Below are 70548 nucleotides of genomic sequence, written 5' to 3'. Positions count from 1 at the left end.
GGGCAGGCAATGCTCTCAACCTCTGAGCCGTCTCTCCAGCCCTATCCAGTGTTTTTTGAGCCTTCCTCTTTGCCTTATCCCTTGCACTCCTCCAAGCAGTGCTATCTTCGGGTATCTGCCGCCATTCATTCTCATAACACTGCTGAAGTATCTCAAGCACCGTTGCCGTATCCTGTAGTTTACTTCCTTCTGTAGCTGGAGAAGATTCTCAATGTCATCACTGCACAGCCTGTCTTAGTGAGTGTGATGCCTAGAATCCTCCTGAGACATGCCATCTCAAACACATTCAGCCGCTATTCTGAGGAACGTTTCATTGTCCAGGTTTCAGACTTGTAAAGACGGCAGCTCAAGACAAGTGTCTCACACACTTGTAATTCTGTTGTTGTCGTAATGTCTCTCGCTGACCAAACCTCTCCTAGTGCCTGGAATGCAGCCCTCACTATCCCTAACTGCCTCTTGATGTCTGAAATAGTTCTCTCCTTTGATCTGAGGTTTACTCCCAGATAGACAAAGCTGACTGTTGGCTTGAGGTTCTGATTCTTTATTACAATGTTAAAATCCTTCTGCATCCTTCCCATGTGTTGTATCTCTATCTTCTCAAAGTTTTCTTTCATACCAAGGTTTTCACTGACTTCCACCACTCTATTAACCATGGCCTGCAGCTCATTTGGACATTCAGCAAGTAGTGCGGTATCGTCAGCGAAACATGATACACAAGAAGGACTGCTCAAATTACACAGGCATTAGTTTGTTGTGCCATAGCAGCAAGATCTTCTCCTCCATTATCCTGCAAAAGATCAGGTGCAGAACAGAGGAAATCCTAGCAGAGGCCAGTGCGGATTCAGAGCTAACAGGAGCACAATTGATCAGATTTTCACTTTGAGGCAGAAAAATATGAAGAATTACATGTCTGTTACATCGACTTCAGGAAGGCATTCGATAGCATTTGGAGGAAAGGACTTTGGGAAACAATGAGGTTCCACAGATACCCAGAGAAAATCATAAGAATACTAGAAAATGCCTACAAAGATACCTTTGCTTCAGTCAAAGTCTGTAGAGAACTAAGTGACGAGTTTAAGACACTCATAGAAGTGTTGCAGGGATGCATCCTCTCACCATTGCTCTTTAATATATTCCTGGATAATACATATAATATATATATATGTGTGTGTGTGTGTGTGTGTGTGTGTGTGTGTGTATTAACTATAGCAACAACCCTGGAGGATGAGGAGACAAACATGCAGATAGGTGGTGTGCGAATCAATAATAACTGGGTGTACCTGGCCTTTCTCAAAACCATTACTACAAGCAGCATCAGTTACAAACAGCTCAAGTGTCAATGCACTAACACACAATGCTTAGCTATATTAATAACTCTGCAGAGCCAGGACCATCTGTCCAGCAGAACGTGATTCGGATGCAGGTAACTATAGGTATGTCTAGTTGGGTCCTTCTAGTGACATGTCTCTTTCTTGGCCAAAGACTTCAAAGGTTTAAAGGAAACACCTGGGGTCTCTGATCCCATTAGTACTTTATAAACATTTATTAATCAGAGGGACACCAGCCAGCTCATCCAAGGAAGTAACTGCCAGCAAGAGCCTTCTGGAAGTTGATGATCTACTGCCAAGGCCTTCCTAGGGAACGTTGTGAGGAGTCCACCTTCCCAGGCCTGATTCGGCACCTCTTGAATAATTGGGCATCCTCCCTCAGGAGGTGGCAGTGACCGGCAAAGTTGAGAGCAGCTACAAACACAATGAACTTATTCAAGTCCCAGGGCATCTATGTTGGTGTCTAGTTCCTTAAGCAATTTTTTCTGACCTTCTGTATTATCTCCAGTCTAGAGGAGAGAGGGGCCAGAATCAGCAACAGGGATGCAATGGGCCTCAGGCAGCCCCAGCCCCAGTGTCAGAAGGGAGGGAAAAGGCGCCTATGAGTGGGTCTCACGCCAGTCCAGCTGTGGAGCCAACCATGCCATGGACACACAGGTATAGAGGCTGTGAGATGCTGGTGGTGTGACAGGACATCTCCCAAGCCCTCACACCTAGCTTTTATTTTAGTGCTGGCTATCACAACTCAGATCCTCATGCCTGGATGACTGAGGCAGGGCAATAGTGCAAGCAAAAGCAAGCACATGCAAACTCACAATGAATAAGCAAAATTAGCCAAGACAACCTGCCAGCAGACCAAAAGCATGGTAACTAATGACGCACACTCCTAGCCAATCACAACATGCCAGCAGCAACCTCTAGTTTCAAAAGGACCAACTAAAAACATTCTTGCAACAGCTTAATTTCCCTAATCCCATTTTAACCCCACCTCCACCCCGATCTTTTTACAATAAAGAGCTCCTGTACTGGAATCTCTGAGAGTCTGTGTCATTGCCTTCAGGTCTTCTCATCTCCCCCTCCCCCCCGGAAATGGGGATCAGGCAGCAACAACAAGCACCCAACAACTACAACTGGCATCCAACATGGATGGACCTTTTCCTTTTGCTCACTTTTTGGGTCCTTTTAACATCTTTTGGGCGTTTTTCTTTCTTGTTTGCCGCCCCCACTGCTGTCCCCGCCCCGACTCTCCTTTGGCTGTTTTTGGTGAGTTGATGCCCTATTTTCATTTTCTAAGCCCTTGGTGAGTTGGGGCTTTCTTTCCTATCCCTACATTTTATTTTCTTTTCCCTGTTTGTCTTCCTAGTTAGGAAATCGCCATCGTGACTCAGTTCATCTGGTGCCTCCACATAAGGGCTGACAATCCAGGAGGTGGAGCCAATAAAGAACCCTCAACAGGTCCTTTCCGCCTGGAGACACTAGGTGAACATACGGCCATGGCCTAACAAGCCGCAGATGTTCCTCACCATAAGCAGCACACTCGGTCCATGAACACTACTTTCCCCTTCCCTTCCATCCTTGTCCTTGTGTGGACTTCCTCCTGGCCTGAGAGAAACCGATGAGTTTTGCCCGGGGCCACTCTCTGGGGTTGTCTGAGGTCTCTCTTGCTGCTTTACGGGAGAGCCGACCATTCTTTGGAGTGTGGACTGTTGGACTTCCTCTCCTAGTCTCCCTTCTCAAGGAATCCGGTTACAAGATCACCTATTAAAGATCATTAGGGTGGTTGTCCTTGTCAGTTATGTGCCCTCTCAGCAGCAGCAGGACCGGGAGCAGGCTGGGAGTCATGCAGGGGTGTGTGAGGGAGACCGTGGCTACCCTAATTCTCCTTATTTTGAACATGTACTCAGACAATGGGCCGTGCAGCTTCAAACCCATTCTGATTGGCACTCCATGCCCTTGACCCTTCAGTTCTCCTCCGGTGACACTCTGCTTATGATGATGCAGCAGAGACCCAAGCCCATACAAGCTTAGTATTACCCTTGGCATGCTTACTGGCCATGGCCAATACACTGATTTTGTCTCACAATCCATGATTGGTCTACACTTCTATTTCCAACAAGTGTCCAACCTAGCCTTCAAGGCCCTCAAACTTTGTACATCCCAGGACACTGTAGGCTATTCCACAATCTTGTCCAGCACACTGCAGAACCATTTCCTGAATTTTTGACCTGTGTCACCAATGGTGTTAAAAAGCACATTCCATATGGCTCTGCCAAGGATATTCTTATTAAACAGCTAACCTGAGAGGGGCTCAACACTGTCACCCGTAACGTCATTGCACCTGTCAGAAATGAGAATATTCAAAAGTGGGTCTTCGCCACCCATGATATTGACACATAGCACAGGCCCATTTCTGCCCTTACAGCTCCCATGAATGCCTTGGTCAATGCCAAACCTGAAAAGGACGATAATTTCACCCCACCAGACCATACTTGCTGGGGATGTGGACAGTCTGGTCACTTACATAGGGATTGCCCCAGGGCTTGTCCAAAGACCTAATGCCCTAAATGCCAAAAGGGCTATTATTGGGCATGAGATTGTATAAGCTCCCAGAGGGTCCTGATACAAATGATAGACTGGACAATGACTTCACACTCCTGACGCACCAAGGTAAGTGGTGTGCCTTGGTTTGCAATGGTTAAGGTGAACTGGTTCTCATCCACTAGGCAGATCTCTTCGATTTCAGAAGAATAGTAGATGTCATTTAAAAAGACGGACTGCCCCAATACTTTTGTTCTCTCTGCTGAGGTTACTAGAACAGCAGTAGAACCACCTTAATAGAGACATTGATGTCTTTGTGAGCTAGCTTGAGAGCATTGTGGAACACTTTTATGTCCTCTTCCAGAACCCAGGTGGCTGTAGGGAGTTTCTATGGCTCATGCAGTATGTGCTCAGCCGGCTTCCTGGGACAGTCTATGAAAATAACCCATTTGTCGCCCTCCAGGCCAGTCAGCAGCCACTCATGGTACTTGGTGCACTTCCTGATCCAGGAGCTACAGTTAGAGATATAGACAGTGGAGACATTGTCATTTGCACAGCCAGAACAATAACAAACCATTTAGAGAGGATGCCTGTTTTAAGTGATGGCTAGGTTCACTATGGGCATACTGGATAACCATTTCCCTCAGGATAGATGACTTTCTGCCCTCCCCCTTTTAAAATTAAAGATAAAAATTATGCCACACCATCAAAAATGCCATCCCCCAGCCACTATAGCCTTTACATATACCAATAAAACTAATTTTGGATTAACAATAATGGGAATTAATCATAAGAAAAGGCCTACACCCAACCAAATTCTAGAGCAGTACAACTAGAGGCATTATTGACGGCCCTTAAGGTATTAAAAATGACCCAATCAGAACCGTAAATATTTTCTCAGATAGCTGCTATGTCACACAAATTTGCAAAATACTATCTTTTGTAAAATTAAAGTACCAAAAGGATTCCACCTCCAAAATAATGCAAACTATTAAAAATTTATTACAGAGGCACCCTGGGCATATATCCCATATCAGATCTCATATACAGGGCTGCCAGGAATGCTAGCAACAAGCAACTACAGAGTAGACTGCTTAATTATGACTATGACAGTGTCCTTGCCTTTGCTGGAACAGGCTAAGTTCTTCCATCAGAAATTTCATTTGTCCCCTTAAAATTTGCACAAACTTTTACCTAGTTTACCCTTGCCCAGCTGTGAACATTTAATCAGAACCTATTTGAAACTTAACTTGATCCAAGTCAAGTCATTGGATTTGTCTTCTACATTCTTTTTGTTTGGTTTTGTTTGTTTTCGAGACAAGGTTTCTGTGTAGCTTTGGTGTCTGTCTTGGAACAAGCTCTTGCAGATCAGGCTGGCCTTGAACTCACAGAGATCCACCTGCCTCTGCCTCCGGAGTGCTGGGATTAAAGATGTGTGCCACCACCACCTAGCTTGTCTAACACATTCTTTGGTCAAGTATGGATCACATAAAATCCCTGCTAGACCCCTCTGAACTTGTTGCATGGTGGTGCCTTATGGGTGGCTCTAATATTTCTGCTTAAGTGTCTCCTACAGCTAAGATCTTGACAACAGCGGGTGAACAAGGCAATACTCCAGGTGTTAATGGCTATGGAGCACACTGGATCAAAACCTTCAAGGGAGGTGGTCCATACTTGGCTAACAGAAATAAAGGAGGCCATTTAAAGCTCTCGTTCTCCTAAAAGTCTACCCTTGCTTCTGATTTCTTGGGACCTTCTGGGGACCCAAGGGACCCAACCCTTTGAGGACTGGTGGTCAAAGACAGTTAAGAACCTGTCCATTGGGGCTGGAGAGATGGCTCAGAGGTTAAGAGCACTGACTGTTCTTCCAGAGGTCCTGAGTTCAATTCCCAGCAACCACATGGTGGCTCACAGCCATCTGTAATGAGATCTGGTGCCCTCTTGTGGCATGCAAGCATACATGGAAGGAATGTTGTATACAAAATAAATAAATAAATAAATAAATCTTTAAAAAAAAAAAAAGAACCTGTCCATTGTAGGCCCATATTTCTTTATGGTGTAGCAGCCAGGCTCTGAAGCCATTGGGCCAATCGGAAGTGATCACGTAGCCCTGCAGACAGGCTGTCTCTGCCTGAGAAAAGTCAGGAAGTTTGCTGCTTCTTTCTTTGTAATTTGGAGGATGCCTTATAGAGATGCTAATTCAAGCCTACGTGACAGCTGGCATACTCAGCAGACAGGTAGATGCAGACATGACAAAAGGCCATTCACCTGGTTACCTAGGAGATAGAATGCTGATGTATTCCCCCCCCCCCCCCCGTACAGTTTATGTATTTGTGAGATACATAATTTATGTTTGGGATGTTTGGAGAATAAACGCGGGAGGAAGAAGCCTGAGATGCCCTTTTCTGTAATAATGGTGTAAGCTGTGTCTGGTTATTCCTTGCGCCTCCGTACCAGTCCAGTTAGGGAAAATAGCTATCTGTGTTAGACCCACACGGGCTCTAACAGTCCATCAGTCAACCTAAGATAGTCACAGTCTAAAATACTGGGGGGGGGGTCCCCAAGGTGGAGGTATAAAAATCCAGAACTCCCATTAGGTTGCCCAATAAAAATAAAACAGAAAGGGTGAGATGAGGCAGGGCAATGGCGAGGCACAAAAAGCACATGCAAACTCACAATGAATAAGCAAAATCAGACAAAACAACCTGTCCGTGGACCATAAGCATGGTAACTAATGATGCACACTCACTCCTCACCAGTCACAACATGCCAGCAGCAACCACCAGTTTCAAAAAGACCAACCAAAAAACGTTCCCACGGCAGCTTAATTTCCCTAACCCCATTAAAAACTCCTCACCTTTTTACAGTAAAGAGCTTCTGTTTTAGAATCTCCTGGAGCCCGTGTCATCGAGTCCACGTCTTCTCACCCCATGTCTCCTGGGAAATGGGAAATCACACAACAAGCAGCAGCAACAAGCCTGCAACAACTCCAGATGGCAAGCTCTTCACCTACTGAGCCATCACCCCAGCCCCTCCTGGGCTTTCCGCTGAACTATCTGCTTTACAAGAGCCTGCAGGCCTCACAACGATAAGGCAAGGGTTCTGCCTCACTGTGTTAGTCACCAAGACTAACGGACCCAGAGGCCCCAAGGGATCTGTGCAGAGGTCCTGATCTCTGTTCCAGCACCCTGCTCAGGTCCCAGGTCTTTGTGGAGAGGACAACACTGGTACAGTCTCTGAAAGTGTGCTCACGTGACAGTTAGGGCTAAGACACCACCCTCACTGGGAGGTGAGCAGAGGCAGATCTGAGCAGCAGCATGGTGGAGCAGCGGCTAGTAACTCGGCTGAGGACTGGAATGTTTTATGTTCCTGGGGCTGTTTTAGAAAGTGTGAGTCCAAACCAGGAGGTGGTGGTGCACGCCTTTAATACCAGAACTCGGGAGACAGAGGCAGGTGGATCTTTGTGTTTGAGGCCAGTGTGGTCTACAAGAGCTAGTTTTCAGGACAGGCTCCAAAGCGACAGAGAAACTTTGTCTCAAAAAACCAAAAGAAAAAAAAAAGTGTGAGTCCAGACTACCCACTAAGCTGCAGCTGTGTGCCTGAAAGTAGGTGTTAATTATAGCAGGTCAGAATGGTTAAGAAAGGGGAGGCTGCAAATTCAACAAAGATATTGGGACACACCCACACACCTAGACACCCACACACATCAGAATACCTGCATATGGTGGCTCAGTTCATAAAGTGCTTGCTGCAGGATCTGAGTTTGAGCCCCAGAACCCACATAAAAAAGTTGAAAAGGGTGGTATGTGCTTGTAATCCCAGCACCAGGAGGTGAAGACAGAAGAATCCTTGGGGCTTGCTGGCTAGCCAGTTTGACATAATTGGTGAGTCCTGGATCAATGACCTTGTCTAAAAAAGAAGAAAAGGAAGGAAGGGAGGGAAGAAAGAAGGAAGGAAGGAGAGAGAAAGGAGAGAGAGAGAGAGAGAGAAGGAAAAAAGAGGAAGGGAGTCCAGAGGAGCCAACTGTCAGACTAACGAGTGCTGCCCTTAGCCTCGGATGGAGAAACTTCTTCTGCCTGCAGTGGCAAAGGTCAATGCAGAGGCACATAACTGGCCCAAGCGCTGAGGGTAAGTGTCTGTTGGGTGCTCAGCTCTAATGGGACGTCTAAGCCACTCCCTCTTTAAGTCAGCGAGCTGGAGGATGGGAAGGGGTGCTGTTAAAAACATGGTTGTTACACTGATGAACTTGCAGGGGCTGTCACCTATCTAAGGCCTGCACAAGATAGGGCCGTCAGCATTCCACCATGGAGAGGAGAGGGGCTCATGAGGCCACCCCTATATGAGGAACTCCTGGCAGTCAACAGTCCTGGGGGTGGGGAAGCTAGTCCTTCAGCTTCGTAGCCACTGCTAGTTGCCTTTGTCCAGTAAATAACCTCCCTATGAATGTGCAAGTAATCTTAATTAATTAAACTCACGGGATCATACATACAAAACTGAAAAGACGTGGAAGCAGGAACTGTTGGAAGAGGGGCTCAGTAGGAGGGAGAAAGGAATAAGGGAGGATAATGTGAGTATGAAAATGACCAAACTACATATATGAAATTGTCAAAAAATAAAAATATTGAACATAATAAAAACAAGGTAAAAACTACTGAGGAAGTTTATCTCAGATTGACCTCTGACTTCCATAAGCATGTACACCTATATACACATATGTGCACACATGCTGTACACCACACAGATAGATAGACAGAGATAGACAAATAGATACACACACACACACACACACTCACACACACATAGTCCTTAAAGATTAATTCCTCGAACTTTGATAATCCCCAGAACATCTCAAGCCCCATGCACAAGTCAGCAATGTGGCAGCTCTCCTTGGCCCCCAAATTAGAGAATTTACACTATTATGTTAATCCACAAACAATAATAACTTTCATATTAATCATAATTTTGCTCACAGCAATGCTAGCTTGGGGAAAAGAAAAGGAAAAATAGTTTGTATCCAAGATGGCTCATTCCTTCTCTCCACACTTTTGTATTTTTTCTGTCACTTACAAATATATTTCTAATAAAAACAAAACAGATGGATGTTATTGTAAAAATATGTCGTTGCTGTATCCCTGTTCAGGATAGACACACAATGTTCCGGGATACTGAGTGTCTCTGAGTGACACTTGGGGCTGAACATTCTGACTTTCCTCTTCAGCTGCCAGCATCCCTGTGGACCCTCAGATGGCAGGAGGGCAGAGCGGTGGGGATGAGGGGGTGAGAACAGAACAAGGGGAATAGGGAAGTCAAAGAGAATATGGGAGGCTGGAGGGAGGGAGAATGTTTAGATCCACCATGGGCCGCCCCGAGCAGGAGCAGGCTGGCTCCTGGCCTCTTGGGAGGCCCCTGGCTCTGCGTCCTGCCTGAGCACTGAGCTCAAGGAAGCTTCTGCCTAGGGGTGGGCGGAGCAGCCAGGAACAGACCTCACTAGTCTTTACTAGTGTTGGGACCTGGAATGGGAGGAGAACCATTTTAGAGGACTGAAGTCCTGGAGACAGATAGCTCTGAGGGATTATCCTGGGTCGCTCTCTCTGCTTAGGCTGAGTCCTACCTTCCTGTCCACACAGGGAAAGACTCCTGGTCACAAATGCCTTGGGGCTGTACTGTTTGTTCCTAGGCTCCCTCTGAGCAAGCCCACTGGACTCAGGTGCTCCAGTGTTTCCTCTGTGGGGGTCATAGGGCCATCCCTTGACTGTGCTTACATCTTTCAGGGTCTGCTGCCTCTCCTTCTGGCACTATGGGTCACTGCTGACAGTTTTGATCCTTGTTCTTTCTGCCTCCCAGACTTATCTTGATGCCGGCAAGGCCTTACCTTCAAGGTGACCTAGGAGCCCCCCCCCCCCATCAGCATCTTCAGTTCCCTCTTCCTCAGCCTCCAGTTACTGTTGTTGCTGTTTCCAGCTCCATCATGATGTTGGAGTGAGTCAGCCTTGCCCTCAGGGCTGATGTAGCCAAAGACAAATACTCTTGGCTGGGATTCTGTGGACCCTTATAAGGCCAGCCTCACAGGGACACAAGGTGGGAAGGTCAACAGCTCTGTCACTCCCTATTTGGTCAACCGGATCCTATGGAAGGCATGGTTGTGACCCTTTCTGCAGCCTGACCCTGGAGTCATCACTGAATCATAACAGGGCCGCCCCACTATGTCAGGAGGTCAACCTGAGAAGTGTCTGAGAAGGAACAGTGGCTGAGTGAAGAACAGGACAGTTCTTGTGATTTGGATAAATAGTTTACATTTCAATCCCATTAACACCCAGCAGCCTCTGCCCTGCTTGATGTCGCGGTGACTCTCAAGCACATTCGCATGGGAAAGCTGACTTGGAGGGTTCACAGGACAGGGATGTGGGTTGTGGAGATTTTCAGTGCCAGAGGAGGGGGTCGAGCCCCCATAAGGGCCATTTTTCCTGGAGCCTTGGGTAATTGGGGCGGAGCTGGGAGCAGTAAAGATGAAGGGCCAGCATCCGGTCACTCAGCTGCCTTGACAGGCTAGAGGAATTCTCCGCAGTGAGATAAAAAGGGATGTGGCCTCTGTGCCGAGGAAAGCCCTGCCTCAGCCCTCCAGCTTCATCGGCTCTTAGACAGAGTAAAGGTCACTAAATTTGACAGTCTTGCAGCTGGACAACACATTGAGGCCCTGCCCCCAGCTCTGCGACAGATGGCGCTCCTCCGGTACAAGGTACAAAGATAACTGTTGCCTAGGTTACTCCTGCTTCTGCTTCCTGTGCTGACTCTTCACTCAGCAATAGGCATCTCCCTTGCCTGGGGTGGAGAGGGGTCAGCGTCTCAGCCTTTGGATCAGATTGTGGTCAGTTCTGCACGTAGACACATTGGTCATTGATAAATGCTGTGCCCAGAACTGTAACACAAGACTAACTTGCCCTCGATAGTCCGCGCTTCAATGTTAAAGAACTCTGCTGAAAAAGCCAGGCCAGGAGAGAAATGAAAATAGGAAGCACTGAGATCCTTTCAGTTCTCCACTTGTTCCCAGACAGGACGTGAACACCTCACATGTCTGCATTCCCATCCTGTATCTATGACCCACAACCGCGCTGGAGCCAAGGTGTTGGTTTGGGAGCACCCAAAGAAAGAGGCCTTTCTTTCTCCCCAGCTCAGAGAGAGAGAGAGAGAGAGAGAGAGAGAGAGAGAGAGAGAGAGAGAGAGAGAGAGGAGAGAGAGAGAAAGAGAGAGAGATTTCAAATGCCGGCTTCTCCATAGAACGAGCTTTCAGTTCTGGGTGTGATGAGCTAGTCACAGCCTAGATCGCTCTCTCAGATCCATGGGAGCCAACATTTAAAGCCTACCTCTGCTGTATCTATAATCTCACCGTCCCTGCCACGTCTAGTCCTCAGTTGCCTCCATGCATACCCTGTTTCTCATCTTCCAGGTGGTGGGAATATCGGCTAGGTGGAGACTTCTACCTTCCTAGTGCAGGTGTGTCTTTACACACACACCACCACCACCACCACCACCACCGCTACCACCACTAACACTACCACCACCACTACCGCCGCCACTAACACCGCTACCACCTCTACCACAACCACCACTACCACTACCACAGGGCTACATTGCCTGTGTGTTTTCTTTTCCACTCCTTCAAGTAAGGGGGAGCTTCAGGAATGCACTTCCCAAGGCAAAACTGTAACAGAGCCCATAAAACATCTGCTATCCAGTTTTCTTACAGGATTTTTTTTTTTTTCTTAACTGATAGCTGTTTTCTCTGGAGAAACAGGCAGGGACTGGCAGGCATGTTATTGATACAACGGGGTGTGCTGGCTAGGTTTATGTCAGCTTGACACAAGCTAGAGATATCTAGGAAGAGGGAACCCCAACTGAAAAAAAATATGCCTCAATAAGATTGGCCTGTTGGCAAGCCTGCGGTCATCTTCTTTATTAGTGATTGATTATGGGAGGGTCCAACCCACTGGAGATGGTGCCACCCTTTAAAAAGCAGGCTAATCAAGCCACAGGGAGCAGAGCGAGCCAGTGAGCATTGTTCTGCTTCAGTTCCTGTCCTCACTTCCCTGGGTGACTGACTGTGGCCTGAGGGTTGTGAACTGAAACAGATGCTTTTCTCCCTAAATTGCTTTTGAGAATGGTGTTTTATCTCAGCAATAGAAACCCTGTCTAAAGCACAGGGAGAATCCCGAAGGTCAGGTCCTCGCTCGCGGTGGCACAGCCCACAGATGCAGAAGCCAGGGCTGTAATTTAATCTGCCCTCTACTTCCTCCCACCTACGCCAGGGCCAGAGGCAGACTGTGGAAAGAGAAATCTGGGGCTGCTGCCCTCCCTCTGCCTGGCTGACAGCCAGCACGCATTCAGCTCTCTGCTCTTTGAGATGTCTAGGGAGGTGGGCTGGCACCATCCCAAAAGAGAACACAATCCCTGTCAGTGGTCCACTGTCAGGGTAAAGAGAGAAGAGACGAGGAGTGGTTACTTCTGTATCTAGTCCAGCACACAGAGTGCTGAGGGAGACACTCTTCTCAATATGGGACAACACTGCCCATATTGAGAAGACCACTGCCCCCACGATCTGAGCATTGGGTTGGAAGAGGGGTGCTGCTGCCACCAAGGCTGTATTTGAGCAGGAAAAAGCAAGATGTGACAGACTCAGTCCAAGAAGCAAAGCAGTGAGCTGCCCCTACAGTGAGATCTTCCTTAGGTTGTCAACTGTGTCCGGCAGTGTGGAGCTTGGGGCTGACAGTGAGCTATCAACTGTCCACAGAGAGCCGTGTGGGGCCAGGTAGGCCGGCAGCCAGCCTACTTGGAAGCCTGCCCCAACTTTTTAGCACACTTGCTTAGTGATACTCTAGAGAAAGGATACATAGTACATGATTCACCAGCCCACTATTGACCAACAAAGAACCGGGGTACACAGATTGCACCAGAGGGGCTAGAGAGAGGCCGTAGTGGTTAAGAATGCTCGTTGTACAATGTTGAGAAACAAGAGTTGAGATCCATCTAACAAGCTGAGCGTCCTGCACATGACTGTAACCCCAGCTCTGCGAACAGGAGAATCTCCAGCGCTTGCTGAACTCTAGTCTGGCCCAGAAAAAACTGAGTCCCAGGTTCATGGAGACACCTTGGCTCAAAGAGATGAAGAGATACACAGTTCGACACCCCACACCTTCTTCTGCTGTCTGTGTGTGCTCACAGCGGCATCACCACGCACACACACATACATGGTGATATAGCCACCCATGGAAATAAACACATATAAGTAAATAAATAGTTTTTGAGAAGACAACACCAGGAAAAGGACTGAGAGGCAATGGAAAGTTCATGCGACCTGCCTGGTCCAGAAGAAGAAGACTGAGCTGTGGGAAAGGCTGAGTCTGGGCATCCCAAGCAGGGCTGGGAACACCTTGGTCCTCAGAGCTCAGGACTCAGAGAGCTGTCAATCCCCATGTGGGTGCTGGGAATCAGACCCTGGTCCTCTGGAAGAGCAGCCCATGCTCTTGTTAAAAGAAAGTGGGGAGAGGTGAGGGGCATATGAGTTTTGTTAGAATGTTCTGGAGGGATATACAGAACTGAGGATTCTTATAGCTGTACTCTGGCTGCAGCTTCAGAGAAAGTAAGGAAGCCTCTGGTCTACTGATCCAAGGAAAACTAGCTAAGCCACTTAGAACTTCGTGGAATTCAGAGGGAGGCCTGGGTCTGGCATGGGATTGGATATGGTTTGAATCTGTGTAATTTCTCATGAGCTTGTTTTTTTATAATTAAAATTTTAAGTTTATTTTATGTATATGGGTGTTTTGATTACCATATGTGTGCCTAGTGCCTGCAGAGGCCAGAAGATGGCACCAGATCCCCTGGAGTTACAGAGAGTTGTAAATCCCCATGTAGGTGCTGGGAATCAGACCCTGGTCCTCTGGAAGAGCAGCCCATACCCTTAGCTGCTTAGCCTCCTCTCCAGCCCCAACAGGCTGATGCTTTGGATGTCTGCTCCCAGGTTGCTCCTCAGTGGGGGGGTGCTGTTTTAGGAAGCTGTGGACCTTTAGGAGGTGAGACCTACCTGGTAGAGATGAGTCACTAGTGACAGGCCTTGAAGGTTGAAGCCTGGCCCCACTGTCTCCTGCTCTGCTCCAGCACACACTCCACCTCCGCAAACCCTGCTACAATGGAGTAAGGCCCTATGGATTGGTGAGTTCAAATATATGACTATTTTAAGTTTTGCCAAAGACTAAAATCTGTAAAAAAAAAAATTCTTAAGATGGGCAGTGGTGGTATATGTCTTTAATCTCAGTACTTGGGAGGCATAAGAAGGGGGTACTCTGACTTTGAGTAGACAGCCAAGGCTACACAGAGAAACCCTGTCTTGAAAATAAAAGCTTCCTCATGTTATTTCTGCCATGTTTTGTGGCCACACAGAGAGATGCAAAAGCAGGAAATTGGTGCCAAGAGTGGCGTCATTGCTTTGAAGAAGCCTGACCATTTGACTCTTAGGAGATGTGGAAGCGTTCGAAGCTACAGAAGCCCTAGGATGCCACCAGGAAGGTTAGTGGGCCCTTCTGGTGGCCGTGTGGAAGAACAGAATGCTAACAGAGGTTCAGAGACTGAAGGCCACATTTAAGAGGTTTTCCGTGGGAAAAAGGACTCTGTTTGGAAGTGGACTAGAGACCTTCCAGCATGGAATCGTCTATATTTAGTCTGTGTCTTAACATTTTGAGTGAGCCTGAACTCAAAAGTAACAGGGTATTTGATTTGGCAGGGGACATTTCTAAACAGCTCAGCATCCAGGCCCTGGCATGATGGTTGGTGACTGCGTTCAGCCAGGTTTACAGGGATAGAAGAGAGCAAAAGTGTAGAGAAAGATAAAAAGCATTCCGTAGAAAGATTTAAGGGGCGGGGGGGGGAGCACACAGTGTTGGTCATTTCCCAGAAACCTGGATATGGACCTGGCCAGAGCCCATTCACCTAGCCAGTATTTAATTAAAGTTTGCTTCAAATTTGGCTTTAAAAAAAAAAAAGCAGACAGTGTGGCCAAAAGAGGTGTGCAAAGGAGAGGAAAGCTACTGAGAAGGGTTCTTAACTGTAATGGGATCAACAGCCCCAGAAAGAAACAGCGGGAGGGATTTACATGGGAGCCTCAGGAAAGGCAGTTTTGCTCCTGGTGACACAAACTCTACCACACGCTTCCCTCCCCACAAACACGGCCACCACCCTTCTCAGTTACTTTTATGTTGTCGTGAGAAACCAACACAGCCAAAGCAACTTATAAGAGAAAGCATTTAATCTGGGGACTCATGGTCCCAGAGGGTTAGAGTCCATGACCCTCATGGCAGGCAGGCAGGCAGGCACAGCACTGAAGTCGTAGCTGAGAGCACACATCTGAGCCACAACCATGAAGCAGAGAGAAAAGGCTTACTGGGGATGGTGTGGGCTTTGGAAACCTCAGAGCTCACCCCCAGTGACATGCCTCTTCCAACAAGACCAGGCCTCCTGCCTCTTCCCAAACAGTTCCACCAACTGTGAAGCAAGCATTCAAATATAAAAGTGGGGCTCACTCTCATCCAAAGCACTACCCCTCCCCACAAGATGGCGTGAAGCCCTGCCACATCTCAGGCAGAATGTGTTCTTCCTCCTTTACATTGCTTCCATCCATACTGTGGTCACAGGGAAGCAGAGGCATGTCCGGGCCTGCTTACCTCTGATGGCTCATAGCAATGACCCCTCAGCATCACTCCCCCAACCCTCACAAGCACAAGCGCTGCTGAGTTCTTGGTCCTCCATGCCTGCTTCTCACTGATTCCTGAAGATTTTCAGATCATGCTTTACTTCAGAGGGTTGAGACCTTGCACTCCAGAAAGGCAGAGTGGCAGCCCCTAAACTCAAGAGCCAGAAACTGCACTTAAACCTGTCCAGGCCTTGGCTGTGCTTTAGCTTTTAACAGCACTTCTCTAGAGACTGGGCGGAGCCAGCTGCATCCCTCCACAGGCCTTTGGCACTCATTTTAAAAACCAGAAATTATCTTTCTATTAAATGTGCAGGTAAATCCATCAAGAGCACGCCAATAAATCACTGGACTCCAGGGACGCTCCTGTACCTCCAGGTGTACCTCAGGGTACACGGAGTCAACGAAGTCAATGGGAGGAGCAGAGGCCCACAAGGTGACATTCAGATTTCTGCCAAGTCAGGGGAGACTTTTGCCACCACCACCTGTCCTTGCCCTCCCTCCACACACCTTCTTTATCACTCATTGTGACTAATTTATTTATCTAACTCATTGTCCGGCCTCTCGGGCCATCTGGACTTCGGTCTGTCCTTTACTTTCCCCTCTGCCGGGCAATCTGGTACGAGCTCTGCTCCTGCTCTAGCTTAGAGCTGGGGTCAGCTGGACTGAAAGCGTCCCCCACTGCTCTCCCTCAGTGCCGCCCCAACACCCCCAAACACTGAAAAGGAACAGGGTCTTCCTTGCTCTTTGGAAGTCAGTCCCAGAGTGATCAATTACCAACAAGACCACTTTTCATTTTCTAAAGTGGCTCTGTGTGAGAGATGGGAGGGCCACCCTAAACATGTGCCCCGGCCTCCTAGGTGGCTGGAGCCTCAGCAACACCTCCCCTGTGCAGTCTGTGACGTCCTATGTGCATCACAGCTGTCCCTGTTCCCTCCTAGAGTGTCCCCACCTGATGTCTAGGCCACTCAGCTTCCAGAGACTGTCCCCTCTGACCTTGATGTCCCAAGCTAACCCAGGTCTCATTCTAACTCAGGTTGGTCCACCTTCCAGGAACACGTTTTATCCTGACATAGTCTCCACACATATACCTTTGCTCAAATGTCACTGCATCGGATATGTTACCTGACCATTCTACACAAACCATGGCCCCTGCCCCTGCCCCTTCCCTTCCTTCCTCATAGACCCTCATGTTCTTTCCTCAGAACTTCCTGTACTGGCTGGCACAATCTTTTCGGGCTTCCTTAACCCAGGAGTTGTTTGTTTTGAGACTGGGCTATCTCACGTAGCCCAGGCTGGCCTTGAAGTTGCTATATCAGTGGAGGACGACTCCTCTTGTTCCCACCTGCCAAGTGATGGAGTTACAGGTGTACACCTCCACACCCATTTCATGTGTTTCTAGGGATCAAACCCGAGGCTTCATGCATAAGAGGTGCAGCGCTGACTCTGGCCAAGCACCTTCCACGTGTCCATCCTGCTATACCAGCATCTAGTCCATGACAAAGTGTCTATATCCATGGATCTTCACCATGATCAAGGGCTCATAGACCCATCAACCCACTGGGTCGCCTCTGAGAACTCTCTGGAAAAGCTTTCTCGCTCTTGAAGTTCTCTGGTCACAGTATGATTGGTGACCGAATGATCTTCAGACGCCGAAAGCTTTCAGGAGGGCTGTCCTGCTCTGAGGTCTGTGTTTCCCCTCCATACTCCTGCAATCAAAGCTCTGTCTTACTCTAGGCCTGTAACCACCTACTAAACCAGTCAATAAAGATCACAGACAAGGAAACCTTTGGTTTTTGGAGAAAAATTATGTACCTCACTTTCCTGACAATGGCTTTGATCATTTGTATTGGGATTCTAAAAGCTGCCTGCCGTTCGCTCCTCGAGGAAAAACATCATCACAGCTCTCCATCCTCAGTCCTGGTAAAGCTTGTCCTGTAAACTAAGTTCGGAAAATGCCTCCTGAGCGACCACGCCCACCGTGCCAAGCTCCACCCTTCCTTCCCCAGTCCTCCAGGGACCCGATGCAGCAGTATGTTCTATCAGGGAAGGCTCCTGGCTGACAGTTAAAACCTTTTGCCCTAAGGCTAAGACATTCTGTTACTTTTTAAACAGAGGCCTCTTGTGAAAGCTGGAGCTGCGGTTTTACAATAGCTCGCCTGGCTGTTCAAACAGGACCAGGCTGGAGCTGTGTTTTCCAGCTCCTTTCTCCCAGTCCCAGCCCTCCGTTCATCTTCTATCTAATTCCTACAGTTCTCCATGCCAGGTGACTCACCAGGTAGGTCACGTGTGTGCACCACATAACACGCTAAGAAAATTTTATTTGTGGAAAACAGCCAAGCAGAACAAAATCCTGCCCTCTGTCTTTGAGCTGATGCGGTCTCCCAACTCCCACCCCACCCTTCTCCATGCCCAAGAATCTCCTGGACCCCGCTCAGTCTTCTCTGAAGTAGCTGCGTCTCCATCTGTAACAAGTTCGGTCCTCTCACCTGCAGAGGTCTGCCCTCAGATTCCAGCAGGCAGCATTGAAAATCCACATCAGAGGCCAGTGAGGCCATAGCTGGTGAAGGTACCTGCAGACAAGCCAAGTCTGCTTGCAGATCTGGGGAAATCCAGGTGGAAAGCAGGAAGTGACTCCTGAATGCTGACCTCTGACCTCTCCACGGATGCTGTGGCACTCTCATACCCACTTCACAAGCACACAATAAATAGATGCAAAAAGAAAAAAAAAAACACAATAAAGATCAAAACACAAAGCTGGATTTTCAGAATTCAAAATCACAAGGAAAGGGGGGCTGGGGGAGTGGCTCAGTTGACAAAGTGCTTCTCAGGCAAGCGGGAGGCCTCATGTTCAGATCCCCAGGGTCAGGTCCAAAGAAAACTCCAAAGGGCAGTCCAGACATCTAGAAATGAGCTCAACCTGGACTATAGGATTTCTGGAGATTGGTTAAAAGCCGGCATCGCTCAGAAACTCGTGAAACTGGTTCCCATCTGCCAAAAGGAATCATTTCTTTTACCTCTGGCCGAAGGGCGTAGGACCACCTGCGGTGTGTGTCAGACTTTTCGAAGTCCACGCCTAGCAACTAGCCCTCTCCACCTCCTCTCTACCCTAACCCCCTCCCACCCCTGCAGCTCAGGGGCTTCCCTCCCCGCAGCCGCTCATCCTCCCATGTACTCTCTCTCTGCTCTGCCCACGCTTCTCTCACTACGTAGTCTCTATTCTCTGTCCCTTGCTATTCTCCCTTCTCTTGCAGAGAGCCCTGGCCAGGTCCAGTCTGCTGGCCCTGGTCAGTCTACTTCTTTCTCCCTCTGCACTGGACTCTTCCAGACGCCTCTGGCTGTTCTCTCCCTCATATCTACAATAAGCCGTCTCCTCCCCCACATCTAGGAGCAGTCATGTCCTTCCTTTTTTATTTCTTTTTTCTTTCAGTACGGGGGACAACAACTGAGAACGCCCTATGCCGACCTCTGACCTCCACAGGCACACACGCTCACAAGTGCAGCCTTAGCAGACCCCCAGACCCGACACAGCTGACTTCATGGTGGAAGTGCCATTCACGCTGTAAAATTCAGCACACAGACACCTGCCAGACATGAAAACAAAGACCTAATCAAAGTCTGCAGTTATGGAAAAGTCTTTAAATATAGTAACCTTGTTTTTTGCTTCTATCATTCTGCTTCTAGCTAACCGTTCTTGTTAACTGAAGTATGTCAACCTAGGACATAGTTTTTTGTTTGTTTGTTTGTTTTAAAGATTATTTATTTATTTTTTTATTTATGATGTACACAGTGTTCAGCCTCCATGTATGCCTGCAGGCCAGAAGAGGGCACCAGATCTCATTACAGATGGTTGTGAGCCACCATGTGGTTGCTGGGAATTGAACTCAGGACTTCCGGAAAAGCAGTCAATGCTCTTAACCTTTGAGCTATCTCTCCAGCCCAAAGGACATAGTTTTTATGCTTATAAAAAACAAACAAACAAACAAACAAACCCCGAGAAAGGCTCAGGGCTGCACTGGGATTCTGAGTGCTCAATGTAGTCACAGGCCGGCTAATAAAGACTTTTTATTGGCTTAAACCCAAGTCCAAGCAGTCTTCTCTGGTGAATACCCCACAACACAAGTACATGTACACACCCTACAGAAACAAACGAAAACAAAAGAAAACCAAACAAACAAAAAAAAACAAGACCACAAAGCAGCCTGTGTTCAGGACCACATTGTTTGTGTAAGGGCATTTAGTCAGATGGCTGGTGGTACACGCCTATATTAGGAGCTGTTTTGGGAGGCTGAAGCAAGTGGAATATAAGTTCAAGGCCAGCCTGGGAAATTTCAGCAATACCCCGATTTCAAAATTAAAAACCTAAGAAAGGCTGGGCATTCAGCTCAGCAGCAGGGCACTTGCGTAGCTGTTCAGAAGCGCATGTGCACGTCATGTCATCAGCGCTGCCTTTCCCAAGCCTTGTGCACTGACCATCTCAGATAAAGTCATGCAGCTCGGAGGTTTCTGGAAACTGAGTGTTTATCGCAGATTGTGAAATGGAGAAAGACAGAAAGGATGGCCGCTGCCTCTTTCTAAACCAGAGTCTGCCTGTGGGCAACTTGGAGTCCTGGACAAGTCCAGAACAAATCCTGTACAGTAAGTTTCCGTCTGCCCTCCCCTTTTAGCCCAGGCTGTCCTTGTATAGTCTGTAGTGGGGCTGGAGATTAAACCCAGAGGACATGCTAGCCAAGTCTACTGAGTGACAGCCCAGCTTGATGGTCATCGTTATAAAGCTTCCCCTGCTGACCTCCTCACTTTGGTGTCCCTGACCCTTCCTTTGGAGCTCAGCAAGTCTCCTTCAACAGGGGGTCCCTCACACTCTTGTGCTCCATGGACATATACACATCCCCACTCAACCACAACCCACAGCTACACCGCCTCGCGGTCCTGCCCCTGTGGGTCCTGTATGTCGAGTGTATGTTATCAGGTGTGGGTGCAGGTGCCTTTACCTGCTGAGCTGTCTTATTGGTCCTTATTTACTTTTGTATGCATAGGGCGTCTCTCTGTGTGTGTATGACAGATGTCATCAATTTCCTTAAAAGATTTATTTAGTCGGGTGGTGGTGGCTCACGCCTTTAATCCCAGCACTCAGGAGGCAGAGGCAGAGGTAGAGGCAGGCAGATCTCTGTGGGTTCAAGGCCAGCCTGGTCTACAGAGCTAGTTCCAGGATAGGCTCCAAAGCTACAGAGAAACCCTATCTCAAAAAACAATCAAAAAAATTTATTTTTATATGTATGAATGTTTTGCTTTCGTGTATGCATGTGTACCACATGTGTGTCTGCAGAGGTCAGTAGAGGGTGCTGGATTCCCTGGAACTAGAGTTACAGGTGGTTGTGAACAGTCCTTTGGGTTCTGGGATCTGAACCCCAGACCTCTGCAAGAGCAGTACATACTGTTAACCACTGAGCCATTGTGCGAGTCCCTCAATTTTTTTTTTTTTTTTTGTAAGACAAGATCTCTCATCCCAGTCTTTACCTTCCCAGTGCTGGGATTACAAGTGTACACTTGTCGGGAATAATATCTGCAGGTTCATTTTTAAAAGAGACAGGAGTCAGCCAGGTAGTGGTGGTGCACGCCTTTAATCCTAGCACTTGGGAGGCAGAGGCAGAAGAATCTCTTGAGTTCAAGGTCAGCCTGGTCTATAAAGTGAGTTCTAGGACAACCAGGAAGGTTACACAGAGAAATCTATCTTTCTATCTTGAAAGAACAAAAACAAACAAAAAATGTTCAGAATAATCTTTGGTCCAGCTCCAGACCAACAAAAAACACTAGACCCTTGCTAATGCCTGGTGCTCTAACTATCCCCCACTTCCTAATTCCTGGTGCATAACTATCCCCCCCACTTCCTAATGCCTGCTGCTCTAACTATCTCCCCCCCCCCCACTTCCTAATACCTGCTGCTCTAACTATCCCTCACTTTCTAATGCCTGGGGCATAACTATCTCCCACTTTCTAATACCTGGAGCCTAACTATCCCCCTCTTGCTAATGCCTCCTGATCTAACTACCAGCACCATGCCTGCTGATTTAATTACTTCCCACCCCTGCTGATGCTTGTTGGTCTAACTGTCCTTCACCCAAAGCCCACTGGTCTAGCCCCTCCCCCGACTCTACTAAGCTACCCCTCCCTGCCAAACTATAAATTTAGGGTAGAAAATTATGGCCAAGCTTACCTGCAAGGTCATGTGTGTGCTAAGCTTTAAAATGAACAGGATGTAAAATGTAGAGAGGAACCCTGTGAACAAAACTTCCGGGAAGAAGCTGCATCTGGCTGTGAAGGAGAGCCGTCTGCAGAGAGCAGCTCTCCGATTAGAATTTCCACCGTGGAGAGACGGGAATGCTGCAGGCCCAGAGGGAGTTCCAGTCGCTGGAGCAGTCATTCCTTGCTCACCTGTGTCAAAGCTAACACCTTGTGACAACAGATAAAAACCCTTTTAGAAACGATTGACTTACAGGCAACTAGCATCTACCAAACCAAAAGCTAAGGATGCCACCAGACAGCGTCTTGAGACACTAGAACAGCTTTCCTTGTCTGGATGTAGCTGCCTCTCAGATGCAGCCACCAGTGTATTGTAAACTTGCTTTGATTTACGGCTTCCTCTGCTCTGTGAAACTATAAAAACTTCAGGAAACTGCTTCCATGTTGGAACACGGAATTAGAGGTAACCTAAATTTGTGTTTCCTGGCCATGGTCACTTAAGATGACTCCAGAATGAGCTATCTTTTATTCCCTTTGAGGTGAGTGCTGTGGGTTTTGCTTTAATAAGCCATACAAGATTTTTCTTGAAAAATGGACCAAAAAGTGACAGAAGAAAAATAAGACCTAGGTGATCTGTAAGATTGTTCCTTCCCGATTATCAAAAGAGAGAGGAAGGGTCATACATTAGAGTTTTATTATTTTATGCGTATGGTAGTTTATGTATGTCTGGATACCACGTGTGTGCCTGCTAACCACAGAGGCCAGAGAAGGCACAGGATCAGCTGGAACTGAAGTCACAGAGAACCATGATTCATGTGGGTGCAGGGAACTGAACCTGGAGAACTGGACCCAGGTCCTCGGGAAGACCACCCATGCTCTTAACCTCTGAGCCATCTCTCTAGCCCACGTGGGCATTTGTAAGGCTCGTTCTCCACTTCACCTGCCTATCTGCTATCCTAGCCTGACTGGGACTTTGCAAGTCATGAAATAAACTGCCCTACTACTCCAAGTGTCCAGTGCTCTTATTATGAAATGAGCATGCTCTTAATATGAAGTAGGGACGGTGTTCCAGTGTAGGACAAGCCACAAATGCCTGTCTCAGACTCCCGAGTGTCAGGATTACCAGCATGTGCTACCACACCTTGTCCAAAAAAGGTTAATGGCTTAATTGATAAGCACATTACTTTAAATTCTTCTGGACAAATGTGTACAACCTACACTCACCATTATAACTGCCAGGGCATGCTGTGGCGGCCTTAAGCACACACCCACTGTCTTGTCTATCCGTGCCCTGAACACTCATCTTCCCCAAACTGGAACTGTTCCCATTAAACACTAGCTACCCAGCATGGCTCCTGGCTCTGGAAGAGTCCATTCCCCTCACTGTCTCTGTGAACAGACTGCTCCTGCTTCTGAGAAACCTGGGGTGAAACTCACGTCGTCCACGTGGCACTGTGGCCTTGTAAACTCTGTGGTCTTGGGCAGGCACTGGTCTGTTGAGGTCCTGCTACCCTTCCCTGGGGTGGAGTGCTGTAGCCATTAGTGCTGCTCACACACGGAATCTGGGCACACAGTAGGGTTGCACTCTCTGGACTCTGTTTAGGTGGGGCCATGTGAATGGTTCTACCTGTGAGCTATGAGGGAAGGTGACACTTGTCAGTCCAGCCAGAGTCTGGCATGGAGACAGCAGCGTTTGAGGCGGTGGTTGGTAGTCAGCTTGTTTGGACACTCTATGGTCAACATGTAACACAGTCGTACACACAGAAAAACCTACACACTTGCATAAAAATAAAAAAATCTTTAAAAAAATCTCTAGTTGCCATTTGTATTGGGGCGCTCCCCAAAATTGATTCTTACTCAAAGCTCAAGACGCGACCTTTTTGAAAATAGTCTTTGCAACTCAGTCAGTTGTGCTGGGCTCAGGTGGGCCCTAAGTCCAATGACTGGTGTCCTTTGAGGCCACGAGAAGACAGAGACTGATGAGGAAGGCAGGCAAGACTGATGGGTCAACAGAAGGAAACCAAGGCCTGTCCGTCCTGGGGTGGGGCAAGGGACAGGAGATTTCTCTGCATCCTGCAGCATAAGGAGGCAGCCCTGCCCACACTTGATTTCAGGCCTGCCCCCAGAACTGAGAACTGCGCTGTTTCAGGCAAGTAAGTTTGCGGCAGCTTGTTAATTCGAGGAGACAAATGCCATTAATTTATTGGTTCCTATTATTCTTTGTAACTCTCTTTCCTTTGCTTCTGACTAGAAGTGCTTCACTTTTTAATGTGCTGATTTGACCTCTTGAAACCCAGAAACTATTGTTAATATTGGTAACTCAGATTATTTGGATCTACAGTATTTTAGATATCCTGTTGCAGGCATGCCATAGGGCTGACTGTGGTGGGTTTAATGGTTTATTTTTTTTATTAATTTATTTTATGTCTATTCCATAAAATAGACACATAAAATAAATTAATAAAAAATGTATGTATGTTTGTGCACCATGTGTACTTCATGCTGGAGAATATCAGAGGAGAGCACTGGATCCCCTGGAGCTGGAGTTACAGGCAGCTGGGAACCTGGGTCATCTGCAAGAGCAACAAGTGTTCCTATATCGCTGAGCCATCTCTCCAGCCCCGGCTGTGGTAGTTTTCAACTTGTGTCCATGGGTCTCCACCATTCCTTTCCCTGCCTCTGCTGGAGTGTTGGCTATACTTGTCTCTAACAGAGCACAGAGAAGGGATGCGTCCCTGGAGCTCCAGCGTCTCTGGGTTTTTATGAATCATGTCCCTGGGGAAAGTGTTGGCTAGTGAGCTCTCTGAGCAGAGGGCTGTGCGCTGAGATAAAACATTGCAGTAGGCCAACCACACTCTTCCACTCCGACAGCATGAAAGAGGAAGCCCATGGTATCCACAGTCCACAGACATCACCAAAGGCTCCGCAGAAAGCGGTGACCCCAAGTGGGTTCACGGCTCCCGGTTCTGCTCTGCTACTGTCTAGTTCTCATATAAACCCGTCTGGAAAACGCTCCCATGAAGTTTTGCTGTTTCTGAAGCTTGCTTCCTGCTGGAGCATGGGCTGGGCCTGCCTTCAGGGTAGAACAACCACAGGCTTTAGTGACCTGGCTTGCAGACACCTCCTGTCTGCTCCTATGTAACCCCAGCTGATCGCCTACTCCACCCTTCACTATCCCCTCCAGTCAATGGTGTCCACATGGAAGGAAGGTGACAATGTAGCCTGCACTTTGCCTGGGGAGAAAGTCCCTGGCAAATCTCTCCATCTCTCTAGATGGCTTCTGGTTTCCTATCACTTACCTGCAAGAGTTTGGGAGGAAGAGTTGTCTGCCTGAAATGAGAGCCCTGAAGCAGCGCATTGTCTTCTTGGATAGTTCTGCAGAAGCGACTGCAGAGAGCTTGGTGGAGTGTCAACTTTGGCTGCCACATCTTTGGTTCTTCCATAGTGGTCGCCAGCCGACAAGCTAAGTTCAGAACTACATTTACCACACCCGTCACCACTGCAGAGCTGAGCTCAGCCTAGGATGCTCTTCCTACACCAAGCCGCTGCTGACACTCCTCACTCTTTCTAAAGCCCTCTGGCCAATGGGGCTGAGTAAGCCATGGCTAGCACAGGCTGACTTAGAGAAGTCCTGCCTTCCACCCCACCTCACTTTGCTGGTTGGTTCCAGGAGCATAGTGCCATTTGGTCCCAAGGTCCCAGGCTGATGGAAGGACAGCCACTCTATCTCCATATCCTTCAAGAAAACATCAGCCAGGAGTTTGGCTGAAGTACATCAATTCCTTGCCCTCCCTCCCACCCACATGGTGTTACCTGGGAGCACATGTTGGCCTTTTTCTGCCTTTCACCCCAGCTATAACAATCCTATTGCCAGTGCAGATGTTGGCACCTGATTTATGACCACCCCTCCCTCTTAGTCCCAAAGTCACTCTGGGTGAATAACGTGCTCACGTGGCTACCTGTTCAAAACCTGGCCTCTGTACAGCCAGGAGCCTCTGCCCTCCCCTGGGCTACTCATCCCCAGTGACCTGGGGCTGGTGACTGCCACAATCCCACCCACCTTCCCAGTTCATGTCAGCTGCTACTCTCTCCGCTCATTTCCTATGCATCTGTTTGTACTCCATGGTCCAGTGTTGCAGTTATGTCCCTGTCCCTACTCCTAACTGGTGTTTCCTTTGTCTTCATAACTCCTTCTGGCTAAAGGTAGCCCCGATGAATCCAGCAGGGTCACCGTCTGTCTGCACAGGCCATGATCAGGTGCTGCTAGGGCCCATCACCAGCAGGGTGACTGCCTGGGCCGTCTGTCCCTTCGCTGTTAGAGAAAACTGCTTTGAAGAGACAAAGAATATGGAAAAGTTTGTGAATCATAAATTAGTTCGACAGGAGGAAGGAACAGTGGCCCACAAAACACTATGGGGGTCTTGGTAAAGCCACACCTAGCTGGAGAGGAGGCTGAAGCAAGCCCTGCAGGGTTTACACGGCTACAGTAGGAATGGGATGGCAAACCCTATGATCTTCAGATGATGGCAGACACCACGCTGCTCCAGACTTATCTGCTCTCTAGATACGGAGGCCAGGCTCTCAGTTTGAATCTGGACGGCATGTTACCTTGGAGTTCTTAAGAAGGTAGCACAAAGGGACCTATTGGGAAGTTATGTACCTGGCAAGGCCTCCGGGCAGGGGAGGGTTGTGCTCTGAGATGAACGCAGTCTCAGAGAGGACAGTCTGGGGACACCAGCAGGAGAGCAAGCATTTACACTGGTTACCTTAGTGAAGGTTGTGCCACCATCAGTATACAGTCCCGTCTCAGGGCCATAGCAACTGCCCTCATTTGTGTTACATGTTGACCATAGAGTGTCCAAACAAGCTGACTACCAACCACCGCCTCAAATGCTGCTGTCTCCATGCCAGACTCTGGCTGGACTGACAGGTGTCACCTTCCCTCGTAGCTCACAGGTAGAACCATTCACATGGCCCCACCTAAACAGAGTCCAGAAAGTGCAACCCTACTGTGTGCCCAGATTCCGTGTGAGAGCAGCACTAATGGCTACAGCACTCTACCCCAGGGAAGGGTAGCAGGACCTGAACAGACCAGTGCCTGCCCAAGACCACGGATGCAGGGAGCAGGTCAAATGAGTGGGTGCCTCCTGTTACCCTGCTCTGCTGCTCCTGAACCCCTATCTTCAGCAGGATTCAGAGTTCTTTAGGGAAGCCTCTCCTGGAAGCAGACATCTGTTAATGCATCCCTTACCCCAGTGCTGTATCATGGGCTACAATGTCCACCATTAAACCTGCTTTCTTCCAGCAAGTCCTTTCTACTTGGTAGAGTGCACAACAGCCCAAGAGCTGCTCACACAAGCTCTTTTCTCATCAGTCTGTGTCACACGCTCCATCACCCTGGGTCTTTTCTGACCTCAGAATAGGTGATGCCGCATTCTGCAAAGTAAGTTTGTTGACACACCCATAATACCCTATTATGGAACACACTGGTCTCAGCTTGTGATGGCATCTGCACCCCAGCCAAGAACCCCAATAAGCTTTTCTGTGCAGCCCTCTATGATGTAACCTCTGGAGCCAGGGGCTCATGAAAGACCTGGGAATCTGTAATAAATTATGGCAAATGGAGCCAGATCAACTCAGTGCTGCACAGCTACCAAGAATGCCTTGTGGAGCCACTCCCCCCTTGCTGTGCTCACAAAGTCAACATTCAATTGATTCTCTAGCTGCTAGCAAACCAGGATGGAAGGTGTGAAATGGAGCAAATGAGGCTTGGGAGTCAGTTGCAATAGACTCGAATCATATGAAAAAGAAACTAAGGAGTTACTGGAAAGAATCTGGAAATTCTCCAAACTTAGCTGTAAACACCACCAGTACACTGACTACTGCTCTGTCCTTATAGCGGGAGGGAAGCTGGGGATGCTGCTCAGAAGAGAGGATGCAGCCGGAGGCCCTGGACTCCAAATCTGCCATAACAAGAAAGGAAAAGACAGAGAGGCTTCCGAGCCAGTGTTAGATGTGGATGGAGGAGGGTGTTAAGGTTCACGGTGCACCACTATTTTTTCTCTCAAAGGTTGGTGCACACCTACAATCCCAGCACTGCAGGAGGCTAAGGTAGGAGAATCCAGAGGCAGGCCTAGGCTATACAATGAAAGCCTATCTAAAAACAAAAACTGAAGGAGTCATGTTAAATATATGTACTGTTGGCAGGACTAGATGATTAAATGGCTGTTAAATGCCTAGGAGAGTAAGGAGAACACTTCTACCTTGAATTGTGTAACTAACACTTTTGGTTTTCATGTGTATGTTTGTATGCATGCATGTGCACCATGAATGTGCCAGTGTCTTGGAAGTTCAGTAGGGTATCAAATCCCCTAAAACCAGGGTTTCAGACAGTTGTGAGCTGCCATGTGGGTGCTGGGGACTGAACTTGGGTCCTCTACAAGAGCAGCAAGTGCCCTTAACTATTGAGTCATCTCTTGCTTTAAAACTTAAAAAAAAAAAAATCTATGAAGGAGTACCATATGACACAGTGGGTATGTGGAGGTCAGAGGACCCCTGGAAGGAGTCAGTTTCTGCCTCCTACCATGTGGGTCCCTGTGACCAAACTCTGTTCTTTGGCTGCAGGCTCGCCTTTACCCTTTGAGCCATCTCTAGAACTGACTATCCATTCAAAAAAGCAGCAACCCAATGTAATATACTATCCTGGGACAGTAAAGGAGTCTGCGGAAAACAAAATCTGAGTGACATCTGTAGTCATGTGCCAATCACAGGTATTTTTGGTATTTGCCTTCTGAGTCATATTCCTACTGGACCCTTCTTGCCAGTACTAGAACCCCTGTTGTCCTGGTCTCCAAGGCCAAGTTTATCAACCCAGCACTCTGGAAAGCTGTCCTATACCTCCCCACCACACTGAGGCAATTGTATCTGCAAGCTAAACTTGCAAGCTAAGCAGGGTGGTGGTGGCACGCACCTTTAATCCCAGCACTCAGGAGGCAGAGACAAGAGGTGGATCTCTGCGAGTTCAAGACCAGCCTGGTCTACAAGAGCTAGTTCCAGGACAGGCTCCAAAAGTTACAGAGAAACCTTGCCTTGAAAAATCGAAAATAAATAATAAATAGCTTGTAAGCTGGTACCTTGGGACGCAGTACTAAGTAACTATGGAAGTGAGCTCTTCAGAGATTAACACCCCTGGAAGGAACACGTTGTGTAGTCAGAAGCTGGGCTGGGCACTCAACAGACGTACTAAATTCTAAGATGTTTGGGATGTCCTTACAAGGCAGGGCCTGAGTCACCCAGGAAAGAGGGTGATAGGCAAGGCTATGGCTTGGTAGGGGCACGTCCCATAGAGGGTCAATCCCAGGAGCTGGCTATCCAGCCCTTCTTTCTTGGAGGGAGCTGTTGTCATCTAGATGTGCTACAGTATGTCGATTCTTAGTCTCCATAACAGTGGAGGATGAAGGCAGACACGGAGACTGTGGACTTAAGAAAGGTTCCTTCCTACAGCAACCAACCGTCTCCTGTTCTCACTCAGGTCCCACAGAAGCCAGAGCAGAAACTCCCCTGTCTGCTTACCCAGAGCTCTTAAAGCTGTAGGATTCATGTTCATCCCAACTAAGCACAGAACACTGAAGAAAGACTTCACTTAAATGTTTCTTAATAATTTTCTGGGTTTATATCTTTTCAAGCAAACGAATATTTTATTAACATGTAAGATTTTTCAAACATGGTAGGGGTTTTGACCTCAAATGCTTCTCAGGTCTGCTACTCAATACACTTATAGCTTGACTACATATGAACCTTGAAGACGCCTCTTCCTTGAAGTTTAGGGTCCACTGCAGACAGTTCCAAGATTTCCTTCTCAGCCCACAACGGGCACTGCAAATGTCTTTTATTTTATGCCCAGATCTCCTCAAATATATGGGGATAAAATATCAACTTGTACAGACTGTCAAGACTTCGTGTCCCATTCTGGGTTCCATTTCATTTAGAAATGAGTTAGGCTGTCCAAACAAACTCACCAAACAGGTTACAATAGATAGCGGAGCACATAAAATTTAAATTTTGCACAAAATACATCTCTCCTCCTTTGGTCTCACATAGAAATTAAGGCCCCCCCTGATAGAAACAATACTATCCTCCGACCCATCTCCCAGGTCATCAGTCCTAGCCATATCCGGCCCATCCGCAGTCCCAGTCTGGTCCCTTCTTGTCCCTTCTTCTGACATTGCTGCATGGACTGGTCTTCTAGAACGTAGCTCCTTCAGAACTTCCAGAGCCGGTGAGCTCCAACCCGAGTCACAAGTTTCACAGGGACCCAAAGTTCCAGGGAGCTATCAGGTCACCCAAGAAGGAGCAAAGCACCTCAAAATGCATAAACAACAACCAAAGCCCAGGAACGAACGTCATCCGACTGCCACAAGGGCTTACAATCTAGGCCCCAATTCCCGTATGTGAGCGCATTTTCCAAATCAAAGTTATTTCCCCCAAACAAACAAACAAAAAAGAACCGCTGAATAATCAAAACTCATATCGAGGTCGTCAACCGCAGACCGTAGCAGAAACTTAGTGTCAGTGAGAACAGAGTCAAGACAGAGGGGGGGGGGGGGGGAAGAAAAAAAGAAAAGAAAAAAAAAAAGGGAAAACAAAAGGCTCTCTGGTTTCAGCTTCTCTAGGGTGTCATGTCAGCCAATCGCCATCACTCGACCAGAATCCATTGGCTGGAGACCTAAAGCACGGGCGGGAGAGATTCATCATCAAGATGTTAATCCCGCTGGACAGCACGGCAAACACCGGGCCTCTCCTGGAGACTGCCCCACGCCTCCCAGCACAACCTGGAATCTTCCACGGCCTCCCCACCGACAATCTGCTGGGGCCCTTCCCCAGAGGGGCCTAGTTCACTCCCGAGGCGACCAGCCAGCCTCCTCCCACAGTCGCCCACGCCATGCCGGGATCCCTCCCTTACCGCGGCCCCGCTCACGACGACTCGCTCTTCTCTATCCGCCGCACCAGCTGCACCAGCATCTCGGCCATCTTCGCCATCTCCTGCGCCTTCTCCTCGGCCTTCTCCGCCCTGGGGCCGCGGGGCTCGGCGCCGCCCGCGCCCTGGAGGTGGTTGAGCGCGCTCTCTTCGGAGGCCTCCACCTGCGTCTTGATCTGGATCAGCATATTGTCCATCTCCCACAGCTTGCCCCGGTTGCGCACGGGCGCGCGCCCGCGCTCGCGCGTCAGCGACGCGATGTCCTCGCGCATCTCGTGGATGACGGGCAGCAGAAACTGCTCGAAGTCCTCCTCCGGCTCCAGCACCTCCACCTCCTCGGGCTCCGCCAGCTCCACCGCATCCAGGGGCCGCATCTCCGCCGCTGTGCTGGTCTGCGGGACACTCAGTGACCGAGCTCCGGCCGAGTCCTCAAAACTTCGGCCGCTGTTCAACTTTCGGCCGAGGAGAGGCCACGGAGACTAGCGACCGCCGAGCTGACGAGCGACGAACAAAATGGAGTCCCAACCGTCAACCAGAGCTCTGCGCCTTGCGACCCTTTTCACGACACTGCCGCGCCCCTCTTTACGGTCGCGCTGCGGGCGCGCGCACGTCCGTGAAGGGGCGGGGCGAGCGCCTTCACGGCCGCGCGCAAACATCTGCTACCCATCCTTCCAAGGTCCCTGGAGCAGTTCTGGACGTTGCCAAAATCACTTTTCACTGTCTCTTATTCTCATTTTATTTATTTATTTATTTATTTATTGACAGGATCTCACTTCACTGTGTCTTATTCTGATTTTATTTATTTATTTGTTTATTTATTTATTTTGAGGCAGGATCTCACGCTGTAGCCAAAGCTGTCCTGGAACTCAATTATGTGCCTTAAAATTGTCTTGAAGTTTTCAGCAGTCCTCTTGCCTCAATTTCCCAGGTGAAAGTAATATGGAAAACAAAAGCAGAGCCAGACATGGTGACTCTCATCTTTAATCCCAGCACCTGGGAGGTGGAGGGAGGTGGATCTCTGGGTTCGAGGTCAGCCTGGTCTACATAATGAGGTCCAATATAGTTATATAATTACATAGTGAGACCCTGTCTCAAAACAAAATACATCAAAAAACCAACCAAACAACCAACAACAAAAACAGAACAGGACAAAAACCAAACAAACCAGCTTTTCTAAACTGTACCAAGGGCAGCATCTTGTTCATAGTTCCACCTCTTCCACCAGGCACTGGTGCTGGATGTGCCTTACCAGACAGTTCTCCTTCTGTCTGATGGGTCCTGAGGCCCCAACTGACCAAGCTCAGTTGGTGGTCATTTGGTGTGAAAGGACAGAACTTGGCTCACATAGCTTGCTTTAGCAGTCACTCAAGATAGAATTTTAAGAAAGAAACAGAATCCTTAATCTACTGATCAGACAGCACCCTCTCAAGAATCTGAACTGTGTATTTGGATGGCTTTCCAGCCAGGAGTCATGATACTACTTTGTAAATACTAATTGTAGGCATATATAAAGTGCATGTTTTGGGTAACACATGTCTTTTATTTATTTGTTTATTCCTTTATTTATTTATTTATTTTGGTTTTGGTTTTTCAAAACAGCGTTTCTCTGTGTAATAGTCTGGGCCATCCTGGAACTCTCTCTGTAGACCAGGCTAACCTCTAACTCACAGAGGTCTACCTGCCTCTGCCTTCCGAGCGCTGGGATTAAAGGCATGCACCACCACTCCCCAGTTTAAAGTGCACGTTTTTAATTAGTTTCTTAGATTCTTTACATTCAGTGTCTTTTTTAAATATTTATTTATTTATTATATATTCAATATTCTGTCTATGTGTATGCCTGCAGACCAGAAGAGGGCACCAGACCTCATTACAGATGGTTGTGAGCCACCATGTGGTTGCTGGGAATTGAACTCAGGACCCCAAGAAGAGCAGGCAATGCTCTTAACCTCTGAGCCATCTCTCCAGCCCCCATTCAGTGTCTTTTAATACAAATAATCCAGCCTTTAGGTTTTTTTTGACATCAGAGGAAGTGATGCCATTAAAAAAAGTAAGAGTAAAACCACGTGGTGGTGGCACATGCCTTTAATCCCAGCACTCGGGAGGCAGAGATAGGCAGATCTCTGTGAGTTTGAGGCTAGTCAGGTCTACAAGAGCCCTGTCTCAAAAAAAAAAAAGAGTAAATGGCTCAGAGGACAATGAATACTGTTGTCCATGACACTAGGATAGTTAGATTGCAGAACCCTGACACGGGGAAAGGCTATCAAACATGGACCTGGGAAGTCCTGTGCGTGCATGCGTGCATGCGTGTGTGAACACGATCTCTATTGCCAAGACAGCTTCTACTGTATAACCTAACAAATGAGTTGAACCCATATATCCACATAAAACCTGGTGCATGGATTACACACACTAGTGATTATTAGTTACCAATGTCATCAGTGTCACATTAAGGAAAGAACTAGAAGCCCTTCCCCTTGAAGTTAACTAAGAGAGTCTAGATTGATCGGTCTACTTCATGCTCCCTGTGTATTTTATTCTCTGTCTCTCTGTCTCAGGAGTCTGAACCTACACCTGCCTGAAGGCTGTCTTTTTTTTTAAAATTTATTTATTTATTTTACAACATTCTGCCTCCATGTATGCCCGCATGCCAGAGGAGGGCGCCAGATCTCATTACAGATGGTTGGGAGCCACCATGTGGTTGCTGGGAATTGAACTCAGGACCTCTGGAAGAGCAATCAGTGCTCTTAACCTCTGAGCCATCTCTCCAGCCCCTGAAGGCTGTCTTATGACTCTGTTTATCCCTGTGTATGTCTCCGTGTCTGTTGTGTGAGCTGTCTCTTCTCTCTGTGAATGGCATGTCTGTCCCTACAAAGGGTTTCCCTCTATCTTTACTGACTGGTATTGAAAGCATCATGTGAGTAAGGAATGGGACACTTTACTGAAGTCTTTAACAGGGTTGTACAAGGGATTAAGTCGCTGGTTCCAACTGACCCAGCAAACAAGCATCATTGTTTACAAACCAATAACCACAAATGATTGTTTTCAACCTTTATGGTAGATTTTAGGAAGTTACTTTCAATTTTTGTATTTGCTACTTTATCTGGGTCAAGGGCATGAAAGAGTGCATAATTTAAGATTCTAGATATGCATTTTTATGTTGTAAAAATTGATTACATAGGAAATTTAAGGCAAGTAAGATTGGTTGTTACAGTTCTCTCTCTCTCTCTCTCTCTCTCTCTCTCTCTCCCTCTCCTTTTTTTTTTTTTTTTTTTTTTTTTTGGTGTTTTGAGACAGGGTTTCTCTGTGTATCTCTGACTGTCCTGGAACTCACTCTGTAGACCAGGCTGGCCTCCAACTCACAGAGATCTACCTGCCTCTGCATCCTTAGTGCTAGAATTAAAGGAATGTGCCACCATTGACTGGTTTACACTTTTCTTTTAAAGGCGAGTTAAAGCAACAGTTTGAGCACTCAGTAAGCTAGCAATCTTAAGTGACCTCAGGTGTATTGTTAACTTTGGTTGTTGAGCAAAAGTTCCAGTTTTTTAGAATGTAAGATATTTTCAGTACATTGCATTGCTGCAATCCTGCACATAATGTTACAGCCCCTTTGTTACTGTGCAAAGTCAGAAGCAATCAACCTTCAGTAGGTGAATGAGCATGGAATATCATTCAGCCCTAAAAGGAATAAGCAACCAAATGATGAAAAGACACACTGAGTTAAATGTTATTAAGGCAGGCCACTTGCATGTCTACCACATGATTCTAACTACTGAAGTTTCCAGAAAGGGCAGACCAGGGACACAGAAAGATGGGCAGTTCAGGAGGGTGGGACAAATAGAGAATGGGGGCCTTCTAGGGCAGTGAAGCTGCTCTGAGAGACACAACAATGGTGCACACATGCCATCACGTGTTAGTTTGAAGCCATGGTTTCCAAGAGTGAACTCTAACAGAAGCAGAAGCTTTGCTGTTAGCGCTGTACACTGAGGCCCCGTTGTTGGAAACAATGCTCCAGTGCTGTAAGGTGGGTGGTGTGAGAAGTCAGGGCCCGTGTGGGCCCTGCACATTTTGCTCATGTTTTCTGGGAACCTGAAAGCCCTGTTTTAAAATTACGAGAAAGGGGATGGACAGGCTGGGGAGCTAATGTGCTTGCTGTGCAAATTTGGAGACCCAAGTGCAGACCCTTCACCATGTGAAGAGGGTGCAGTGGCTCATGTCTGTAACCCCAGCACTGTGTGTGTGTGTGTGTGTGTGTGTGTGTGTGTGTGTGTGTGTGTGTACAGGTGAATCTCAAGCTTGTTGGTCAGTCAGTCTAGCTGAACTGGGGAGCTCCAGGATCAGTGGAAGACTCTATCTCAAAAAGAATGAGGTGGTTCTCTAGATGAGCAGAAGAAAAAAAAAATGCCGGGTGGTGGTGGCATATGCCTTTAATCCCAGCACTCGGGAGGTAGAGGCAGATGGATCTCTGTGAATTCAAGGCCAGCCTGGTCTACAAGAGCTAGTTCCAGGCCAGGCTCTAAAACTACAGCAAAACCCTGTCTCAAAAAATAAAAAAACAAAACCAACAACAACAACAACAACAATAACAACAAAAGAATAAGGTGGAGCAACGGAGGATACCTCTGCTCTTCATCCTTACACCCTTACACAGATGTTCTCCTCTCTCTCTCTCTCTCTCTCTCTCTCTCTCTCACACACACACACACACACACACACACACACACACATACACACAAAGGCTTAGGACCAAATGACTTTCGCTGCTCCGGGGGCAGGACACAAGGCAGATCTGTGCAGTATTCATCCCGTGGAGCTTTGGCTCCGCTTTGTTTTCTGTTTGTAGTTTTCTTCATTTATTTATTTATTTAGCATTTAGAGTAGGATGGGGAGGAGGTACTGTTGCTCTTGAGGGCTTGTGGAAGGGGGAGGGCAACTTTTTTCCTACATGTGGGTCTGAGGGATCAAAATCAGGTTTTAAGCTTGGTAACAAATACCCTTACCTGCTGAGCTGTCCTTCTGTTCCTCTGCCCCAACCTCACCCGTGTGTGTGCACACGCAGTCTGTCTTTTGTTGCCTGTCTTTTGTTGCTGTTGTTTACATGGGCTAGCTGGTCTATAAACTTCAAGTGATTCTTCTGTCTCCACCTCCCCTCTGGTCAGGGAGCACAGGAATTACACAGGAGCTACTGTGCTTGGCTTTATCGGGTTCGGGGGTTCAAACACACGTCTTTGGGCTTGCAGGGCAAATGCTTTACCTACTAAGTCATTTCCCAGTTCTGTTCTCTACCCTTTTTCTTTATTCTGTTTAGTTCCTTAAGTAAAATTGATTTTAGCACTTTTCTTTGTTTCTAATATAGCATTTAAGACCCTAAATTCCATTGTGTGACTTTAGATGCTTCACACAACTTTGAGTATTTTTTATTATTGTAAGAGTATGTTTATCCCTGTTATGAATTTTTATTATTGCAAGAGTATCTTTATTCCTGTTATGAATTATTTTTGTTTTTTTATTTTAGATAAGGCCTATTTACATAGTGAATTCCAGGACAGTCAGGATAAAATAGTGAGACCCTGTGTCGCAATAAAATAAAGAAGTTGAAGGTACGGTTTTGCAATCAGCTTGACTGGGGCCCCCTCAGGGCATGGTAGCCGCCACTGGGAAATAAACAGGGGTGCAGGATTCTCAGCTGACCAAGAGTGGTAAGCAACCTGCTGATGTGGAGCCTCGTCTCCCCAAGGTGGAGACTGAAAAGCAGTTTGTCCTAGAAGAGACAAGAAAGGCCATGTGGGGAAGAACAGCAACTCCAAGTCCTGTGGGTCCGGTCGGTCCTGGCCTGCAGGGCGAGAGGTGGTCATTTCTGTCCCCTCTTGATGCCCTCAGGAGTGATCCTGAATGCAATGTGCTTAGAAACTTGGAACATGGAGCTGCCTTAAATGACTTCCAAAGACAGCATGGTCCTGGACACCTGGGAGGGAGCTGTGACTGTGGTCCTCGCACTGATGCTGGCCTTGAGAGCAGGTGCTCCAAGGATGATATACTTCATTGTCAAGGCTGGAAGGAATTTTGTGCCTTGTACAAAATGTGACCTGTCTTAGTTAGGGTTTCTATTGCTGTGAAGAGACACCATGACCACAACAACTCTTATAAAGGAAAACATTTAATTGGGGTGGCTAGCTCACATTTCAGAGGTTCAGTCCATTATCACCATAGCGGGACATGGCAGCATGCGGGCAGACATGGTGCTGGTAAAGGAGTTTAGAGTTCTGCATCTTGATCCACAGGCATCAGGAAGTGAACTGTAACACTCAGCATAGCTTTAGCATAGGAGGAGACCTCAAAAGCCTGCTTCCACAGTGACATACTTCCTCCAGCAAAGCCACATCTCCTAAAAGCGCCACTCCCTTTGGGGGCCATTTTCTTTCAAACCACCACATGACCCTTGTCAAATTCTATTGACATCCTCACCATTAGGGGAGATGGGTCCCTTCAGAGGGCTATATTTGGTCTTGAGTGTGGGACCCCCATGATAAGATTAATGTCCTTAGCTAGGCAGTGATGGCATATGCCTTTAGTCCCAGCACTCAGGAGACAGAGGTAGAATCTCTGAGTTCGAGGCTTGCTTGGTTTGCAGAGCAAGTTACTGGACTGCCAGAGTCCCAAGAGCTCAGTCCTGCCCTCTGATATGTACTATGTGAAGACATATTCTGAAGGCAGTCATCTGCAAAGCAGGAGGGCAGCCCCAATCTGTTGACACCTTGGTCTTGAACTCAAAGCCTCTAGAAGCGCAAGAAATAAATGCGTAGCCTGCGGAGCCAGGACTGCGAGCCTCAGAAATGCAAGTGTGTGTGTGGTCAATGTGTACATGGGAAGTGAAGGTCTCACTGGAAGCCAGAGCAAGGGTGGAGATGTGACACAGTGTCCTGGAAATGTGTTATTAGCCACAAGGGTCACCTTGCAAGGACTTGTAGACTTCCTCCAGTATAAGAAATTACTTCTTCATTAGAAGGAACATTTATGAAAATGACCTCTTTTCTTCTTGCTACCTTCTTTATTCTTTCTGGTGTTGGGGACAGAAGTTAAGACCTGGCACATACTACTCAAGTCTGCCACTCCAGAGTTACACCCCCGTCCTGGGAAGTGAAATGGAACCACATCTGGTGTCTTAGTTAGGGTTTCTATTGCTGTGAAGAGACACCATGGCCACCGCAACTCTTATGTGAAGAGACATAATGACCACTGCAACTCTTTTTTAAAAACATTTATTTATTTATTTTTTATTTATTATTATGTTCTGCCTGTATATATTCCTGCATGTCAGAAGAGGGCACCAGATTTCATTATAGATGGTTGTAAGCCATCATGTGGATGCTGGGAATTGAACTCAGAACCTTTGGAAGAGCAGTCAGTGCTTTTTACCTCTGAGCCATCTATCTCTCCAGCCCCCCACTGCAACTCTTCTTATTTTATTTATTTATTTATTAAAAATTTCCACTTCCTCCCATCCTCCCATTTCCCTCCCCCTCTCCCTCCCCTTCCAGTCCTAAGACATGTCAATGATAATGACACCGGGTTTTGATTCTACTGCATGTACTGGCCTTTTGGGAGCCTAGTCTGTTTGGACGCACACCTTCCTAGACCCAGATGGAGTGGGGAGAGCCTTGGACTTTCCACAGGGCAGGGCACCCTGACCCTGACTTCTCTTGGTCATCAAAATATCCACATAATGGGGGTTTGGATCAGTAGAGGTGTGGGAAGAATGACAGGCACATACTGTGGCGTGCCGCATTCAGACACAGGGCCTGAAGATCTGCTGGGAGCTGTGTGGTCGCCTGATCCTACTCTTGCTGTCTTTCAGTTTCCACAATTCGTTCACCTTAACTTTTCAAAAATAAAGACTCTTTTCAAAAACTGAGGGAGAGAGGGAGAGGTAGGGAAGGAGGGAGAGAGGGAGGGAGGAGTCACTCATGTGAGAAGGGAGGGAAGGGCTGACTTGAACATGGGAAGGAAGAGTCCAGACCTTAAGTTTTTATTAAAAAATATGAGAGACCCCTGCCTGCCCACACGGCTGCTTTCTGCCACACTGCTGTCGGGTGAGCAGCTTTCTCTTCCCTCTGAGGTTCATCTGGGGCAGGGGAAGGGGCAGGACTTCCGTTCCATGGTCCCAGGCCCAGCTGCATTGGTGTTACTTCTGGAAGTAAATGAAGAAGGTCCGGATTTCCTTGGGGTACACAGTGATGATGGTGTCTCCTGGTGACTCGGGTCGGGAGGTGGGGTAGCCTGGGGAGGACAAGGAAGAGTCTGTCTGTTTGGCTCTTCCTCCTGGACTCCCCTTGTACCACAGCAGCTTTCTATAGTCTGCTATGGCTCCCTCGTGGCAATGGCCCTTGGCTCACCCCTCCTCCTAGGATTCCTATTAAAGTGGGTTTTACCATTTAACTTCTCCTGGGTCTACACTGAAGGGCAGTGTACTGCCCACCAGTCTGTTTTCCCTGTGGGTCTGTGATGAACATCTAAGGGCTGAGTGGGACCATCTGAAAAATCTACCCTTACCTTACTGTTCTATTCAAGTCCTGCTGGGGCTTGGGCTCCAGCCTTGGCAGGGAGCCTCTTTATGGGCCTGTACTCTCCCTGCGTGATTGAAATACCCCCAACTCTCTTATACAGACACACCTACGCAAATACATATGCACATATACACACGCATACACATGCACACAAATGCACATACACATACATACACTCACACACATGCACACGCACACACACGCACACGCACACACACACACACACACACACATGCATACACCCTGTGTGGAGCCTGGCAGGCGGGGACTGAGACAAAACTATTGCTAATGTATCTGATAAGTAACAAAGGCTATAGCTTCAGAGAGGGAAAGTAGCCACACAAGGCCACCCAGCACGTGGCAGGTCTGTGTGGTTCCCCAGCCTGGCAGGGGTCCCAAACCTCTTAGGTGGCCAGTCTTTGTCCTCCAGTGCCAGCGCCGCAGCATCTGCTTGTCCCAGGTCCCTGTGAGTGAGCGTTCCTCCACAGCTACTACGGACCCTAGTCCTTGAAGGGCTACCTGTAGAGTAGAATCAAAAGGAGGGAGGGAGACTATTGATGTCCCAGAGTCATGAGGCTCATTTAACCCAAACAGAGGGGTGGCCACCAACAGTGCCTCACTGCCTCGTACAACTGCCTCATTTTCTCTGACAGGGCAGGCTGCCAACCTGTTCACAGTTTAAGGAAACTAAGACTGGTGGTGTGTGCCTCCCTAGCAGGTCTGCCAGATGAACAAGCCCACGTGGGGACAGACATTTAGGTGGGCAGGTGCCTGGAAGCCTGCAGAGACAGCAGGCACTGTGCCCACACCATTGTCCCAAGCCTCTGTGCACTCTTCAGAGCCCAAAACTGGTACCTCCCCAGCTTTGCAGGTAGGGAAACTGAGCCCCAGAAGATTGGAGGAGCTTGATCGACATGTGCACATGGACACAGACTTTCAATTCTCTGATGCCAAGTTTCCTTTGTTAGAACGTTAAGGGAGAACTGGTTGGTTTTCTGACGACACAAATGATTTCCATGTTATTTGAAAGGTTCTGCAATGGACTGAGGAAGTGACTTGGGGGTGGGGGGCAAAGTGCCTGTTTTGTCTGTAACCCCAGTGATGGGGGTGAGGACAGAGAGACAAGAGGTTCCCTAGAGCTCAGTGGTTAGTTCAGCTACCCAGTGAGCTCCAGGTTCAGTGGGAGACCCTGTCTAACAAAATAAGGTAGAGTGGCCAGGTAGCAGTGGCGCACGCCTTTAATTCCAGCTCTTGGGAGGCAGAGACAGGTGGGTTTCTGAGTTCGAGGTCAGCCTGGTCTACAGAGTGAGTTCCAGGACAGGCTCTAAAGCTACGGAGGAAACCTCTCTCAAAAGATAATAATAAAATAAGGTAGAGAAATGAAAGGATGGTGCCCTAACATTGAGCTCTGCTCCCTTATGCACAGAGCCATACATGTATACCACATGTCCTACCCCTCAAAAGGTACAAAATTAAACATGGAAGAACCAGATGTGGCCTGTGGTGTTAACTGGGAAATCTCATCCACCTTGAAGGGAGAGCATCTGTTGGGAGCCCAGCATGCCTCATTTGTGAACACGCATAGTCCTCTGGCAAAGGTGTAGCTCAGGATGGAACCTCAGACAGAGTTGCTTCCCCAGGAGTACAACATTCTTGGAGGCCTGACAGGTCTGGGGTTGGTAGCCATGGGCGGTTTACCTTGAGATCCACTGTCACAGGCTGAGACAGCGTTGGGTCCTCCCCTTCTTCATACAGGTGGTGCAGGCGAAGCAGCACACGCTGCAGGTTGACCTGGGGCTTCTTTTGGTGGCCTGTGGGGATGGACATGGCAGTGAGGACCCCCATCAAGCAAGCTCAAAGCTACAGTCTTGATCTGGCACTTGACAGTCTAGACTTCATTCCACATCTCAGCCTCCCTGCAGGGACAGCAGCTGCCACTTGGACCAGCAGTCACTGCCCATTGTCACCCGGCTCACGGGCAGCAGAGGCAGGATCCAAATGGGGCTGTGCCAACCCTGTACCTCTCACATATTCAGGGGCTGAAGCGAGCGTCCTCATTCCTACAGTGGCCATCTTTGGGCCTGTCCACAAGTCCTCCAGTTTCTCACTGCCCTCTCTGGGATGTGACCGCATGGCTTGTGGTCACGTGACTCAAAAAGTGAGCAGAAGAGATGTGTTGTGTGGGTGTTACCCCTGATGCCTGCTTCCCTTCTCATTGTCATCACCGTCTCAGGAGCTCAGACACTGGGGACCTGGCACCCTGAAAAATCATCTTCTGAGTGAATCAACAAAACTCCTGATAGTCAGTCAGGCTGCCTCAATTCTGAAGGTAAGTGGGAACGGAGGTACTTAGGGGCTGCAGGAGGACTGTCTGGAAGAAGCGCATGATGGTTGATCTTGATTGACAGCTTGACTGGATTAAGAGACACCTAGGAGATTGGCATAGCACATTCTCGGTGTCCTCCGAGCAAGAGGATCAACCTAGGTGGGACGACCTACCCTGAATGTCGGCATCTTCCCATAGAGGCCCATGTGGGATACAAGAGGAAAGGAAAAACGTGGGGAATTCAGTCCTCTTCCCCTCCCTCCCGCCCCCACCACATCATGCCCTGGGTTGCTGCTCTGCCACATGTTGCCTGCTGTGAGGGGCTGGAGTCTCCACGGCTGTGTGCTAGATCAGCTCTGTCTGCCTGAGTGGATTTCTCAGGTGTTCTGTCACGAGATGAAACAGCTGACTAACACAGGTACCAGCACGAAGCAGCCCTGAGGGCTGGGCAGCACGCGGACCGCTGTCTGGGGGCTGCATGGCATCTATCTGCAGAGTGCGTGACTGGTCCTGGGCTGGGGGCTAGAGGCTGGGACCACCCTGCCCCAGATAGCTGACTGACTCCACCCCTCTGCAGGCCTTGGTCTCTAGGTAGGTGTCAGACGGGGGGGGGGGGGGGGCAGGGGACCTGGTGGACTAGGTGAGGAATCATCCTGGTGGGCTGCCTCACCTCTCCGAAGGTTCTTCAGTTGCCGGGCATGGTTCCTGCTGTACTTCCAGCCGGGAATGCTGAGGATCTGCAAGTGCAGGTTAGGGGGTAATGCCACAGCCTGGGGGTTCTTGGGTCCTGCAAGGCAGACAGACAGTGAGGAAGGGCTTCGGAACCAACTCCCTTAGACACTCAGCTTTCCACGTGGGAGCCTCTGCCCCTTCCAGTCCTGTACCACTTGACCATGCCCAACCCACAGCACAATGAGCCTGACAATCTGACCTCAGCCCCCTGTTCTACCCTTGCCCCATCCCCTACAGGCATGTCCTGCCCCCAGGCTGCTCTCTCCACATCCAGCTGCTGAGTTTACACAGCTGAAGACATGGAGGGATGTTAACTTGCCATCTGGCCACTTCAGACTCCAGAGGAGACTTAGCCCCAGAGAGGGACACATTTGCTCACACCCACACACAAGCCTACACAAGCCTGCTTTCTATTCTGAATCCAGAGTGCTCCCTTGCCCCTGTCTTCCGCCACCTATCGGTCCCCCACAGAGGCCCTCTGACCTGCTCCTTCCACACTGACTTTCAACAGGTGCGGCTCCCTTCTCATCATACCCAATTCACAAGGACTGGCCTAGGCCTGGGTCACCTGACTCAGGCGGAACCAATAGGATCAGTTCAGTCTAGAAAGCCAAAGTCTCAGCTCCTTTTGCATGCTGTGAGGTTTGGATCTTCTGTTTCCCACCTGCTAAAAGCTTTGTGCCCAGACTGTGGGCTACTGGGGTGGTAGAATGTTCGAAGGTGAGGCCTCTGGGAGGAAGTTAGGTCACTGGGTTTTGCTCCAGGCCCTTTCTCTCCCTCTTTGCTTTTCAGCTATCATGAGATGAACAGGATTGTGCCCTGTATTCCCCACCATGATATACTGTGCCACCAAAAAGCAACAGAGACAAGTGACCACAGAGTGAAGCCCATGAACCCATGAGCTAAAAGAAAACCTCCTTGTTCTTAACTTGGTTATCTCAGGTATTCTTCGACAGAGACAGGCATCTGATTTACACGGTGGGAGACAGCTGTTCTCTGGGAGAAGCCAAGGAGTTGTCTAGCCCTGTCCCGGAGGGAGGAGGAAGGAAGGTAAAGAGAAAAGGGGAGAGGAGGAGGAAAAGGTGAGGAGGAGGAGGAGGAGGCAAACAGCTCAGGTGAGAGGAGGGATGGCCTGTAGGCTCCAGGTCATGAGCTTAAGTACAGCTTTGCAGTACATTCTCCTGTGGCCCTCAGGGATTTTGAGAGAGAGAGAGAGAGAGAGAGAGAGAGAGAGAGAGAGAGAGAGAGAGAGAGGAAGAGAGGGAGAGGGAGAGAGAGGGAAAGAGGAGAGAGGAGAGAGAGAGAGAGAGACTTTTCAGACATACTGAATCTTCACCTGCATCAAAGACCCTAGCCACCAGGGGGAGCCCATACCTCACATGGCCATCTTCAGGGTGCAGTGTGAGGACAGAGAATTGGAAGGAAACCCTGCCAGGAACACCTGCTCTCTGGATACCCACAACAGTTCTACACTCTCCCTCAGCTCCTCCTCCCTCTAGTTCCTTCCCCTTCCTTCCCTTTTCTTTCTCTCTTTATTTTTTTGACTATTTAAATATTTATTTATTTTCTTTTTTTCGAGACAGGGTTTTTCTGTTTAGCCCTGGCTGTCATAGAACTCACTTTGTAGACCAGGCAGGCCTTAAACTCAGAGATCCGCCGGCCTCTGCCTCCCAAGTTCTGGGATTAATGGTGTGTGCCACCATCACGTGGCTTTCTCTCTCTTTTTAAGGGAAGGTCTTACAGTTTAGACCAAGATGGCCTTGAACATCAGCAATTCTGCCTCAGTTTTCCAAGATTTAAGAGAAGAAGCCTGGGTTGCCATGCCTGGCTTTAGCGTTTCCTTAATGCATTCCCCAGGCTCTGTGACTCTGTTTCTGCATCTGACTCCTGGTGAGCCTGCGTGTGTGTGAGAAAGTGTGTGTGTGTGTGTGTGTGTGTGTGTGTGTGAGAGAGAGAGAGAGAGAGAGAGAGAGAGAGAGAGAGAGAGACTCATGATCTCAAACATAAGGTTTTAGGCCCTCAGTAGCATGCTCCAAACAAATGTTCTCTGAATAAGTGCTCCACAGCCATTCTCAGTCAGCCCAAGAACTCCCGCAGGACAGACACTGCACCTTACACACTACACAGAGGAGACATTTCTTGCATGAGTGACAGTTGCTTGCCTTCTTCCTGATGCCTGGGAAGGATTCTACCTGACAAACCAAGCACTCTCATGCAAACCTCTGTGAGCGAGTAGGAAGAAGGCACACAGAGCCACCTCCTCTCCAGGCCTTTGAGTCTGCAGAGGCTGTGCTGCAGAGCCCTTTAAAAATGCAGCACCTCTCCAGGCGGTGGTGGTACACGCCTTTAATCCCAGCACTCAGGAGGCAGAGGCAGGCAGATCTCTGTGAATTCGAGGTCAGCCTGGTCTACAAGAGCTAGTTCCAGGACAGGCTCCAAAGCTACAGAGAAACCCTGTCTTGCAAAAAAGGTAAAAAAAAAAATGCAGCACTTCAGGGCCTCTTTCTCAGTACAGTCACAGAAACCCTAGAGGAGGCACGGCACAAAGGCTGCATTTGGATCATGGCTAGGTAGATTCTGTCAGGTGTCCATCCTGTGGCCCAGGACAGCTATGGCTGCAGCCAGCATAAGATCATACACTTACTCAAGACACTGAGTTCGCTGAGAGATTTTGTTGTTCACTATGGAAGCTGACAGCAGTTCTCAAGTGTGTGCCGCAGACGACAGCCACTTTGCAACAGCACACAAAATAAGTACGTGCACTCTCATAAGTCGTGGGCCATGAGCACTATACTCCTGGATTTAATGGACGTGCCCACGACAATTCTTTGTCTAATGTTGCCAGGAAAAGCCAAAAGGCTAGACAGCCCTGGCCTCGAGGCACTCTCCCATACTGACAGCCCACCCTGATTCAGTCGGGTCTTTAAATGGCGTGCTTCTGACACTTAAAAAAAGGGTGATGCTAAGAAAAAAAAGACAGCAGGGAAGGAGCTGCAGAAGGACTGAGGGAGGAGAGAGGGTGGAACAGGTGTGAGTCTCAGCTCTGCACAGACTAGCAGAGTGAGCTTGAGGGAGCCACACTCAGCACTCAGACTCTGAGGGCCCTTGGGAAGCTGCCCAGCAACCTTAGAGGCCACCACCCCGGGTGGGCGCATCCTAGGTAGCAGTGATGCTCACTGTGAACGGGGGCCTCTCCATCCATTAGCTCTCTGAACAGCACGACAGGCCTGTGCTGCAGCGCCACCCCACTCCGCGGGCGCAGAGCAGCAGCGATGGGTTTAGACCCCAGCAACAGCCAGAGCTCCGAGTGCACAACGGAGGTGTCATTCAGTGTGAGGTTGTAGTTCAGGTCCCAGTCCAGGTTGTTCCACAGCCGCCGATGGAGCATTACCTGCAAAATCATCTGAGGTCCTTCCGTGCCCCTGGCCACGCTGTTGGGCCCATGGGAGGGCAACCAGGCCTCTCTTACCTCCACCTGACCTCTCTCTTGACTGGAGACACCATGTGCTCGCTCTGCCAGCAGCACCAGCCTGCTCTTGTCATCTTCGATGAAGGCTGACTGTACCATGGGGTAGTAATTCTGCAGATGCAAGTGCCACCCAGTGGCAGCTTCAGTACAGGGTCAGGCAGACACCAATTGTTCCCTAGACACAGTGGCACAGCATCCAGTCTGCTGCTTCCTAGCCATGTAGCCTGACTGAGGGGACTCCAGGCCCCTGTTCAACACACAGGGCATCAAGAACGACCCCTGACAAAGCCAAGAGGAAACAGGGAAACAGACAGGTCTCAAAACTGGCACTGTCAAGGTGCAGAGCCCACAGGGCAGGATGCTGGTCAGGGCCTTTGAAACAGCTTTCCCAAGAAGCCTCTATCGCTATGAATAGGTGCTTAACAGGGCCAGGAAAAACACACTGGGGTGCAGCACGGAGCTGCTGCAGGCATACCCGGGCGATAGGGTTGCTCTTGAAAGCCTTGTAGGGCCTCTGCTGCATCTGGTAGCCATTGTTGTCAGAGTAGAGGATTTTTTGGCTGTTTAGGTCACTGCTGGTCCTCAGGATGGCCTCACGGTTCAGCTCCAGGGGGCCCACACGGTACTGCTGCTCTATCCGCTGGCAGAGCAGTTCTCCAGAGGGGCTCGGATGCACATGGGCCAGACGAGAGCGGATTGCATAGATGTAATCCCGGTCTGTTATATTCCTAGGAGCGGGGCACAGAAGAGAGTGCTGTGGGGCCTGGATGAGGCTCCTTCCCTCATCCAGGAGGCCGGGTGCCAGGAGGCAGCTATATGCAGGTGGACACTGGCAGTCCTGGACACAGTAACCCAGAGGGAGGACTATGGACCCTGTGGAGATTTGTGCAAGCCCTGGATCATCCGTGGAGTAACAGAAGCCCCTCTCCCATGCTTTGGCTCAGGTAGCAACAAAATGACTGCTCAGGCACACCCAAGAAACACAGGCAGAAGAGAGCAATTCTCTCATCCAGTTAGCACTGATTAGTCACGGGCCAGAGTCGTGTCCAAGTGCAAGGACAGGCAGGCCCCCTAGGCACAGTGACCCCCCCCCCCCCACTCCGGAACCTTGCAGGGGCCGTGGGGACCCAGGGGAGCACCTGTAGAAGTACTGCCTTATGTCCGTTGCCAGCTGGCCCACCACCATCTCCATCCCCACCGCTTCCCAGGCAGGCTCCGCAGTATCATTTGGCGCAAACAGGTAATTGTCTGAAATGGGGCCCTGCTTCACATCTCCGTTGGCATGGTACTCCAGGAACTCTTGGGTCATGAGCACCGTGTGGTTGCTCTGTCTGCAGGGGTGAGGGGAGAACGGTTGGTGTTATCCTCAACAAGATCATTCATCTGCAGCAGGGCTGTGGCCGGGGATCAGAAGGGAAGGAAACACTCTGGAAGAGCCCGCGGAAGCTACCAGAAGCTTCAGGGAAAAATCTCTGGTCCCACACATAGCCAAGGACTGTCAGGTGAAGTCACAAGCGTGAGGTGACATGAGGCTGCCGTCAGGGAGCGCTATTCCCAGACTGCTCTTCAGTCTGCTATTGGCCCAGGAACCGCACCAGCACCAGAGTGGAGTGTTGTCGTGCCGACCCGAGCCATCCCCGTGTCACAGGCCACAGATACTTCATGCCTTAAAGTGCCTTGATCCCCAGAGGTGTGGGTGAATGGGTGGACGGACATGGGTGGGTAGAATCCTAGTTATAAGTATACACAGATGTATGGTCAGTGGCTGGCTAGCTCAGTGGACAGATGGACAAATGAGGGGCGGTGGGCGGGAATAAAGGGTTTAAGGGCCCTTTGTGTTTAAACAGCGAAACTATTTTGTAGTTGAGAAGTGGACCCCATGAGTACCACTCATGGGGTCCCTAGTCCCCCTTTGTCTATGGGTCAGGACTCTGGAATGAGATGGTTAGGGCGGCCTTTTTGCAGTGGCCCAGGTTTTCCTCTTAAGGAACACAGGGGCAGGAAGCGGTCTGGTGAGGAAGGAGAGCACAGAAGGGGTCATAGGACACTGCCCACGTGTCCAGGCCCCAGGCACAGTTCAGAGGCAGTGCTGGCCTCAACTTACCTCTCCTGAATACTATGTAACATGTTGGTTTCCTGGTCGAACAGCAAAGTATAGCAGTCGTTGGTCACAGGCACCAGGAACCTGCCTCCCTGGCTAGTCTGGTTCCTCAGCTTGAGACTATACTTGAGGGTGCTGGCCATGGGGGCGGCGTGTTTCCCGGTGTCTGCCTGATCCCCACGGATGCGCCTGACTTTGTAGTGCCGGTAGCTGAGGCCTGGGATGGTGGCCAGGATAAGCAGGTCATAGGCCGAAGGGTCCTTTGTAGAGTTCTGAATCTGCAAGTCAGCAGCATGGAAAGGAAGTCTTCTCAGTCACCCCATAAGCCCTGCCTCACACTCCCAGATCGGGAGGTCACCATCCGCCCAGGCAGTGGTGTCCTTCCACCTCCTGGAAAGATTCCCATGACATCTTCACCAGCTTTGGTTTTGATCTCTGAGACAACCCTCTGGGGCCCTTCCTTCCACTCACTTCTCCTCCACATGTTTTGCCCTTCCCCATCCTGGCAGAGGGAAGGGTAGAAAGCGAACTATGTCTCATACTGAATGTCTCAGGAACACAGCCTAGGTCCCACCCCCAACATTGGCACCTCTGTTAAAGGGCTGGAGAGATAACTCAGCAGTTAAGAGCACTGGCTGCTCTTCCAGAGGTCCTGAGTTCAATTCCCAGCAAACACATGGTGGCTCACAACCATCAGGAATGAGATTTGGCGCCCTCTTCTGGCCTGCAGGCATTAATGCAGACAGAACACTATCTATCTATCTATCTATCTATCTATCTATCTATCTATCTATCTATCTATCTATCTATCTATACACACACACATATATATTAAATAAATAAATATATTAAATAAACAAATCTTTTTATAAGTGCCTCTTTAAGATGCCCAGAGCCTTTTCACAGGTAGAATGCACAAGGTTACCAAGTGGCAGACAGCAAACTCCCTCCAACAGGACTTCTCTCCCATACCTGTGCTGACACTGGGTGGCCCAACTCATCGGTGACGCTTACATTGGGGAAAGCGACAGTCAGGGTGACAATGGTGGTGATCTTCCAGGCCAGTGGGTTGTACACAGAAGTAAAGTATCCTACAGGCCCTTTGTCTACAGAGAGAACAGGTGTCAGTTGAGAGCCCCTGAAGCTTTTGGGAACTCCTGAAGACCTGGCCTTCCAGAGCCCCTAGGGGATTAGGCATGACTCCAAGGCTGAGTGCCCCAGTCAGCACAGGGGGCTCTTGTGATGTGGGTCTGGCTCCCTTTCTGTTCCATCCCTTAGGGTGGTGATTCTTGAACACAGTGCTCAGTCTCCAAACTCCCTCCTGGGCCTTGCTGCCTCCTCTACCTATTCACTCTGGTTCTTCTCGACCTATTCCCTGCTCAGGGAAGCCTACCTATGTGCTCATGCCCACCTTAGTGCCCTACCTAGCACTGATGCCACAACCCAGGTTCTTCTCTTTCTCCAACTGTCGCTCCTATCAGACTTGTGTCTCCTGTGATAGCCCTGGGCAGAACCTACAGGCCGGATTGGGTCACACACAGAGAGATTGAAGGGCAGGGCAGGTGGGAGGCACAGCCCAGATCCCATCAGGGAAGTGAGGAGGCCATAGGAGCTAGAAAGGGCCAGCAAAAGGTATAAAATGAGCAAAGTGGGGTATGGGGACCTGGGGCCTGGTCCCTGGCTGCTCATGATGTCCCTAGTTTCCCAGTTGTATGACGGGTCACTCTACACATGTGACACTCGATGGACAAAGAGGCTGGGCCATGGTTGCTTGGGCTGGAGAGGGAAAGCAGGGACCAGGCAGGGCTGGGCCAGAGAATGTAGGGGGAGCACAGTGTGTCAGGTTCGAACTCTGGCTCCTCCTCACCATAGCTTGTGAGGCTGAGCTGAGCCACAACCCCTCTGAATCTCAGTTTCTTCAGTTCAAAAGTGAACCTCCCTCTCATAGACTATGCAAGGCATTAAATACCCACGGGGAACATTCTAGACTCAGAAAGTTCTCAGAACTCAGGAGTTCCTGCTCAGTCCAGCTGAGCCAATAGTCCATCCTGGATTCCAGGATGAGGAAAGAGGTCCAAAGCGCTGAACCTGCAGGCAGGATCACTCCATGGTACGGGGATTACAGGGCCTCAGGCTCACCTGAGGGTCTGGTATCCAACCCTTGTCCCAAGGCCTCTCTATTATGCAGTTCTGGCTATCCTGAAACTTGGTATGAAGACCAGGCTAAATCTTCGAACTTACAGAGAGCCACCTGCCTCTGCCTCCCTAGTGCTGGGATTATAGGTATGTGCTAATACTCCTGGCCCCAGATTCTTTTCAAGACAAAGCCACTGCATCCCTGCAGGAGCCTGGCTTACCTGTGTCAGACACTGGGGGCCTGTCCAGAGCAATGGAGGCCATCAGTTTGCGTACGCCCAGAATCCCCGTTCTGAGATGTTCCACGTACATGTTGTTCACCTTGGGGGACTCAGTGCCTGTGATGGCGTCGTGGTGCTGGACCTGTTGCCATCAAAGTCAAGAAAGAAGGGTGTCAGACTTGCTCCTCGGAGGTACCTGCTCTCCAGAATACCAGGGGAGAAGGCAAGCATCCCTCCCATCCTACAGACGGGAAACTGAGGCAAGAGGCTAAAGAACTGGCCCAGCTTTCCCTGACCTCATGGAAATACCCTGCCTGAGTCCTCCTGGCAGAGAGCCAGCTTCCTGTCCATCCATCACTACTTTCCCATGTGTGCTGTTCCCACTGCACCAGGGAGAACGGGACCCTCCCCTTCTGCAGAGCAGGAGACCGAGATTCCCCGGCGGAAACCACACATTGCACTGATCTGACATACAGGAAAGCCTACCTGCTTCTTTCCAGCACATCTCCCGGAGATTTACCTCCAGGCGTCTGTAAAATGACCTGCCTGATTTGTGGGTCCAAACACTCACACAGGTGTTTGGCATCTGTAACCCCACAAAGAGTCTGGGCATCTGCCACCTCAGTCTGCTCTCTGTGTTATCATGTTTGGTTTAAATAAACTATACAGTCAACGGTGAAAAAAAGGGCCTGCCTGACTCTGGAGGGGTGACAAATGACAAGACTTCTTGTGTCTCTACTTCCCCATGAATACAGGGAAGGGAGGCAGGTGGAGATGGCCATCATGTCATTCCATTGCCACACCACCCTGTGGGGTGAGTGTACAGATAAGAACTGGGGCCCAGGGAGGGAAAATCCTGAGCCTGAGGCCATAGGCTGGGCTGAGATTTGGATCCGTGCAGGATACCAATGCTATTCTACTCTCCATTCTTCGTAAAGTCAGCACTGAAGCTTAAGAAAGCTACTCCCTTTGTGCCTTGAGACCTTGGGTCCAGCTGTGGCCCAGTTGCACACTGTGCCAGCCTTGAGACCAGAGGGGACTGTAGTTTTCTCTCTGTACAGTGGAGCCTCTAGTCATGGGGAGACACACACCACACCTGAGAGGACCCAGTCTCACTGAGGCCTTCCAGGGACTTTACCTCAGACACAGCCCAGCGAAGCTGTTGGAGCTGCTGCAGGGCCCACGTAGGGTCCATAGTCCCATGGGGCTCTGGCCACATGTAGTGTGTGAACATGGACTCCCCAGCATACAGCATGGTACTGGCTTGCCTTGCTAACCCCTTCAGGGTGCTGCGGGATGTGTAGAAGCCGGTCCAGGCCTGCTGTGGTTCTGGGAGGTAAGTACATGCAGTGAGGCTGAGCATCTAGCCCACGGTGCTGAGTGTGAACCTGGGAACAGCGAAGGGTGCTGGGGCTGCCTGGTCACCTAGGGGAGAGTGCCCCAATATCTGTAGTTCACCCAGAGAGACCAGGACCTAGGGTTTTTAGGCAGGATCTGAGGCCTGATGGGAACATCAGGCTAGGTTGGGCAGACTGGGGACAAGGTAGGCGCTGCAACCAGAGCAGAGATTTGCGTTTTGTTTTTGGCATTAGGGATGGCGCTTACACCTTCTATGTGCTAGACAAGTGCTCTACCATTGAGTTGTACCCCAGCCCCACAACAAAGACACAAAAAACCATTACTCTGTCATTGTTCTGAGGCAGGGCCCGGGCCATGGAGTGGGCGAGGTACTTTCTACATGCCCTGGCTCTGTTGGAAGCTAGACAGAAGAGCCGGGCCTGTTTGCAGTAGCTGCCAGCAGGAGGGGCACACTGGCCTGGTGGTATTGAAGCTGGGTGCCTTCACTATATCATGGAGCATCGAAAGCAGGGGTGGGATGGGTCATGGCCACTGCTCTCGATGGTCACATGGACACAATGGCACCATCAGTGTCCCTCCTGTGAGGCTAGATGGGTCCCAGACTTCATCCAGCCTGGGACCAGAGGCAGAGTGCTGAAGCCTGCTCAGGCCAGGCCTGAGGACACAGGTCGGAAACAGATGACATCCTTCGCAATGACAATGACAGAATAGAGCAAGAAGAAAGTGTGGCTGCTGGTACCCAGGGGAGGCACTGGTTGCCTGCCATCAGTGCGAGCAGGGGCTGCCCAGGGGAGCAGCATGTAGAAGAGTGGGCAGAAGGGCACTGCCAGGAGGGGGCCCTGCGACTGTACAGGTGTTGAGGTGGGAAGAACAGGTGGGACTCAGCCTGGCACCCCTCTGCCCCCAAGCCCATGCTGAGCTAGAAGGAAGAGCTCTACTCTGGATACCAAATTGCCCCTCAGCCTCCTGAGGCTCATACCTGAAGAATAGGGAAGGAAGTCACGGTGGTCACGGATGGCCCAGGTCGTGTTGAAGGCGTGCAGGGCTTGGAAGTAATCCCTCAGTGTGGCGTACCGCACTGAGACGCCGTACTCGGCCGTGCGATTGTTGATGTACTCCAGCAGGGGGTCCATGTTGTCAAACTGCACCGAGGCATTGAAAAACTGCTTGTCACATCCCTGCAGGACACAGAGCAGTGGCCTGAATCTCTAAGAGCCTTCAGAGGCCTTGCCCAGGCAGGAAGACTTATCACTGCCGTTCCCGAAGCCCACCCACCCTCCTTGGCCAAGGACACCAGAAAGACTCCTGTAGCAGACAGGCTTTTCCTAAGTAATCATCTCTAGGACTAACTGCGATAATGTGATCATTATTGCATAGTCCTGACTCACACATCCTGACCACAAGCAGCAATAGGTTAGGAAGGCAGGCTGTGGGTCACCAGGTCCATATAGAATGCCATTCCTTTCTCTTTGCTCTGTTAAGTAGCTGCGTGGCCTCAGGACAATTCTTTAACCTCTCTGGGCCTCAGATCCCTGTTGCAAAATGAATTTCAGAAATGCCTTTTTCTTGGGTCTATAGGTGCCAGTTAGATGGATGAGACAAATACCTCACAGAGCAATTGGTGCCTCAATAAAGGTTAGTGATGCTGATGGGGTATTCCTGGGCCTCATGGCAGGTAGCGCCGTAAACCCGTAGCACAGAGGAGCAACCTGATGCATGTAGAGCTGAGCAAGTCAGTCGGGCTTTGGTCCCAAATAATATGAGTGGTGGGAATAGAGGCCGCTATGGCTGAGAGGTTACCTATCAGCCTGGAGGGGCAGCAGGGCAGGGTGGAATGGTGGGTGTGGCCAAGGGGTCTGCAGGGAAGGAGGGAGCATTGAGAACCAGGTGGAGGTAGGCTAGATTAGAGTCTGCCTCCATGCAGGCTGCTCCCGCCATAGGGCCACACCCTGGCTGCAATGAAGGACACCCAAGTGGAGCATGCCATACCCAGGGCCAGAGGACATGGGGAGTCCGGAACCATGCGGCCCTCTGTTTAACATTGGCCACCAGGGCTTCAGCGTAGAGGTGGATGTTGGTTGGGGTGACGGGCTCACTCATGTTGGGATACACGCCATCTGGGGGTGGCTCCGGGAAGACGGCTACACCATTCCAGTAAAATCCAGACCTGAGGGAGGATAGAGGCCCAGCAGGAGAGACTGAAGCAGAGGCTTCAGTTGAGTGTGGTTTGCCCGCAGGATCGTGTGAATATTGCTTCAGGGCCACACGTAGCCAGCTGCCTTGTCTTCCCCACCATGAATGGGGATTGAATGAGGGTCACCTGTGCCCTGTCTCCTGGAGGCCATCACCTTGCTTGCCTGAGACCAGGGTAAAGATTCATCTTGGGTACAAAACTGTCCCAAATATCAGGAGTTAAGATAAAAAAGACCATTGTAATACAGTTAAATAAAAATTAAATCTGGGGTGATGGCTCATATCTGTGACCCTGGCGCTCACCAGGTCAGAAGAGGAAGGCTTACACAAGTTCAAGGCTAGCCTGGGCTACAGAGGGAAACTGCATCAGAAAAACAAAAACCTGGGGCTTTTCAGTAGTACAAAACATGGCTTAGTAGTCCCGAGCCATCTCCTGCAGAGGACCTGAGCTCGGTTCCCAGCACCTACATGGAGACTCACAAACACCTGGGCCTCCAATTTCGGGGATCCAGTGTCCTCTGCAGGCACTGGTGCATACACATAGACGCAGGGAAAACATCCCAGACACATAAAATGAAAATAATGAATCTGAGACACACATAACACACACACACACACACACACACACACACACACACGCACACGCACACACACACACACCAAACCAGAACCGCCCAAGCAATCAAACAATAAAAAAAAAATCCTCTCTCAAGACCAACCCCAAAATCTGACGAGAGTAAACATCAGAGGTTTCTATAGCAACAGGGTTATCTCTAACAAGTTCTCCTGGTCTCCAAGCTCTGGAGAAGTTCAGGAAGTGCCACCTCTGTTCATGCCATGGTGGCAGTCATGAGATCCCGGGCCACCTGCCTACAGGGCCAGGCTACCTTTGCCAAACCCTGTCTCTCCTTGGTAAGCAATGAGGCAATGGGAGGAGTAACAGAAATAATTTGTGGCATAAAAGCTAGGTACCGTGCCTGGTAGAGCACCCTGGCAAGTGGCAAGCTCCTGTCTCCTCTCTGCTTACTTTCCACTCCCAAGCGGTGAGCACCTCACATGAGGACCTGCAGGTGCATGGGACGGAACTAGGGTCTGAACCTGGACCTGCCAGACTTCAGAGCCCAGGCTGTCTGTTGTCAGGGCAGGGACCTCCTCAGCACAGGACGCCTGACAGTTGATTCCGTGAGACAGCGTGGTGCTTCTGTGCTGTGGTCCTGCCCCTTTCCATTCCCGACACCTGTACATGGTGACTGATCCCTGAGAGGGGAGAGGACCTTGGGCTACAGGTTTAGTTAACAACTGACTTTCCAGCTGACCCTACAAAGCCAGGCCAGCCACAATGTCCCCACATCTGAGAAATCCCTGATCACCCCTGGCCCAGGGCCTTCCCTGGAACTCAGCTCATTCTTGGGGCCAGACAGACAGAGGCAGGGAGCCGGCTGGTCACTGTGGCAAGGGACAATCACAAGGAAGCAGGATGGAGAGCTGGAGGGTGAAGAGGCGCTGCAGCACTGTGAAGGGAACTGTGAGAAAGGAGGCCTGGTGCTGGGGTTCCTGGATATCGGCTGGCTCAATTTTCTCACCTTGCAGATGAGGACAGCTGAGGCCTGGAGCAGGCAGGGGCCCACTAAGACCAAGTGCAATGTCCCTGGAGTGTTGTATCAACCTGGTGCGGGAGAATTATCTGTATTCTGTCAATCATGTATTTTAATAAAACGCTGATTGGCCAGGCAGGAAGAGGGAAATGGTGCGGGAGAATTATCTGTATTCTGTCAATCATGTATTTTAATAAAACGCTGATTGGCCAGGCAGGAAGTATAGGCAAGTCAACCAGACAGGAAGTAGAGGCGGAGTAATGAGAATAGGATAAGGCTAGGGAGGAGAAAGATTCCTCAGCCACTCCTGTGCAGACCACCGAAGAGGCAACATGTAAGCTGTCACACTGAGAAAGGTACTGAGCCCATGTGGCTAACATAGATAAGGATAATGGGGTAATATATGTTATAAGAGTTAACAAGAAGCCTGACCTAATGGGCCAATCAGTTTATAACCTTATGAAGTCCTGTGTGTGATTTTCTTTGGGGTTTGCCGGCTGTGGGATACTGGGCGGGACAGAAACCCCAACAAGCCGGCCCCTCATGTTACAGATGGCGCCCACGTGGATAACTGCATCCACAGAAAGCCTGAGAAAGTTTGAGAAAGAATAGAGTAAAGCATGTTTTCTTGGTGGCAGCAATTTCTCGGTTCTACTCTGCTTGCTAGAGGCAATCAAGCACTCTCATCTAAGAGAGGCTTCCTGACTCAGCTTTAGCTGCAAAACTTTGTAGCTCCTTTAAGAGGTCCTGCCATGAAACACTTAAACGGTGTTGATGAAAAGCTGAACGCATGCTTTTCGGTTTTCAGTCGTAGCAGGAAAAACGCTGCGCTGTTTTAAAATGCCGGTTTTCTGGGCCGTCCTGCCAGGGCAATCTCTGACTGTTTCAGGCAGGCAGTCCAACTGAGTGTGGTCTGTGAGCAGAATGCTGCAGCTTGCTTGCTAGCAAGGACCTTGAAACGCCATAGAGTTGTGGCAGTGAACTGCAGCTCTGGCTGGTATCTCAGCCATGAGGCTGGAAAGCTAAGGAATGAACTGGATCTAGCCATCAAAGCCACGGCTCTCCATATTGCTTAGTAAATTAAAGGCTTAGTAGTCAGAAAAAGAGAGATATACAGTAAAGAGAGATTCAAAGAGAAAGAAAACCTCTAACTGGTTTACAGTGTGTTAAAAATATATGCAGGATAAAAGTTAAAGTTCTTAAAGTAAAAAGAAAGAAAGAGAGTAGTTGGGTGTGGTAGAACACACCTTTAATCCCAATGCCTGGGAGGCAGAGACAGACAGATCTCTGAGTTCAAGGTGTGGTAGCACACACCTTTAATCCCAATGTCTGGGAGGCAGAGACAGACAGATCTCTGAGTTCAAGGTGTGGTAGCACACACCTTTAATCCTAGCACTGGGGAAGCAGAGACACATGGATCTCTGTGAGTTCAAAGTATGGTAGCATATGCCTTTAATCCCAGCACTGGGGAGGTAGAGACAGGCAGATCTCTGTGAGTTCAAGGACAGCCTGGTCTACAGAGTTATTCCAGGACAAAGATATACGGAGAACCTGTCTCAAAAAGTAAAAGTAAAAATAAAAGAAATAGAGGTTAAAATAAAGCCACATAAAGATGGAAAATGCACAGAGAATCTTCATACTGTATGCTATTATGCTCTCTTTAAATTGTTTGATTGCTGAGGAAGGAGCAACAACTGCTAAAAGACTTTTGTTTATAAATGCTGCTGAACTAACCCAAGATAGGAATTTTGAAAATACCTTGGCTTCAAAACTGAAGTCAAAAGGTATGTTACTTTGGAGAAGAGATTTTGCTTTTGTTTCCACAGAAAACAAGAGACTCTGGATTTATTCAGAGTTAAGAATAATCACCTTTGACCAAGGGAGGCCACCTGAAAAATCTCCGATAGGAACAGATGGCTCAGATGACAGAGGTCTACATCCAGAACTGATCCAAGACTGCTGCCTGAGATGATCGAGACTCACAGGATACTCCAGTCATGACTTGATTATAACTCTAAATTTTCTTTAGGTCCCCTTAAGACTATCAGCGCCCCCAACCAGCAGGAAATAGCCTGAAATACTACGCCCACATTCCCAACAAATGGACTATGGGTATTTTCCTTTGTTTAAAAAAAAAAAAAAAGAGGGAAATGGTGCGGGAGAATTATCTGTATTCTGTCAATCATGTATTTTAATAAAACGCTGATTGGCCAGGCAGGAAGTATAGGCAAGTCAACCAGACAGGAAGTAGAGGCGGAGTAATGAGAATAGGATAAGGCTAGGGAGGAGAAAGATTCCTCAGCCACTCCTGTGCAGACCACCGAAGAGGCAACATGTAAGCTGTCACACTGAGAAAGGTACTGAGCCCATGTGGCTAACATAGATAAGGATAATGGGGTAATATATGTTATAAGAGTTAACAAGAAGCCTGACCTAATGGGCCAATCAGTTTATAACCTAATGTAGACTCCGTGTGATTTTCCTTGGGACTTGCTGGCTTGTTGGGGTACTGGGCGGGACAGAAACCCCAACAAGCCGGCCCTCATGTTACATCAACCTCATCCTGGGGCAGGAGAGGGGGCTCAGTAACCGAGAGCTGCTCTTTCAGACAGCCTAGGTTTAGCTTTCAGCACCCACACTGGGAAGCTCACAACTGCCTGTTAACTCCAGTTCTGTGGTAGGCGGTGGGGGGTGAGATCCAATACCATCTTCTGACCTCCATGGGCATTGCACACACAACCTGCACTTTATGTCTCATGCATAAAAATAAATAAAAACTATTTAAGAAAACCTTCATCCTGTATGTGTGTGTGCAGATGTGTACGCACCTGTGTGTGCATGCATGTAGAAGCCAGAGGACAATGTTAGGTATAATACTTTGAGAGCCATCTCCACTTACTGAGATGTCAACCCCCTTGGCTTTTGGAGTAGTAAAGTGGGGTTCTATCAGCACCCTCACGTTTGTGAGGCTTGGGAAACCTCGTGAGTAGATGCTGCTAAAAAGTTGCTTCTGACCCACAGGTTCAGGGCCTGCACAGTTGTTCCCAGGAGCAGACATGTCACAGACAGGCAGGGCAGCTGCAGACAGGGGCACCTACCTGTTAGAGAAGGAGACGTGTGAGGGGGTGCAGTAGCTATAGCGGTCCATGGTGTGAGTGAAGATCTCCTGCTGCTCCAACAGGGATGGGGACCCACGCCACACGAACTGTAGACCCTGCGGACCAGGGAGAATCGCGGAGGGCCAAGGGTCACGCTTACTGGTGCCCCTGTTCTCTTCCCTCCACCCCCTTGCACCTCCATGGCATGCCCACACCTTCAGTCTGTCTCGAGGCCCAGGGACAAGGCTCCCTTCTGTCACCTCCTCTGTAAGGTTCTCTCAGGCAGGCACTACCAGGGCCACCTGTAGCTGTGAGATCAGCCTTATGTACGTGTCCGTGTCCCTCCAACACCTGCTCCTCAGTGCCAGCTCTGCCAGGCCAGGCCTCAAAGGAGTTCACTCTGTTCTGCTTGAATACCCACAGCCATGGAGAGGTCACTACTGTGCAGTCCAGTCTCAGGTGGCATAAGACAGGCTTGGGGTTCCGCTCAGCACAGCTTGGGGACCCTGGACAAGCTCTCAGACCCATCTATGACCTGGTTTCTGAGTGAAAAACAGGGGGAAGCTACACTCAGGACTCTAGAGCCACCCACGCTTGAAATGAGCAATGTCTGTGAGTTCAGGGTCAGTGCCTGTGCTTTGTGGGTGACAACCGAGTGTTCCTGCGTCCCACAGCTACCTGTGTGTAACTCTAGTGGCCAGCTCTACCACTGCTCCCTGGGTAATCTCACATGGGACACCTTTCCCTCCTTTTTCCTCTGGAGCCTTGCTCTCCCCAGCTGCAAGGGTAACTCTGCCCATGCCCTGCACAAAGACGCGCTCTCTATTAGCACAATGGCACTCCATGTGGAGTGGCTGGGTCAACACGAGGCCATCAGAAGGCTCCTAACTGGGGCTGGAGAGATGACTCTATGGTTACCAGCAGATGCTGCTCTTTCAGGGACTGGAATTCGATTTCCAGCAGCCATGTCCAGCAGCCACAACTACCTGTAACTCCAGTTCCAGGGCACTTGACCCTTTGACCTTTCTACACATAAATCCACACACAGGTACACTCACGTGTAATTAGAAATAAAATAGATCTTAAAAGGAAGAAGGATCTTAACACAGACGGACTGGTGTCCGGATGGAAAGGGGTGGGCGGAGCCCAGGGGCCGAGCATTTGCTGAGCATTGCAAGGTGGTCCCAGCTGTGATCTTCTAGCCCAGTAGAACAGACCAGACCAGGGGAAAGAATAGGGAGGGAACAGAAAGGGAAGAGAGGTGAGGAGGGGAAGGCAGTGGGGAAGAGGGGAAAGAGGGGGAAGGAGAAGAGATAAAGGGAGAAGAAAGGCTGTTTCAAGAAAAGTATGGGGTGGGGGCATAGACAGAGCACACCACAGCGGGGGTGTGAGGAGAAAATGGCCACCTGCATGCCAAGGAGAGAGGTGAGGGTAAACCCCAAGTCCAGCCATTAGGACAGCAGCCTGCCCTTCCCCACCACTCCAAATGCACAATGACCCAGCACCTACAGCCTCTAGAGGTTTGAGGGTACATGGCTGCTGCTCAAGACTCAGGTGCAACTGACACCCCACCTCCCAAGCAGGTCCCGGGTTGATGGGGGTGCTGGTTGAATGCAGCTGACACCAGACCTGGCCCTTCCTAGCCCCGAGTCAACCCACTGTAACTGCTTGTGTGTGATGTCCCCAGCTGAGCTCTCTGCCTGTCCCTCTAGTCCTTCATCCACATTTCTAGAATGCAGCTCAGCTCCAACCTGTGAAGGAGCTAGCCCAGGCCCTGCTAAAGGGCCGAAAGGCCCAGAGGCGGGAGGTTACTCTTGGAGGCAGCTGCAGGAGTAAGGCTGGAGTCAGACAGTTGCTGCAAAGCCCGGTGAAGAGCAGGAAGGCGGGAGGAGGGACAGCAGGTACGGCATGGGACGCACCTGGGCCTCCTGCATGGCATCCTTGAGGTCGTAATCGATCCGGGAGATGAGATGGGCGTTGAAGCCTGCCAGGGCAAACAGGGTTGGGGTCGTCGCCGATGCACCGAAGGGGTCCACGTGCCAGGAGAACTGTGGCCGGATTCCAAATGTCTCATAGAGAAAGCCATGTCCTTCTGCAAAGACAGTGGTCACAGAGCTGGGCTGGCCAGGGTAGCCTTTCCACCACACTTACCCTGGCTCTCTGGGTACCACGTCAGTTCTGAGGCTGAGCGGGTCATGATGGGGGCAGAGCAGGGTTTTCATCTTAACTCTTTTTTTTTTCTTCTAAAACACGCCACCATGCTTCCTACCATGATGATAATGGACTGAACTCTGAAACTCAAAGCTAATGCTTTCCTTTATAAGAGTTGCCGTGGTCATAGTATCTGTCTGTCTCTGTCTCTCAGGTTTATTTATTTATTATGTATATAGTGTTTTGTCTCCTGCATGTATACCTGATCTCATTATGGATGGTTGTGAGCTATCATGTGGTTGCTGGGATTTGAACTCAGGACCTATGGAAGAGCAGCCCGTGCTCTTAACTGCTGAGCCATCCCTCCAGCCCTCATCTTAACTCTTAATGGAACACATTGAATTCAATTCACCACCAATCTCTAGATGGACAGTTCCTGGGCTTCAGCACATTCGTACATACCACCATTCAGTTCCAGAACCTTCAGTCTTGCAAAGCTGAAACAGAACTTCCCAGCCCCCAGCAACAGTATCCTACATGTCTCTATTGATCTGGTGGCATTAGGGACCTCCTGGAAGAGGAACCTCATGTGTCTGACTCATTTCCCTCAGGACTAGTGAATGAACTTCCTGTCTCCAGTGATGGAGCCGGGCCTGACACCCCGAGGGCAACTCCAATGGACCTGGGGCTCCCCATCCAGAAAGTGGGCATACTCAATGCTCGCTGTTGGATGTTGCTAAGTTTGGGGGTAGTTTTGTTACAGAGCAAAGCACCCTGGGTCAGACTCATCCAGCCATTTGTCTTCTCGGACATCATCCAGAAGCCACCACAATGACACAGTCACTAGGTTCAGAGTTAGAGGAGAAGAAACAGCGTGCTGAGTGGACCACTGACTATCTCTCCCAAATCTTGTCCCAAGCGCTTTCTTCCTGCTACCCAGTGGGTCTGTAGTCTGCAAGGCAAGAGTGTTATACAAGGACTCAGTGACCCTCTAGGCCTGGGACTCTGACTGAGACCCAGGAGGTGCCAGGATTTGGATGTGGAGTAGTAAGCCATAAACAAGGTTGAGGCACAGAGAGCAAGGATGGTCAGGAAGGGCAAAAAGCATGGAGGATGCTTGTGGTCCTGTGGGCCAGGTGTGCAGAGCGGGTAAAGGTCAGGCAGACGGCATGGACTAGCACTGTTCTCCCAGCGGGGCAGGCTGGCATGTGCAGGAAACAGGGCAGATGGAGCACGGGGCTGCATGGTCAATGGCAGCATGCTGGGGTCAGGTAAGCTCTCCAAGCTGCTCCCATACTGGCAGAGCCCTCACTGCTCAGGGCACAGAGCCAGCCTGTGGTGAAGGACACTGTGAGTCTGAGTCAGAGGCATGCTAACTGCCTTCCACATCTTCTAGTTGACAGGACTACAGAGCCAGCTCAACCAATGATGGCTAAGTCATGAGGCCGTGACTTTTCCACGGCCCAGGGAATACGCATGTACAACCCAAAGCCCAGTTCTGTGCAAACAAGAGGAAGCACACTCCGTCAGGAACCACCAAGGAGTCGTCCCATGCCTCCCTTCAATCCCATCAGTGTCTCCCTGGATTGCCTGCAGTCTAGTGCGGCTTGCTCAGATCAACCCTACCGCTCTAATGTGCTGAAATTTGTCTTCCAGCAGCATGGATTATGAAGATAGTCGATAACATGTGGGTTAATAAGCTTGGTGGGCCTCAAGTGAAGATCTCCTCCCTTATTTCAAAAGGGAGACAAGAAAGGTGCGAAGATTTTACAATACGCTGTGGTATCCCTCTGTGCTTTCCCAGGGCGGCTGGACCCATGCCAGAGTGCAGAGATCATGGGACTTGCTGCTGTCTGGGGCCCCAAGTCTGGGAATGGCTATCGGCCCTTGGCGGAGTCATTTCATTCACTGAGTCTCGGTTTTTACAACTCTATTTTTAAGGTTTATTTTAGAAAAAAAATATGTGTATCTAGGTGGATAAGTGTACATGAGTGCAGGTGTCCACAGAGACCAGAAGAGCTGTGAGCTTCCTGATGTGGAGTCTGGGAACTGAACCCAGATCCTCTGCAAGAGCAGCAACTGCTCTTAACCACTGAGCCTCTCTCCAGTCCCTGGGGTCTCAGTTTTCACACTGCAAAATGAGACTAAGAGTCCCAGGGCATCTCAGTCTCCGCGAGGACTGTGTGAGCCAAGTACACCACCGCAACTGGAGGTGACGGCAGGGAGAAGGGGCACAGTGGTGTGGTTATAACTAGGGGTAGTGATGGCCTGCCAGTGGGAATGGTGGCAAGATGGTGGTGGTAATAGTGGTGGTGATGATGATAGTGGTGATGGTGATGGTGATTTTGATAAGGGTGATGGTGATAGTGGTGATGGTGGTGGTAATAAGGGTGACTGACGGTGATGGTGCTGGTGGTGATGGTGATAGTGGTGGTGGCGGTAGCGATGGTGATAAGGGTGATGGTGGTGGTGATAACAGTGATGGTGGTGGTGATGGTGATAAGGATGATGGTGGTGGTGGTGATGGTGGTGATGGCGGTAGTGATGGTGATAAGGGCAATGGCGGTAGTGATGGTGATAAGAACGATGGTGGTGATGGTAATAGTGGTGATGGCGGTAGTGATGGTGATAAGGTGACTGATGGTAGGAGTGATAAAGGTGATGGCAGTAGTGATGGAGACAGTGGAGGTAGGGACGGTGCTGATGATAATGTTGGAGGAAGAGCGGTAGAGATGGTGGCAGTCATATCGGTGATGGTGGTGAAAGCAGATAATATTCCCTGGGCATTCATTAGGGAACTATATATTCTGCTTAAAGTACTTCATATGAATTATCCCATCTGCATTCTCTCAAGAGGCAGGGATTAACATCATATCAAACTAATCTGTCAAGGAAGCAACTTGATGATATATCCCTTTCCTGAAGCCAAGGTCCATGGGGCCATGATGGTGCTAGGTCACCTGACTCTGGACCCCCCTGCTCAGGTCTACCCCTCACTGTTTCCCTTTGCCCAAGCACCCTGTTCAGAGAAGCAGGCAGAACTCAGGACATGGAGACCAGACATACATTTCTACCTACTCCAGGCCTCTGCGTGACAGGAGGAGCGGCTGTTATGGCTTGAATAGGAAATATCCCCCACAGCAGTGCTTTTCAACCTTTCTAATGCTCAACCATAAGATATTTCATTGCTACTTCATTATTGTAACTTTGCTACAGTTACGAATCATAGTGGACACATCTGATGTGCGACCCACAGGTTGAGAACCACTGCCCTGTAGTCTCATCTCCCGGGGGGGTTGAGGCCATGTGGGAGGGATTGGAGATTTCAGGATACCGGGCCTGACTGGAGAATGTAGGTCACTAGGGCAGGTCCCCTTTGTCTCTGGTTCCTTCCTGTCCACCATGAAATCAACAGTGTCTTCGTCAACACGGTCCTGCTATCCGCAGGCCCACAGTCAACAGAGTCAGGAACTGTAGGCTGAACACAAAAACTGTAGGCCAAGCAAATGGCGTAACTGCTTTTCTCAACTACTTATCAGCAATGATAAAAGAAGACAGTACAGCAGCCAAACCTGTGAGCTGTAGGATCTGGTCGTCCAAGTGGGTCACAGCCTCGTCATGCATGACCTGGCCTCCGAGCACAAACTCCAGGCGTCCTTCATCCAGGAGCTGGCGGACCTGGGCACAGACAGGCAGAAGAAAACGGTCATGTCATGGGTACCAAGCATTTCTCAGGGGCTTTCATAAAACGCCCACCCTTGCTCACTCCACAAAACCAGAACACTGTCCCTGTCCTCAACGCTCAGAAGCACATAGCCCACAGTAGCTATCTGAGACCTAGATCCATGTCTGTAACCATAAATGTGTTTTTAATTTTCAATAACTTGAGACTTTAAAAAAAACCTGCAAGAACAGAGCAAAATGCTTCCTCATACTCCTCCCCAGAACCCCTCGGTGGCAATAGCTTTGGACCCTCCTACCGAAATATTTCTGTGTCTATACCTTTCTCTATTTTGTCTGAAGCACTTAGGGTGAATCAACTGCAGCCTGCTGTACTGTGAGTACTTTCGTGTGTGCCTCAGAGGAATGGGGATGATGCTAACCCCAGTATTATCATTCTAGTCAGTAAACAAAGCTCAGACTGTATTGTGCACTGTCCACACTGCACGTGAATCTCCAAGTGTCCCACCAGTTTCCTCTCCTGGCACACCCATTCAGCCAGGGGCCATCTGTCACCGTAAACGGTCACTTTTCATTCAGATTCTTCCGTTCAGGGAAAGGCTCCTCAGCCTGTCTTCTTTTGGGGTCTGGCAGCTTAGAGAGAGACAGGCCTGCTGTCCTGGTTTCGGTGTGGTCTTGCTGATGAATGTATGTCAGATAAATGAAAGCAGGGATAAGTAGAGAAAAATCATGGGTACGAGGGTGGGTGGTGGGCTGCCAGGCTATGTGTATGGTGTTTTTGGCTTGTGTGCTGAGGTGACTTACCCAAAACAGCCCACTACACATGGGGAGCTGTTCAGCTATTGGGGATTCTGCACTGAACACAGCAGACAAAACCCTGGCCTCCAGGGAACCGGACTAGTAGATTCCTACAAGAGCTTTACCCAAAAGCCACGTCCCTCACAGAGGGTTAAAGACAGACCCCATTGGAAGAGGAAGGCTCTAAAGTCCGAGACCCCTGTTTCAACACCACACCTGTTTATTTATAAACTGTAAATCCTTGAGGCTGGTGCCAGACCACCTCCGCAAGTCTACATGACAGTCTCCATTCCTGGTATATGCAAGGGACCTCAAACATGAGGTTATGCACCATGCATGACTTGACAGACTTGATGAGACCCCCAGGCCAGCCCCAGTAAGACCTAGAAGACTCCTGCTAAGCCTGCTTGGTCTTCTAAGCTCACGTGCAGTGGTTGTTCAGAAAGGTGAATGCAGTCAGGCAGTGGTGGTGCACACCTTTAATCCCAGCAAATGGGAGGCAGAAGCAGGTGGATCTCTGTGAGTTTGAGGTCTGTCTGGGCTACAGAGAATGTTCTAGGACAGTCAGTGCTATACAGAGAAACCCTGTCTCAAAGAAAAGAAAAGAAAAGCAGTAAGAAAGAAAAGAAAAGGAAAGGTGAATGTTGGAAAGAAAACGAAGAGTTCTTAAGTATTGTTCCAGGTGTTTCCTCAGACTCATTCTTGGCATGAGCTGTCTGGTGGGGGGGTGGGGGGGTAGCTATCTCATTTTATAGCAGAAGAAGCCATGGCTTACAGATGCCTGGACCAGGTACAAACCTGCCCAGGATTTTCTGTATTGTGTGAATTAACTGTGTGAGCCACAAGGATCCCAAACACAGCTAGGAGGGGCAGGAGACAGTCAGTGTGTGCAAATAGGGGAGGGGGCAAGGTTCACCTGGGTGTTGATTCAACACCAACCCCCATGACTCTTGGGAAGGAGTGCTGACTTGTGAGAATTTTTTTTCCTCCCCGAGAATAGATAGAAAAAGAAAATATTACATTACCCTCTCTCTGGGCAGTGACCCTGACCACAAGCCCCCTCCCACTTTATTTTTAACAGCTGGCATGTCCGTAACTCTCTATCTAGTCTCCTGCTGGGACTGTCACATGACACCTGGGATACCTGGGAACCCATAGCCTGCCACTCCTGTCATTACCTTACCTGGAGTTTCTGCTTCTCAGAGGCCACACCATCCCACCACAGCCGGAAGAACTCTTGCTCCACAGCGATGAATCGCCGGTGCTGCCCGCGGGTCAATTCTGCCACCACAGTGGTATAGACATTGGCTGCATAGGCCCGCATGCTTTCCTGAGGAGGCCATCACAACAGCTCCAGAGAGGCTGAGGGTGGTGGTGAGCCCAGAGAACCAAAAAGAAGATCCAGAGACCAAGTGTCCTGGTACCTAATAGCCCCAGTGCATCCAGGATAGGAGTAACCACTCTCTTTTTACAGATGGGGAAACTGAGGCAAAGGACGGAAACGCCGCCCTGTCCAAGGTTCTGAACAGAAAGAACCACGAGGTTATAGGCCCAGCACCAAGCTTAGTTGGCTGGGTGGTGCTGTGCAGAGGAAGCTGAACAGGCTAGCCCCTGTGTCAGCACCACAGAGGGTCAGCCCACTTCCCAGTAGTCAGCTGACAGTCACCTGCTTGGTAGTCGGCCCCACCTTATGCTACCCCAGGTCTACTCCCGAGATTGGTTACCTGTCAACCCACACCTTGGGGACACACTCTCCTGCCCTGACTTTTGCAGGGACCATCCAATAAGATGTAATACCAGGACTTCGAGGCAGGAAGTGGCCAGCCAGCCCGAGGCTGCGGCTCAGACAGCAGGGACCCAGGGTGGAGGCTGGAGCCCAGGACTCCCCGCTTCCTGGCTGAGCCGGGCGTCCCCTGCAGGAGGCAGCGACTGTGCAAGAGGCTCAGGAACGCCCGCCACTTACCTGGACCGTGTAGACCCAGCCCACGTCCATGTGACTGTGGGGCACCACGAAGGCCTGGATGGGGCCCGCCGAGTGGGCCGCTAGCGGCCGCAGCAGCAGCAGCTGGCCGAGCAGCGGCAGCCAGCGCAGCGGCCCCATGGCTGGGCAGGCGGGACGCTGCCCGGGCGGCTGTCCCGGGCGGAACGGCCCACTTCCGGGTCCGTGGACTGCGGCGCCCCCTGTCGGCTGGAGTGCACGGTGCAGCTCTCGTCACTAGCTGGTGGCTTTGCAGCCAAAGGTTGGCGCCCCAAACCTTGGAGACTGCTGTTGTCTCCATACCCGGAAGCCTTCCAGGATAACAATCATTTGCATGCCGACTTCCAGTTTCAGTATGGCTTGACTTGGAACTTTTGAGTCCATTTCAGTGGAGTAAAACTGGCTTTTACAGACGTAGCTATAAAGAGGTCGAGGTTGGTAGGTTCAAAATCAAATCTGGGGTCCTGGATGGTGAGCTGGGGCAGGTGTTTAATCTCTTTGCTCTCCACAGGACGGAATGTGATAACAGGGGAGACATGAGCTGTGAGGGAAATGAGATCTAAATGAGTGAAGTTCCTGTCTACCCACCCATTAGGACTGATGGTCTCACAGCTAGTAGATCAGTACTCTGAGCCACCTCTCTCGTCCCTCCCTGGTGAGCAAGGGGCCTGTAGTATTGGGTTCTTGGGCAGTGTGGGGCCAGAGCTGAGTATCTGGCCTGTTCGACTTGTTCACTTGCCCCTCAGCAAATGCGACCTGAAAACAGATTATTCTCTGAGTAAGCACTGATCCTTCTCCATCCTGTCCACAGACCTGAGACCTCTAGATCTCACAATAGGTTAGCCCCTCTCTAGCAGATATGGGTAGCCATTTACCAACTTGTGTGGCCACAGCGCCTTCAGAGCTCACAGTTGGACTACATTTCCCAGCCTCCTTTGCATGACGAGTGTTGGCCAATGGGATGTGGGTCACCATGTGGACTCTAGCAATGGGACCTGGGTCCTTAGGAAGAGCAGCCTGTGCTATTAACTGTTGTGACATCTCTTCAGCCCGACTGTAGCTTCTTAAAATTGTGTGTCATGACCACGCGTGTGAGGCTGCAAAGTTGTTGGCTACAGTAAAAGGTTTCTGTATGCGTAATACCACACTCAAACCTGTGAAGAATCTGAGGTATTTCTGGCGGTTGATCACTTGTGTTGCTTCAGGTGATGTCACTGCAGCCTTGGATCTTCACACACAGCACAAGCGCTTTGCACCACGCACAGGCCACACAGCAAACACCACCTGAAATGTCTTGGTTCAGGTATGCTACGAATGTATTGCTTCCACTAAACAGGCAACAGCATTACTTGTTCTCACAGGAATATAATGGTTTAATCTGAAAAACAATTATTTAATATTTTCCAGCATTTAAGTGTCAAATTAGCGTATGTTTGAAGAGTAACAGTTTAGAACACTGTACTCTTATTGGTATGTGTGGTGTATGTGCATGTCTGTGGGTACATGTGGGTATACATGCATGTGGAGACCCCGGGTTGGCGCTGGGTATCCTCCTGTACCACTCTCCACCTTATGTTTTGAGGTGGCATCTCTCACTGAACCTGGAGCTCACTGATTGGCTAAGATGGCTGGTCAGTAGCTCCAGAAAGCCTCCTGTCTCTGCCTTCCAGTGTGGGGGTCACAGATCCTCACCACTGTACCCTGTATTTACATGGATGCTCGGGATCTGAAATCAGATCCTCATTACTATGGGAATCCCAGCGTGCTTCACTGGTCCCCTAAACCACTGTCTTTTCTGAAGGTAAAAGCATCCCTGGACCAAAGAGTGGGGTGAATTGTTGAGGGAGTCCGCTAGTTAGTTCCCAGCATCTTAGCCCTGAAATAATCACATAGAAACCGTATTAATTAGATCACTGCTTGGTCCATTAACTTCGTGACCTACCAACAAAGTTTCAGCGTGTTTGTCTCCAGTGGTGGCTTCATGGCTTATTCCTGACTCTGCCTTCCCTCTCCCAGCATTCAATCCAGTTTTCCCTGCCTAACTTCGTTCTACTCTATCAGGCCAAGACAGCTTTTTTATTAACCAATGGTGTGCACAGAATCCAGAGGGGAATCCCATATCACCTCCTCTTTTCTGTTTAAATAAAAAAGGAAGATTTTAACTTTAACATGGTAAAATTACATTTGACAAAACAGGTATCAAGCAAGACAGTTACAATATTTATATCTACTTTATCATTTGTCACAACTAAGGAAAACTGTAACTATCTATTCTTCAACTCCATTAAAGACTCCAGAAGGATATAATATTACCTAAGTAAACAGGAAGTTCATTGTAAGTAACTTTCAAAACTCTAGAATTGACAGAGACCTGCTGCCTGAACAGTCACCCAAAATTCTTCGGTAATGTTGGGGCACCCATCTTCAGCCTATAGGCCCATAGTATCTGGCAGACTTTTCCATGAAGCAGGAAATTTCAAAGACAATTTCACCTCTATTAGCAGTTTGTCAGTCACTTTCTTCTGTGTCCTGCAGAATGTCTGGCAGACTCTTTCATGACGCAGGATCGTCTCACCTTTAGGTAAATTCAGCAGTCATTTTTCTGTGGGTCCTGCATGTCCAGTTAATGCAGCTTATCATAAAGCAGTCCAGGCAAGAGCAGTTTCTTGCCCAAATGACTAGCAAACTCCATAAGGAGCCTCTTTGATGCCCATCATCCTTTTGAAGTAGCTTGGTGCTGCCAGGAACAGATATGTCTCATTGTCATGAAAAGTCCTAAGTTCTTAAAACATTTTAAATGCCATGTTCTGAAGGTCTCTGAAAGATTTGAAGACTGCCTATCCATCTGAAATACAACTCTGTAATCTAGAAAATCTAACTAACATGACTACAAGCTTGACTATTATAGATGACTCTCATATATATATATATATACACACACACACACACACACGCACACACACACATACATACAAAGTATAACAAGATTGACTTTAAATTTGAGTGTCTGCTGTAGGCTGAATGAGAAATGTCCCCCCAAAGACTCATGTATTTGAACACTTGGACCCATTGGTGGTGTTGTTTAGAGAGATTGTGGAATCTTTAGGATGGGGAGCCTGCTGGAGAAAGTGCATCACTGGGGGAGGTTTATAGCCTGATCCCACTTCTCTTCTCTCTCTCTCTCTCTCTCTCTCTCTCTCTCTCTCTCTCTTTCTCTCCCTTCTCTCCCTCTCTCCTTCTCTCTCCCTCTTTCTCCCCCCATCCCCCTTCCTCCCTCTTCTTCTCTCTGCTTTCTGAGTAGGGATGAAATGTGACCACTGTTTCCTGCCAGG

General features: G+C 49.4%; 2 protein-coding genes and 1 long non-coding RNA gene across 4 annotated transcripts in view; all 3 read right to left on the bottom strand.

Moving 5' to 3' along the window:
- The window catches only part of LOC148121183 (uncharacterized), a 12519-nt gene extending 5069 nt beyond the window's left edge, over positions 1-7450 (bottom strand). The window contains exon 1 of the long non-coding RNA XR_015738587.1: positions 6724-7450. This is a non-coding gene — a long non-coding RNA (uncharacterized LOC148121183). The remainder of the gene's footprint in view (positions 1-6723) is intronic.
- Positions 7451-29487: 22037 nt separating this feature from the next.
- Positions 29488-31367, bottom strand: LOC125398795 (MORF4 family-associated protein 1-like). The gene is made up of 2 exons (XM_087909086.1): positions 30803-31367; positions 29488-30565 (listed from the first exon to the last, which is right to left on the bottom strand). Exon 1 carries the CDS (start codon positions 31189-31191, stop codon positions 30814-30816), a length of 378 nt encoding a protein of 125 aa, XP_087765212.1. The 5' UTR covers positions 31192-31367; the 3' UTR covers positions 29488-30565; positions 30803-30813.
- Positions 31368-38057: 6690 nt separating this feature from the next.
- On the bottom strand, positions 38058-67373 carry Man2b2 (mannosidase alpha class 2B member 2). Of its 2 annotated transcripts, XM_048415315.3 has the most exons (19): positions 67202-67373; positions 66422-66568; positions 64332-64437; positions 60528-60700; positions 58609-58724; positions 53712-53889; positions 52702-52900; positions 51502-51692; positions 50364-50505; positions 48979-49112; positions 48010-48284; positions 47045-47236; positions 46381-46633; positions 45906-46016; positions 45614-45827; positions 42375-42491; positions 41077-41189; positions 39780-39897; positions 38058-39091 (listed from the first exon to the last, which is right to left on the bottom strand). In XM_048415315.3, the coding sequence occupies exons 1-19, from the start codon at positions 67337-67339 to the stop codon at positions 38997-38999; spliced, it is 3012 nt and encodes a 1003-aa protein (XP_048271272.3). In that variant the 5' UTR covers positions 67340-67373; the 3' UTR covers positions 38058-38996. The 2 variants fall into 2 exon arrangements, with proteins under 2 accessions (XP_048271272.3, XP_085548098.2); XM_085691972.2 differs by lacking the exons at positions 53712-53889; positions 60528-60700; positions 64332-64437; positions 66422-66568; positions 67202-67373 and having other exon boundaries at positions 58609-58721.
- Positions 67374-70548: the final 3175 nt, after the last annotated feature.

The sequence above is a fragment of the Myodes glareolus genome, chromosome 8, assembly GCF_982192425.1.
Source record: "Myodes glareolus chromosome 8, mMyoGla1.1, whole genome shotgun sequence".
NCBI lineage: Eukaryota > Metazoa > Chordata > Mammalia > Rodentia > Cricetidae > Myodes > Myodes glareolus.
The sequence above is the reverse complement of the archived record's forward strand: the minus strand, read 5'-3'. Positions and strand labels throughout refer to the sequence as shown.

Coding starts and splice junctions, on each gene's coding strand:
- LOC125398795 (XM_087909086.1), bottom strand. CDS start 31,191: ATGCGGCCCCTGGATGCGGTGGAGCTGGCGGAGCCCGAGGAGGTGGAG.
- Man2b2 (XM_048415315.3), bottom strand. CDS start 67,339: ATGGGGCCGCTGCGCTGGCTGCCGCTGCTCGGCCAGCTGCTGCTGCTG. Junction 60,701..64,331: donor CCAGATCCTACAGCTCACAG/GTTTGGCTGCTG, acceptor CTGTCTTTGCAG/AAGGACATGGCTTTCTCTAT. Junction 46,017..46,380: donor AGAGCAACCCTATCGCCCGG/GTATGCCTGCAG, acceptor TTGCATCTGCAG/AATTACTACCCCATGGTACA.